Raw genomic sequence first — 60,957 nt, 5'->3', positions numbered from 1 at the left:
TATATATAAACATTCTCTTCATGTTTTTTTTAATCTTGTTATCAGTACTGATGTGCTATAAAGGCATCTTATTTTTTTTTAATAAGAAGAAAAAATTTATTAGAGATTATTTTAATTTAAAAATGATAAATTGTAGGCAAAATGAAAGTGCAGTGATTGAGTGGCGAAATAAGTAAAAGTAGAACGTGGGTTGGCTGGCGGTTAAAGAAAAGAAGATCCTCATCCACTCTCGCTCTCTCTCTCTCTCTCTCGATCGCAGGTGGAGAAGAAATAAATGGTGGACCAAATCGATCTTGATTGGCCTTGGAGCCTTCCCTTTGCCCTCCTCCTCCTCCTCCTCCTCCTTTCCTGCTCTCTCTCCCAGCTCGCTTGGCTGTGTAATTCCGAATCACTTCGGGAAAACTCCGGCCTGGGATCGATCCGTGATGGAGCACCGATTGCTCCGACGGATGAAGGCGCTAATCTCGCGGTGGCGCCTCCGGTCGAGGTCAGGTAGAGTTCCGATTTTTCCTGGCGCTTTGGACGTTGCTTCTTTTGCTCTTCTGCTTCCCGTGGTTGGAATTTGGTGGAAATTGCGGGCAAGAATTGTCGGATTTTGCCGAAATTGTGCCCATTCCTTCTTGTAGATACCCTTGCAGAAGGTGCTTTTTGTCATGACGACGGAGTTTTCCAAATTAGTATTTTCTTTTTCGTTTTTGAAAAAAAAAATCGCCATTTCTTCTTTTTTTGCTCCAATTTAGCAGCTTTTGCTGCTGCTACAGGCTTTGGTTGCTCCTTGATGTATCGGAAAGTTTGGTGGTTACATATTCGAGATATATATGCAGGTGTCTGGGTTTCGCCCGACTAATCCTGGAGGTTACATATTCGAGATATTAGTCATTGTACACTTGATCTGATCATTCATTTCAAACCATATAACTTTATAGAAGTTGTTGTATTCTCACTTTTCTTCAATATACTGAGTTGTAAGGTTTCAGAGTGTCTACCCAATACTAATAGTTTAATCAATTTCCAACTGGTTTTCAAAAACATTGTAAAAGATTTGAGTATCAGGGTTTCAGTATACACTGATACCACATACTGGTAGTTTAATTGATGAATTCTTTCCTCTCTTATATACTTCTGCACATGCTATTTTGCAGAATTGTTGAAGGCATACAGTATCAGAGAGAACACATTTCCAATATGATGATTCTTACTCCAAGTTAACTGAGTTTGCATTATTAGGAAGTGATTGGGAGTACTATTGTGTTATTAGGAGAATACAGGACAAATTGTTTCCTAAAGACCTTTCCCTGTTAGATAATTGTCACTTCAATAATTCCATTAAGCGCAAATCAAATGATAGCTGATTCAATCATTGCTCTGAATTCACTATCTATTGTACCTATATTATTTGTAGACTGATGGGAAAGCTTGGTAATGATTTATCTTCTTAATGAAGGCATACCATTTGTGAAGAGTTTTACATACAAGCAGATCAACAAGGCAACTAGTGGTTTCGGTGTGATTCTTGAAAGTGGTCCTCAGGGAACAATTTACAAAGCTCAATTTCCTAATGGACTTGTTGGTGCTGTTAGAAGAGTAAGATCACACCAACTACAGAATAGTTCCTTCTTGAAAAATGTCCAACTCTTGGGGCGCTTGCATCATCGTCATCTTGTCAGGCTCAAAGGGTTCTGTGAAGGCAAAGACAGGTATGAGTACTTAGCATAGGTTCGGTCGGATCTCTCAATTAGGCCAATTGATAAGGTCCGAGTATACTGAAGTTTCTCATTGTACCATGCCATATTTTGCTTAGGTTTCTTGTTTTTGACTATATGGAAAATGGAAGGCTGAAGGATTACCTTCATGGTAAGATTATGTTTAGTTAAATCTATAGCATTGCTTGTAATTTCTCATGATTTTACTCGCTTCCGACAGACCCACTGAAAACACCCTTGAACTGGAGAACTAGATTACAGATTGCTATTGACATAGCAGCTGCTCTGGTGGGTATCTGATCAGAATGACAATTTTTTTACGAGATATGCTTAACAGGCATACTTGGGAGTGAAGATATTCAATCACTAATTTACTTTCACTGAAACAAAAATTTACCTTCCCTTAATTATGCAGGAGTACCTTCAGTATTTCTGTGAACCTCCTATATACAATGTGACCATCAGCTCAAACAACATATTCTTGGATGAGAACTTTGTCGCGAAGGTAAATTTTTTCCGCCACATTAGGCGTCCTACCTCTTTTGGAAAGCATATTTTCTTATGTGAGTTTATGTTCCTTTTGGCTAAGTAGAAAAAGAACTATGTAGTAGCTACTACTGAACTTTTGTTTCAGTTATCTGATGTGGTCTTTGCCGATTGTGATTTAATCTACAACAGTGAATCAAATATCACTTCTTCTGAAGGTCAGGCTCTTACACTTGTAGCTTTGCTGTGTTTACATACAAATACTCGTACTAATAGTAGGAATTGAAGTTTCCGACAGATAACACTGAACAGAGAAATAGGAGACTTGTTTTCCAGTTCGGAATGCTACTTCTTGAGCTTATCACTGGGCAATCATTGCTGAATGAAGCTGAAATTGTCCATTGGATCCAAGAATCTGGATTTGCCTATTCAATCCACAAGATGGTGGACACTGATCTTGGTGATAGTTATGATTCCAAAGAACTTGGAAGTTTACTTGTCGTGGCAAGATTGTGTACCAAGGCTGAGAATGATACATCAATCTCTATTCCCCAAATATTACGGTTTCTGCAGGGGCATATAGGACATTCTACATTGTAATGGTGTGTGCCATACCAACATAATTTGACTCGCGAATTTGTATGCCTTAAAGAGTGTAAATTTAGCTAATAAAGTTGATAAGTTATTTGTAATTCATTGATATCGCTATGAATTACTTGTTCTTTAAGTGTTGTGTTCCTTTCTACTCAAGGGAATGACATTTTAGTTAGTTTAGACGTCACACAAGTCTTAGACTTGTGTTATAATATTGTTCATACTTAGTGCATGTCTCATGGAAAGGTTTAGGATGCCAACGTCGATGGAGGAAGTTTTGAGAGTGTTGTTTCAACGAGACTGGTAGAGAAGCTAATGCTTTGAGGAGAGAATCATCCATGGCCTTATGAACTCACTCTCTAGACAAGAACCAAGAAAAATAGGTAAGCATATGTTGTCTTATTCAATTCTTTATCAATCACAAATAAACACTAAAACAGAATATGTCTATGTTGATGTGGTCGCCATGAATGCATCTAGGTGTCTACTAGAGAACTTGTGTGTGTGCTGTTTTATTTATGATTAAGTCATTTAAACTTTTTCTTTTTGGATTTAGCAGTTAAGTTATAGTATTAAGTAAAAAAAATCAAAATAAAAAAATTTAGTTGCTCACGGAGTGTGCCGAGTTGTTATCTCATACTTTTTATCTAACACACCCCGTGAGCAATTAATTTTTTTTCATTTTAAAATTTTTTTATGTTTAATATTATAATCCAATCCTTAAACTCTAAAGGGAAAATTTTATATATAAGTTTAAGGGCAGAGATCGGAATTTCATATTAGAAGTGAAAAATATATATTTACATTAAGGGGAAGGGGGACAATGATAGAGAGTCTAGAAAGTCGAACACTTGGATTTCTAAAAAATTTTTCCAAAAAAAACAAATTAACATTTTTTTTATCTTGAGATGATTTCAAGAATATTGTTACTTCTATTTGCATTTCTACTATGTAGAGCTATGCCATAAGTTTTTTAAAAACAAATATATTAATTAAAATTACAATTTCAAAATAAAATTTATATTAATAAAATTTATTCTAATTAGTATTTTAATTTACCTCTCTCTATTTTTTCGAAATTAATAGGTAGCCCATTGGTGTCCATCTCCACCGTTCATTCTACTCATCCGAAGGTGCACAGGAACCGTGGCAATTGGAAGGACCCCCTGGCTTCGTTGGCTATAAAAGGGCGCTCGAGTAAAGCGAGGGGAAGCGACTTTTTTTTTTTTTCCTCCTGTTTATTTGTCGTTTCTCAGAGGGAGGGAGAGAGAAAGGCGGATGCGGGAAGAGGTGATTAGCTCGGGGACGGCGGACGCCGTCGCGCTCGCTAGGTCTTCTTCTCCTCCTCCGACACCAGCAGCGAGGTCTTCTTTTTCTACGTCATCTTTATTGCTTGTTCTTTATACCTAGGGTTTCGTAGTTCGATTTTCGGTATCTTGTCAATTTTGTCTTCTTCTGCAATAACACTCCGATCTGAAGCACTAGGATTTCACCCATGGCCAAAAGCCCAAATTTTCGCTGCTTCTTCAAGCTCAAAACCGAAACCTGAAACTTGTTATGCTAATGTTGGCTTATTTTCCTTCCGCTGGCAAAGAGAATGTGTAGGCCTGTTGTTCTTTCTGTTGAAGTTTCTAATTTTAGATTAAATGTTGGCGTTCATGGTGCAAAGTTTGACTAACGCAGCCACTTCATGCTCTGCTTATAGGTTTTGTTTTAAGGAGACAATAATTCTGATGAAGTCACCTTTTTCAATATAGGCAGAACTAGAGGGCGCAACTGCAAATGAATAACAATTAACGAACTTAAATGGCAAAGTGCTACTTTTGCTGTCATACTATTTCAGGAAAAAAATATGTAAACCGGAAAATAAATTTTCAATTCTCATCACTTCTGGATTTTTAGAAGACGGATCTCTGCGTTTAAGCTCGAAGGGAATTTATTAAAGGAAACAATTGTTATGCTGCTTTATTGTACAATCTTTCACTCTTTATTTTGCCATTATTGTCAAAATAACCTTTTAAAAATTCTTCTTTTATTTTCTAGCAAATATATCAAACTATCAAAATTTGACAAGGTACACAATTTTAAACATTTCAATATTAAATAAGGTTTAGAATCCTAACAGTGCTAGTAAGTCATTTCACAGCTATCGAGCTAGAATTGTTGAACCTAACAACTTGGTGCTGAAAATTGTTTATTGGTGCTTGGCAACAACTTATGGGATTCTAACAAAAATTTGTGGTGTTTTTTCGTCAACTCTGGAGCATCATGCACAAGCTGCTGACATAATTAAGACATGTGAGCGCTTAAAGTGGTTGTCTCCAATCTAATTGAAGTCCCACCTTGCAGTCTAGAAGCCACTTGCATTATTGTTCCTCTTACCATTTATAGAGGCACCTCAACTAACCTTCATGCAACAATCTTGTTTTCATATTCTCACACTATTCCCTTGCTTTCTCATAAGCACAACCTTCTAATTGTGTCAGTATTCTTGCTTGTTTATGACAACAATATACCATCCTGCTTATCCTAGCTTGCTTTTATAATATTGCTTTGCCCTGAGACTTGAGCCACCATATCACTTGCTCACAACAACCATTAGGACCATGTTGTTGTTGACTCATGTGCACATGTCGGATGGCTTGTTGTAGCTTTAATTGCAAGCAACATAGTGCTGAGCTGCACCACCTTCCTATTCTTATGAAGAGAGTCTAATTGATTTTATCTATAGCTTTGAACAATTGTAGTTGAAATTTCCTCATTAGAAAACAACGATGCTTCCCTCATTTTCTCGAGCCATTGGCACAATTATTACAATCACCAATTGAGATGCACTTGGTTGGTATCCACCTCCTTAAGGAATGTTGTCAACTTTGATTTGGTCCATCCATATGAGGGAGCAATTTTAGTGAACTTGTCAATTCATGCTAAGTTGAAGCTGTTGATATTTGTCATTCACAATTTGAAATGCTCTTTCCTTAGTATTCTTCTTATCAAGAGATGGACTTGTTCATTAGTGGTTTGCATCCCAAGATACAAGTTGAAGTTCAAATCAATCATGAGATCTTAATGACGTGTGGATTCCACAAGGTTATATGAGTGCCATGCAAACCACTATGGTTCTCTCACAACCACGACCATAAGCTCTTTCCTTAATTTTCAGTAATATGTCTATCAGATCTAAGAAGGCCCACGATGGTGAAATGTCAAGAGCGAAAAGGAAATGCTTATATTTTAATATTATTTTTATATTTCCACTCCAATGAAGTAAGGTTTTGATTGAATGTCTATCGAACCACTGGGATTATCATTTCTCCAATTTTTACAGCATTGATAATTATTTTATTAGTGTACTAATAATTGTGGAATCATGTAAAACACCAATTATGCTACATGGATGCAGTTTGTTCATATTCAATTGGTATACTCATGTTGATACGAGTTCAGTCAATCAAATATTTGGATTTATTTATATATTTTTGTCAATCCGTTAATGAATGCTATTTGTAGTATATAACATATCCCAATGTAATTGTCGATTCTTTGAACTCATTGGAATCTAACTGCATTTTTGAATAGGACAACCCAATTTATATATTTGTTTTTGAGCTAAACGTTTAGGTATTAAATGCTAGTAGCTAATTCTGTCTCATTCTTTAACTCATTTAGCTTGGTCAATCTACATCTTGTGTCTAGTTTGATTCTAGGATTCTTCATTGTACCCCTTGATTGTCATAGGATTTTAGGCAACTTATGTTTTGTCAACTTTTACCGAGTGGAAATTAGGACTTCTCTTATATCAAGGTTGGAGAGATGACATTTACAAGTGCAACTACAGCTTTCATTAACACTTCTGGCAATAGTTGCTTCAGTACAAAAATATTTTCTTAGCAACCTTGCATGCTTGTGGAAACAATTATATTATTTAACTACTCATACACTAGTGCTAATTAGTAAAGAGAATTTGTATAAGCATACACGCCCTTTGAAGTGCTCTTACATTTCATAACTTATTCCAAACTTGTTTGTGGGAGCAATTATGTCTTGGTTAGGAAGGAACTATGCAGATTATTTTGTGCTTGGAGAAACTGCTTCTTAGGTTGATGGATTACTTACTATATATGATTGTTAGTAATCCATATTAAAGCAGAACCTCCATATGAGAAATTCAAATGACTGTTTGTTGTTCCTTAAAGCAATCATTTGCAGAACCTTTCATATTATATTCTGAATAGGTTGAATGCCTGTTTTCATAGGATTGGGTATTCCTATTTTGCTTTTCCCAGTATAATTACACATCTTATAGATAGGGAACAATAAATACACATTTCTTTGGCATCGTCAATTCTATTTTAATCAGCAATGCTGTTTGAGAACCTTTAGTTTAACATGGATATTGAACAGATTCTATTTTATACTGAAGTATTTCATAAATGAAATGTAGCTATCTTCTTCTCAAGCATATTGTCACTTCTTATAGTTCTGTTGGGGCATCCTCTCCTGCTGCTCCAACAAATGCAACCAGCATTGATTGGCTTGGTAGCATCCAGGGTTCCAAGGTTGGGTCTATATCTCGTGTTGGTCCACAACTGCCTCAAACTTCAATGAGCACAAATGCTTCTGGCTCTGCTCTGGGAACTTCAGAACCTTCATGCCGACCATGGGAACGGGGGGACCTACTTCGTCGTCTTGCCACATTCAGGCCTTCAAATTGGTCTGCAAAACCAAAGGCTAGTAATCAAGGCTTTCTGAACTTTTCAACTGAGTTTTGATCTAGTTGTTAAGTTTTTTCAATATTGATGTGCTAATCTTTGTCTTTTTTTATGTTCTTCCTTGCAAAACTCAATTGTGAAAATTTATGTACACGTGTTGTGAAAAACTTTATATAACACCATCATCCTTTCCTTCTTGATGTTTATTGCAGAAATTGGCTTCTTTTGTTCATGTATTTTTGGACTTGATGCTGCAACAAATTGGCTAGCTGTTGATTGGAAACAATATCATGTGATGATTTTTAATAAGTAAAATAAATATGATGAGAAAATACACTCCAAATGCTAGAAAGAAGCTATTGAGCACATGACCATCCACAATCACCTGTTATATGTCAATGAAATCTATCTCATATGCTAATTTAATTTTAGGACGAATAGTTGACTTATTATCTTTGGTGTTATTGAACTATTCAAATCAGTCTCATTTCTGTTAAATCTTGTCCTGTACTCCTGTTATCTCAATCCCTGCAATGACATTTGTGATTTTTATCCAGGTTACTTAATGTGATAGTCTATGCATATTGCATGCATTCAATTTTCAAACAAGATTAAAATATCTTTGGGAATTGCAGCAGAGGATTATGTATCACACTCATTTATCAGTTTTATACATACAAAATAATATCATAGTATTTTGCAGTCCTTTTTCTACCCTAAAATCCTTGTCTTTCTGTTCTCCCAATATGTTTCCCTGCTATTTGATATGAAATTTTATTGATTTTTTTTATTCTGATAGAAGAACAAATATTGATGTCCTGTTGCTCAGTATAAATGCATGTTACATGCTAAATCTGCAGGGAGCAAGTTCACTATCCTGTGCTCGGAGAGGATGGATTAATGTTGACACAGATGTGATTGAATGTGAATCTTGTGGTGCCCGACTCACCTTTACCATGTTAGCATCTTGGACTTCCACAGAAGGTAATTATCAGAAAAATATTTGTTAAATTTTCATAATATCTACTCATATTCACTACTATCTCTTTTTTTTGTTCTAAATATTCTTTTACATTGATAATTTGGTTTTCAAATACTGTCTGATTTCCACTTATTTTCATTTGCTTTGGTTTATTATAGAATGATTTAGACTGGATTTGAGCATGTAGCAAAATAGTGTCTGATATTAGCATTTTCGTTTTGACTTGTCTTGATGTTTTTAACTTTTGCTTTTATTGCACAGCAGAATGGTAGTTTCTATCAGTTTTCCACGTTGAGCCTACATCTAAACTCTCTTGTATACTGCATGATCCTTTCAACTTCATGTATATTTTGTTTGTACTAGTTGACCAGTCTGTGGAAGCATTTGCTGAGCGACTCGATGCTGGACACAAAGATTGTTGTTCTTGGAGAGGAAACTGCTGTGCTGACAGCTTGGTGCAATTCCCTCCCACGCTTCCATCAGCAATTATTGGTGGTTATAAAGACCGTTGTGATGGCCTTTTACAGTTTCCCTTCCTTCCAGTGGTAGCTTCATCTGCTACTGAGACTATGAGGCTTACCAGGAGCTCAAAGATTGATCACATGTTGGCTCAACCTAGTGGTTTTTATTCTGGGGAGTTAGGTTGTAAAGATGATAACAATACAAGCAGAAAGGTATCTCGAGACTATTCCTCTCGTGGTCATTTGCATGTAAGTTATTCAATGTCCAAACATTTCTTAGCATGGCAACTCATATTTAATAGATTCTTATATGCTCTTCATGTCCATTTACTTGACTTTCTTCCTATGGTAGGCACAAAAACTTATAAGTCTTTGTGGATGGGAACCTAGATGGCTTCCAAATATTCAAGATTGTGAGGAAAACTCTGCTGAATCTGCTAAAAATGCACACTCAGTCCATCGTACTGAAGATGAATACGATCGGGCTGATTTTCGTGTCCTTAGTAAGAATGCATTGACTGCTTCCAAAAATCAAGAAAAAGGAAAGGGGAAGGCCTCTGTCGAAGAACCAAAGTACAGCACAAGGTCACCTTTACTTGATTGCAGCTTATGTGGTGCAACTGTTAGAATTTGTGATTTTTGTACAGTGGCTCGTTCTGCTCAATTTGGTGCCAACAATACTGATAACCCTGATGTTGGTAAAAAGTTAACATTGACACGAGGTGTAAGTGCTGCTAGTGGTATCAATGGATGGGTTGCTGCAGATGCTATGGGAAAGGAGCATATTGAGGAACGAGATGAAGCAGCAATCGCAGATGATGGTAAATCACAGTCAGTTGTTGGTGTGGATTTGAATCTGACTATAGCAGCAGGTTTGCCATCCCATAATCCTGGCTTGCCAGAAATGCCTGAACGTTTTGTCGATGGTGGTATGGGAAGGGATCTGATAATTGGCCAGCCTACTGGAAGTGAGGTTGGAGATCGGGCAGCATCTTATGAGTCATGTGGTCCAAGTTCGAGGAAGTGTAGCTTGGAGGATGGTGGGAGCACTGTTGACAGGCCACAAGATAGAATTTTGCACGCTGACAGTATAGAAGGAACTGTTATTGATCGAGATGGAGATGAAGTTGATGATGACACACAATATTCAGGTGGACCTAACAAACGGGCTCGTGGGTTTGATATTTTTGATACATATCATCCTTTATCTAGGATGGGTTCATCTGGTGCTGGTCCCAGCCGCAATTTATGCTTTGATATTATTGATGCAAACAGAGTTGAATCCAAAGAAGAGAGTGACATGGGTGTTGGCCTTCCATCTCACAGAGATTCTGCTCGTGCTTCGTCTGTTATCGCAATGGACGTGATTTGTAGTGGTGAAGAAGATTCCATGGAAAGTGTTGAAAATTACCCTGGAGATGTTGCAGATATCCAATTTCCTTCTCCAACCATGCATAGGAATCTTGATATGAATGATGCTTTGGATTCTAGTAATCAAATTCAGCAAAATGCATACATACAACATGCTGCTGCAAGTGTTGCTAGGGAAGTTGGGGGTAGCAGTACTGTTGAAGGGGAAGAAATTGTAAATGCAGAAACTGTCACTGTTTATGCACGGGATAGGATAAGTCTAGGCATTAGTGGTGGAAGTGTTGGTATGGGTGCAAGTCATGAGGCTGAAATTCATGGAACTGATATTTCTGTGCATAGGCCAGAGAGTATGGTAGGTGATGCAGAACCCACTGCGGAAGTTACGGAGAATTTAGGGCAAACTGGTGAGTCCACCCCAGGACCTGCACTGGTGGATGAGTCTCTTCGAGAGCCGGTCATTAGAGAAGATCCTCATGGCTATAGCCAGGAGATGATGTCTCAATCAGTTGGAAGAGCTGACAGTGGCTCAAAGGTTTACGGTTCACATAAAGCTGACTCAGTTGAAAGTGGTGAGAAGGTAAGTCACAGCTTAGGTCCAGAGAACAGTGCACATCCTTCACTTTCTTGCAATGCTATGATATACTCAGCTTATGAAGTATCCAAAGAAGAGGTAACTCAGATGGGAAATGTGCCAATTACTGATGAATATGGACTCATGATGTCTGGCAATATTCCTGGAAATGGGATAGGTATCTCATCTTGTTTTTTATTTATTCTTTTTTATTCCCATAAATCATTATATTTTACCTTTTACTTGATAGTCGTACTTGATATGTAATCCTTATATCTTTGGTATGTTTTTTTTTTCAACAAGGATAAATAAAGTTGGTTGTAGTTGCATCTAAACTTGCAGTGCCATAATTCTCAATTTCTAATTATAGTCTGTGTACCTTGTGTGCTTTATTTTACGTTGCGTGTGCTTTTAATGCTGTGTATCTTAAGAATGTTGCTGAGTCACATTGTTCTAACTGCCTCAATGAACATATCAATTTCAGTTAAACCCCATTGCATCTCACCTCAGAAAATTAATACTAGATTTCAGTTGAAACCCCTATCTATATCATATGAAACTCAAACTAGTCTACGTTTTAGTAGAAGGTTCTTTCCTTCCATGTGAATCTTGTAAATTTATCTACTAGTGACTCAAGAATTTACGAGATAACTTCTTGCAGTTTGGCCTTGATATGTTTATAATCAAAATAAATAGCAGAAACTAAAATTACTGAAACTTGATATGATACTGGCAGAAATGTTGAAGGGCAAATTTGTCCTTTACATGTTGTAGGTCTTCTTCAGTTTTACTTAAAGGCAGCCCGGTGCACGAAGCTATATCCGGGGAAATTAATATTACCTTGCCTTTGGCAAGAGGCTGTTTCTAGTTTTACTAAATTGGAGGTCAATATTAAAAATATTGCTTTCAGTTTACTCTAGCATTCACAGAAAATCAGAGAAATACTCTGAATCTTTCAGGCAATATCATAATTTTCACAATTTATTGGCATATTGTGCTTATGGTAACTTTTGGTGATCTGTTGCTTGCGCCACTTTTTATTGAGCTATCTTATTTCAGTTCACCAAGCACTGTTGTTTTCTTGTTGCTTCAGGAACATCTAATGGAGAAAATGGATATTATGTAGAAAATGAAGAGTTCGATCCACTTAAGCACCACAACTGCTATTGCCCATGGGTTAATGGAAATGTAGCTGCTGCTGGTTGTAGCAATGACACTGGATCTGCATCAAATAATTCAGAAGTTGCCTGTGGTTGGGAACTTACTCTGGATGCCATGGATACTTTCCAGTCTCTCGGTCATCTACCAAACCAAATGATGCAATCTGAATCAGCCGCTTCTTTATATAAGGTGAGCTCACTAGGTTGGATTAATTACTTGTGTGCTTTCCAAACCCTTATATTTCTTTAACTTGTTATTGTTCTTTTTCAACAGTTTGTGCCTGGTTCCATCCTTGTTATTTGAATATTCATGTGTAGCATGATAGATTTCTGAGTATATATTTCATCTCACCGCACCCAAATATAGAGTTTGGATGATCACATTGGAGTGTTGCAGATAAAGTTGGTGAGGCAAAGTTTAGTATCTTGTTTTGAAGTGGGCTTGTAGTTGTGAAAAAGATGGTTACATAAGAATTAATCTTTTGAAGGGAGAGCTATTCTATTTGCTATATTGCATTTTGGATTCAAAACGCTATAGCTCGTGTTTCTCGGATGCAGACCTACTACAGATATTTTTTCAATTGGTTATACATAGAATAACCTGAGTAGATTCCACTTTCCAGTTGACCTTGTAATATGGACTCTAACTTTATCAAAATTTCTAACACTTTATTGGTAGTGAATCCTTGGAGGGCTTATCTATCTATGAATGTATAGATGGAGACAAAAAGTGAGAGCAAATTCATAGAATCTCACCTTCCAATTGACCTTTTGTTTTGAGGTCAAAGCTGTCAGAGTCTCCATGATATAGGTGCTTATGTTGACTTCTCGAACATCAAAGAGGTTTTAAATTCTTGTGTAATAAATATACAAGTTATTGGCGCATAGATAGTGCCTAGAACACAGAAGGGAATCTTAGAATCTCTTGTGGTAATTGATAAAATGCTCAAATTGGTAAAGATGATTGCTAAATGCTGAGAAAACATACACAAGATTGTGTTTTAGTTCTACCATAACTTTCATTGATGATAACGACTAATACTAATCTACATTGTAGTTTTTTGACCATACTTTCATAGATGACCATTGGACAAGCTAGGTTTCTTTCCCTTCATGGATGTTTACTTTCAAAAGGTAAACATTCTATCATTATATGCAACTAGCTGAAATATATGAAGAAAAGCTGCGTCGGCAGTGTATTCATCTGTTTCTTTGAAATGTTTAAGCACATAAAATAAATGGTCTAAAAGTTATCTTGTTAAATGAACCTGCATAGAGTCTTGGGCATCTTCAACTAAAAACCAAACAAGTATTCTTTTGTTGCTCCTTACAGAACTTATGGAAATTATGCAGCTGATAAAGAAAAGTGCATGCTTTGGAACTTAGCCAATTGCCTAAGCTTTTGCCAGACATTAGCCATTTGTAAGCAGTTTGAAAAATTAGCAGCTCATCATTTGGTACTCAGGTGATTGTCTATGATAGCTGTTCCAGCTAAACAGAGAACAATGAAAATAGGTCCTATATCCCAACTAACTTTGGGTTACCTAAATTTGTTTAGGGTGCCTGGAGATAATTCACTACCAGTCTCCGTAGCTGCTATGCTGACTAGTTTATCTACATATCATTGTATGGCATCTACATGAAACTGTGGAAAGTTAGGTTATTGTGATATCTAAAACTTTACCAAAATCTCATCATTAGGGAAATTGTAGGTGATCCAGTTAATGTTCTATCTCCATGCTATTGCTTGATTAATTGATGTTTGTTTAGATTATTAGTTAGAATAGATGGTACTTTATATTTCATTTCGCTCTCCCTCTCTGTCCTCTTATTCATTCACCAAGAAGCTATTATTGTCCATATGTTTGATGATATAGTTACTATATGTGTGAAGGATGGTATTTTTTAGCTCTATTTCACTGGAGTAACTCCTAGGATATTAAGGTTAAACTCTTAAAATTGTTATCCTTATATTACAGTGACATTCATTTACACTTGGTGGGTTTATACATACAATTGAACTACTTTTCATTCATACAGTTTTTGTTTCTACAGTGTTGGTTTTGTTGTCACTTGCAAGTTACAATGGGTTCCTTCTATTTGTGGCATATACAATACTAAGAATGGACATTATTAGCTATGAATAACATCTATCAACAAAACTCCTTCAATAGTAGCAGGCAATTTAGCCTAGAGAATGTTGAGCTGGTAATTCATTCTTTGACATTAATCCTTCTGAAGTTGTGTATGCGTATTCTTCTGTGCTATTGCTAACTTGATCTTTTCATTTCGTTGTTTAAATTGACTTTTAAGATGCTAGTCAAAAAGCACCTGTATTGACGTATTGTACTAAGTTCTCACATTCTTCATTTTCACAGGATGATCATGTTACTCCTAGTCAGAAACTTTTGGCACGCCGTTCTGCAAATAAAAGGCAAGGAAAACATTGATCATTCATTCCCCTGGACTGGTATGCTAATATTATTCAAATATCTTTTCATATAATTTATACCAGTACTTGATTTAGTTGCATTACCTCTTTGTCAAACCATAAATGTTTATGGTTAAGAAATGGTACAAATTTTCATGATATCACCATCAACATGATGTAAACGGTCAAATTCCTATTTCCAAGTAATGTGGTCGTTTTACATTTTCTGTTCTAGCGCTCTAAGTAATTTTGAGGATTGAAATGCTCATCTTGGTTAACCCTGCTGCTATGCCATCATAGGCTGTTAATCATTGTTTTTTAGTATTTGTGCGTTGTTTTACAACTTATTAAATGTACAATATCATAAAAACATAAGGTTAATTGTTTATTATGACATGAACATTGAGGCTTGTAACAACTATAGTCACATCAATAATTATAATAATGCATATCAACTTTCTTGTCCAAGATAGTTACTAATTTATTGTCTTTGCACGTCCATGTGATGGTTTATTTTCGAATCTGTTGCTACGTATGATCTCATTAATTATTGTAATATCTAAACATTGTGATCTTAATTTGCGTAGTATTGTTAACAATTAATCTAGGCGAGCATCATAATTTGTGAAATTCAATACATGCCATGACATGGACTAATAGTTATTTTGGACAACAAGCTAATTGACGATGTGAACAATTATTATATTTCTATCAATTTTGAATAATATTGTTTTATCCTCAAATTTTCAGTTATAACTAGCTGTTAATCCTAGAATAACTAACAAGTACTTTATGTTCAAGAATCAACCATACTCTCAAGGAACAATTATCATGTTATAATCTTTTAAAGTAAATAGTTTACTTCTTTATTCTTCTGTTATTTATTTACAGGTCTGCATGGCAGGATATTCCAGTTGGCGTTTGCAGACACGACTTTGAATCGATTATTACGGGTGCTGAACTCTTTAGCATGATCTTTAACTTCCTTTAAGATATTGTACTTTATGTGATATAGTAGCCGTCATAATTGTTAAGTTATAATTTTCAAGGATCTAATATAGCTTCTCGAGTAGAGTCTGGCAGCATTGAATTTGAGGACTTGTGTTGTATTCTTAGATTGCGACTTTAATAAACAAATGAGTAGTTCTGATCCTTGTTTCATTCTCCAAATGGAAATTTGATTTAATTGATGTTTTTTCCCCATTCATTCAGTATTTCTTATTATGTATTTGTTGCTCTATTCTCTATTAAGGGTGTCTATGTGCAACTTATTATTTTATGGGGAATTGTTTCTATATCATCTGCTCTTCTCTAAATTGTGTACTAATCTCATTCTCTAAATTTTGTATTATACTCGAGAGAGAGGATTAAAGTTAAGTATATAATTGCTTTAAAGAAAATTTTTATTTTACTCTATATTTTATCCTAGTTTTTAGAAATGCTCTTTAGAATTTGTAAAATCATTATATTATACTGTCGTCTTTTGCCAATTAAATTAACGATGTTAATGGCATAAAATAGTAAGAGTTCAAAAACATGATTATAAAATCCTGAAAATATTAATATTTCGAAAGAAAATAAAAATATAAAGGGGTAAAATGAAGATTTCCTTACCTTAATCATCCACTTCGCGGTTCAAGCGGCGTGGGAAAGCGACTCGTTCGAACCCGGCAACGAATGCGCATTGGTCGGTCGTTTATTATTATCTTCCACTTGTTACGGGCGGACAAAGAAAAATTTGAACTATAATGGAGGTAGGCGGAGGCCGAGTGAAGACTGAAGAGAAGAGATCGACGACGCCGTGGCCCCTCCACTTCCTACTGCACTGGCGTAGACTCAGAGAGTTGGGAGGTGATGGGATCGTCGATCGGTTTTGGGGGTGGAGTCCTTGGTGACGGAGGTGGATCGGAGATCGTAGCAGGTCGCTCCTCTCTCATTTTTCTCGGAACCGGTTGTTCCGCCACCGTCCCTAACGCGAGATGCTTGATCTGCGCTACGGATCCTCCTTGTCCCGTCTGCACCCAGGCCCTCTCCATTCCTCCTGAGAGCAACCCTAATTACAGGTCTTCGTCAACCGCTGAAGCTCAAGCTTTGTTCTTCTGCATAATTTGTATATTCTAGCAGTTATATGGCGTGAATGAGAACTCTACAGTTTACTCTTCTCCCATTTTAATTCCCCACCTAGACGATAGACTTAAATATCGTTTAAATTTTTTTTTCTTAAATCATATCTTTTTGGCCCACCTGTTTGTAACCATGAAACACTCACGCGTGATTTTATCCTTGGATATTATCATCCAAAAATTAACTCTTAGAATACTATTGTATAAAAAAAAGGGATCAAACTGTACATGGAGACTCAAAATATGGAGATAAATTAAGATATAGAAAATTCATAAGTAAACTGAGAAAAAGAGTAAAATCTCTAAAATCAAACTAGCATTTTTGCGATATGTAGCAAACTGACAATTTCTTAACATGTTTTGAAACTGTCTACTAATTGATAGAAGATGTCAAATCAATTAGGAGAGTATATTCTGTTGTGTTTAGTCAGATTATGCTATTGCTTACTCTGTGCATAAGTTCTACAGGTGCAACACTTCTCTTTTGATTGATTATTGTCAAGATGGAGTACACAATTACATAATAATTGATGTGGGAAAGACGTTTAGAGAACAAGTTTTGCGGTGGTTCACTCACCATAAGATTCCTCGAATAGATTCTGTTAGTATTTCTTCTTGTGAATCTTATTTCATTTTCATGAGGAAGTTTATGGTTTATGCAATCACTATACTCTATTTGTTTTTGTTGACTGCTGCTTAGTATTGCATCTGTAAGAATACTGATTTTTTTCTTCCTTTTTTCTCTTGTAGATTATTCTGACTCATGAACATGCAGATGCAGTTCTTGGTCTTGATGATGTCCGGGTGGTTCAACATGATACTAATTCAATTCCAATATACTGTACCCAATTTACAATGGACAGGTACATCTACTCATGTAGACCAGTGTTTGCAGCATGACGTGCATGTTTAGTTTGTTGGCTTCTGTTAGCCGCTATTAATATTTTATGTTTTTGTTAACTTCTTGTTGACTATGTTATTAATTACCTGCAGCAATATTCTAGATACATCATTGCCTTTGTTGTGATTGTTAATTATAAATTTAGATTGTGCAACTACTAGTATTTCAGTTTGAATCTAACAGTAGGTTTACTTATTGCAAACAGTGTTACGAAAAGGTTTCCATATTTAGCGAAGAGAAATTTGAAAGAAGGTCATGTATTCAGGTTTACTAGTCAATTGGATTGGAAAATTATTGATGATGACATTGAGAAGCCTTTTATAGCATCAGGCCTAAAGTTTATTCCTTTGCCAGTTAGTACTTACTCTTCATTCCACCCTCAGCAATACCTTAGATTGTTTCGTTTGATACTCATCCATATTTGTCTTCATGCAGGTGATGCATGGTGAAGATTATGTTTGTTTAGGCTTCCTCTTTGGGCAAAAGACAAGGATTGCATATATATCTGATGTTTCACGCTTCCCTTATGCCACTGAATATAGTATGTATCCCTTCTAATTATACAGTTGTCTGTGTTTGCTATATTTAGATTTTACATAGAGTTACCTGACATGTTATCTTTATTGCGCCAATACTTCCATTCTGAGTTGTTTTAGTTCGTTGATTACATCTTGTTGATTAGATGGTTTGTAGGTGGGCTAATGTTTAAATGTAAAATACTAAAAAAAATTAACCAAATTGAGAACAATTTGAATCAGCAATTTTTAAAGATGATATTCTTTTTCCCCTGAACGCTCGCTTATCTACACGTATACTGACCATAAAGGTTTTCAATTTTTATTTACTTTATTGAAGGAACATGAGGCCCATCTGTTAGATTTAGTGGCAACAAATGGGCAATATGATAGTCAACTGGACATGTCAACTGTAGTTATTTTATTTTGAAGTTCAGTGAAAGTATTAAAACCCTTGATAATGTGTATGTACCCATATGAATTCTTCAAGAAACATCTAGACTCTGGTCAATAGTCAGTTTCATTTCGACATTGATCAAGAAACTATTTTTAAGTACTATCAAAATTTTCTTCTTGTTTGGTTTGGTCACAGAGACTGTAACTTTGCTTACATCCATTCACATTTTATTTTGCTTTCTACTTGAAGTTATCTCAAAATCTGGAGCTGGACAGTTGGACCTTCTGATTCTAGAGACTAATTCAATTCGCAAGGTAGTTGATTTTGTCATTTGGTCATCCATGTTTTTCTGTTTTTACAGTTCTTCAAAATCACTAATTCTACGTTGTTCCCTTATCCTTGGGATGTGTAATTATTCGGAGTTGCAATTATCAAATCAATAATTAGGATCTCATCTCATTCTTATAAAAGCACTCACATAAATGTAAACAGAATTCAGTTTATGCTACCAAGTGAACCACTGATCTAAATTCTAAGCCGCCATGTGTCACTTCAAGGATAATATAGACACATTATTGCAGGTCTGAATCATAAATAACTAAAATGTATAGTTAAAATATAGTAAAGGGTTGTATTGTGCCCAAGTACATATATAGGACATGTTATTAGTGTACCACGTAAAAATCATTCTTAGTGTGAATGTTGCTTTAATCCCATGGAAAAACTTTTTAATTTTAAAATACATAATTGAATTAAAAGTATGTGTGAATTGCTTACATGTGTGGTAGATAACCACTCAAGGTTAGTCCAGAACAGCACAACATAGTTTATAGTGAATTAAAGCCAGCTGAAGTAGCGCAGTATTATGTAAGCAATAGTTGTATATACAATTTATTAAAACTTCTGATCCGTATTGGTTTCATTGAACTCCAAACTAAACTCAACAAATCATATGATAATGCCTTTTTAGTTGTTTCACTGGCTAATGTTGTTCTATAGCAGGTTTATAATAGTTATTAGTCCTGTCTAGTAGGTAGAAGCATATCATTGTGGATGAAGAAGAAATTCTAACTGTACAAGGGATTTCTCATAAAATGATTGTTTGCTTACCAAATGGGTCAGATTATTTAAAGAATAATCAATTGTTAAGAGGTTAATGCAATTCTTTCTTCTCTATCTATTGACAGTACATTTGTAGACGTTAAAATTGATTGATACAGATATTAATTGCCTGAGTTTAATGAATATCAGCTTAGGTGATTCCCATCTTTCCTGAAAAATCTGCCGAAATCAACCATCTCATATAGATCGATGGTTAAGTTCAAAAAAAGTAGAGATCTGAGGATATTACTAGGAAACAAGTTAGTTTCACTGGAAAATAGTTTAAATTAATTGAAATCTTATCAGATAATGAATAATAGGATGGAATGGTTGAAATTTTTATCAAATTAAATTGATTTTGATGAACACAACCAATCTAGCCAATTCTTTCTCGACCTTCACTTGAATATTAGTGAAAGCATATAGGAGAGGGAGAAATAGCTCCCGTTAATTCTAGTGTAAATCTCTCACTTCCTTGCCTTCCTAAGATTTGTTGTTAGATTAACAGAACAAATTTATTGTTGTATGTGATCTATCATTATATAGACAAAGCACCTCATCCACTTCTTCCTCTTTTTCACTGTTGATTGACAGTTGTGGTACTTCTCTCGATCAATAATTCCTCAAAACATCTTTCTCAAACAAACTAATATGGACATTAAATTATAATCTACTATAGTAAATAATATATTAAATCTAATATTATTTAATTACTTTTTGTTAATAAATGTGATAATATTTATGAATAAATTTCTATATTAATAATATATTATTTATTATCTCTCAATAATCTAAAGTAAATAAATTTAGTTTAGTAATATAATAATAATTGAAAATTTTTGAATACTATTTTATTAAAATAATAACAATAATAATGATACTCTAATTAATTAAATTTCAAATCTTTATTTATTATTTATACATCTTTGTTACTATGATTGAACATCACTAACCATCTTTTATATCAAATTATTTTAGTTCGAAAGGTTTCTAATGCAGTTATTGTCTGCATGAACTGGCTGTAGTATTGGCTTTGAATTGCATGCTTTATAATGCAGTCACTGTCTTTCTTGACAGGTAGTCACTAGGAGTACCCACCTTTCCTTTCCGGAGGTTTGTTTAGTTTGTAACCTTCAGAAAAAGGGGAATTTTAAAACTTTAAATGCATAAATCAGAATAGCTTAATGGCTTTATGTTTGTTCAGACCCTTGAAACATTGAAGAGACTGCGTCCCAGGCAAGCACTTCTAGTCGGAATGACACACGACTATGACCATGACAGATATAACAAACTACTTGAAGAATGGTCGAGCAGGTAACAAATTCTTTCTTCTTAAGCATATTGCAAGAGAAATTCCTCAGTCTCGGAGGAGGCCTTAAACATCATTATCTGAAATTGGTGCTGGCATTTGCTGTTTTAATATATATGATAGTAACAAGAGTTTTATGTAAGTTCAATTATGTTTGAGGATGTATGTTAAGACACTGCCACTAGCTATCATCTATTAATTTATTTTCTGCAGAGAAGGGATATCAGTGCAGCTTGCTCGTGATGGTTTACAATTGTATGCTGATTTGTGAATAAGTGCAAGGTGCGGATGAAGCATGCTTTGTCAGGTTCAGTAGAATCCTTCTTCTATAATATATTAGTGTGGCAAACTTTTGCGTCTTTAATTGACAATTCAACATATCTAGTACTGATCCTGCACTCATGCCATATTGTGAACATATATTAGATATTCTTATTTTTTGTAAATTAATCATCTCCTTTTTCTGTAGGTTTTGATGCACTATAAGAAAAAACTAATTTAGTGACGGAAATAATCAGTCATTATAAATTTGATCGCTGACGTCTTTTAGCGATGGATATAATATTCCGTCGGAATAAAAGCTTCTGTCGCTAAGTTTAGAGATGGAACTAAATTGTTATCGATAAATATTAGCGACGGAATATTTAAATCCGTCGCTAATATTAGTGACGGTATTTCAATTTCATCGCTAAAATCGTAATCGAATTTACCATCCGGTCTAGAATTAGTGATGGAAATTTATTTCCATTGCTAATTTAGTGATGCAATTTTAATTTTGTCATTAAATTAGCTGAAATGGGAGGGTCGATCAAATTTTTAATGTAAATTAGCAATGAAATTTTATTTCTTAAAAATTTTTGACAACCCCTCCCCGTTTTCACAATTCCTTGTTTACATATCTATATAAACAATACACCGTCACAAATAATGATGTTAAAGTTTCACAACACAAACAATAGTTTTCACAACACATTTACATTCACAACACAAACGTTTGTTAATAATATAACATCAAATCCAACACATTCACAACACAAACGATTCAAACACCACAACTCATTCACAAATCCATATATTCACAAACAACATAACATACGATACATATCAAAACCAATTCAACAAGTTTTCAAATTCAATTCTAACATATTATGTCCAATCTAACAAAGATGAATATCTCAAATATAACTAATAAACATCTGAATCTAATAAATTCAAATACATTATCAACAATAATAAAAACCTCTTAGCAAATACATCCAATTCCATTCCAAAACTAGTTAGTAGTAACTAATCCTGCATAAAGTATAACATGATAGGTTATTAATAAAACAAGGAAAAAACTATATCATTTGAATTATGATGAAGCAAATTGAATTTAAACTAAACAAGGTGAACACTATAATAAAAAAATATTATCTAGACAATTAATTTACAGACTTGAATGCTAGTTTGAATATTTATTGATGGTGATATATAAAATATATATTATTTTCTATAATGTTCTTGAAAAGATGTAATACAATTAGAGATGCATCTATTATGAAAATTAATAGATCTATTTTGCATGTTCCATGAGTGATAAACAAAAAAAAATTGAAGGTCAACACACCTTTCAGTCATCTACTGATCAATATTGTGAGGGTCTTGAGTCTTTTGGGAGTCTAAACTATGTGGCGTTTGACTCATTCGAGCCATGAATTCTTGTATTTTTTGCTCAATTTGCTCATATCTCATTTGGGCGTGCAAACCCTCTTGAAATTCTTGCTCTAATGTTGAAAGTCGATTCTTCAATTCTTGATTTTCTTGCTCTAAGGCTTTTACTCTAGTAGATGATCCACTGGGACGATCCTTGGTACTATGAGTCATCATACGATCATATACGACTCTTACCGTGAGACTCAAGACCGTAGAGGGTGGAGGTCTTTTTCTTTTCATTGATCACATCATAATAAATCTCATTTAATTGATCGGTGGATAGAATTTGAGGTCCTCTATATCAAACTAAGATCACTGTGCAACTCTAGCAATTTTTTTGCCCTATTTAAAAAAAATTCATATCAGATATACAATTAGAAAAGCTAATCATTATAAACGGTTAAAGATATTTAAGTTTTTATTTCTTACGTCTAATGCATTCGATCGATGATCGACAAATATGTCATCCTTTGACTTGTGTATATTGATAAATACCTCTCAACAAGTAGGAGGTCACTGTAGTTCATTTTCTTGAATATTAAATAATACAATTAATCAAAATAAATTCATTGATAATTAAATACTTTTTATAGAAATTTATTAATTATAAACTTACCAAGTCTAAGAGATGCTTTACGATTGATCATGATCCAATTGTATATTTTGTGGATCCGGTGTTAGAGCCAGCCAACTTAGTGTTTCTTTTGGCTCGAGTTGTCGTTGAATTTGACTACCATCTTTTTGCAGTCCAGATTACTTATTATGCAATCCAAACATCATCTGGTATAAAAAATGACCTTATTTCCTTTCTTTTACATTTATATAAAAGATTCTTGTAGAATTTGACATAAGCATTGTCTCTTTAAATGTCGCCTCATGCCCGAGCTCTCTAGGTATATTTTTTTGCAATAATAAATTCATAAATTAGTATAAAAAATAAAACTTCTAATAATAAAAATTATTTATAAAAAATTTTTGATAATAAAAATCTCTCATCCTCTGGTTTACATGTCTCCATGTAGTACCAGAAGGGTACACTCGTTCTTTAAATTTACTTGATATATACGCCGTCACTTGATGATCATTTGGAGTAAAACTGTATTAAAAAATTATAAATATTAGACATATGTTACAAATAAAGAAATAGATGAATTAAAAATTACTAATAACGCTAATACTTACCTAACTCCTAACAATTCGTAACACAGTCTGACCATCGGGTGTTGCTGTCTGATTTGACATATTTATATTTACACAATAACATTATAAAAGATCTCACTGGTGGCCAACCTTGCAGTTGGCTGAGCTAGCTGACAATGTGGCCGGCCAAGCGAGCTCCCGAACAGCCAAGCCATCGACTACGAGGTCGTGGCTGACCAGAGCCAAGCTCCAAACGAGCTCCCGAACGACCAAGCCATCAACTACGAGATCGTGGCTGACCAAGCTCAGCCAAGGCCGACCAAAGCTAGTTGAGGTTGAGGCTGGGCCTCATCTAGCGCCCGACCAAGCTGGGGTCGGGTCTCAGCCTACAGTCGGGGTTGAGGTTGGGTCTTATCTCGTGGCCAACCAAGCTAGCGTCCGAGGCTGAGGCTAGGCCTTATCCCACTGTCCACCAAGTTGGCCCCTGACTATCATCAGGCAAGCTCGCCCTTGGTCGATGGTGTGTCGGAGAGAGACGAGAGCATGAATAGAAACTTATCGGAGATCGGAGAGTAGAAAGCGTCAAAGATCGGAGATCAAAAGTGTTGTAGGTTGAAGAGTGAATGCTGGTCGAAGATCGAAGAGAAGAAATCGGAGAAGGGGAAGAAAAAATTAAGTCGAAAACCCTAAATCGTCAAATTTAACGATGAAATTATTTTCCGTCGCTAAATTAGCGACGAATATAATTATCCGTCACTAAATCAGTGACAAAAATTATTTCCATTGCTAATTAGCGATAGAAAATTAGTTTCCGTCATTAATTAGTTATGAAAAATTAATTTCTGCTAAATTACTGTCCATCGTGAATTCGGCGATGGAAAATTATTTTCGTGGCTAAAGTAACAACGGAAAATTATTTTGGTGGTTAATTTCATGTCTAAATAGATATTTCTTGTGGTGATGATTGTTCTCCAAACATTCCAGAGACAAATAGACAGGTAGGTGTTCCCCTTGTATATGTATAACTAAAACCATATGAAATATTTGTTTTCTTTTGGAAATGTAAGTTCCCATCTCATTCTTGACATGACAGACTTTTTTTTACCAATATTTTGAGTAAATACTGATAATGAAGCTAGAATTGGTTTACATGATGAATTCCACCAAATAGATAGCAACTAAGAATCAGTCTCATATCCAAAGAGGAGCACTTATTCAGATTTTGATAAGCACATAATGTAATTAATCAATGCAATACAATAATTCTATTCTTTCTCGATCTCTTATATGTAATTAGAGCTTTTTCTTTCCCTTGTAAGTTTTTTTTTATGAGATGGGAAATCCTCGCTTGAAACTCATACTTATAGTCAGTGAAAGACTTAGTGGTAGATCTTTTCCCTCTCTATTATCTTAGCCAACGTCTCAAGCTTGTTTTTTTTTTTTGTTTTGTTTTGTTTTGTTTTTTTGTAGTTCTTAACATCACCACTTTCATGTGGCGTAGAGCTTTCACTATTAGGTCGTTGGCTCCACCATTTTGTAATAATAGGTTGTTGGCTCCGTCGTTTTTTACTAGTAGCTAAGTTAACTTTGTTGGTAGCAACATCTTTGTCTTACAATTAGGGATGATAATGGGTTAGATTTAAATCGAATTCTATATCTTTCATCTTCCATCCTCATTTATTATATTTATTTTCATCGGTTATTTAACTTTCATCCTTATATTCATATCTGTCGAAGGATTAGATATCTATACCTTACTCAAATATCTTATTACCATCGACAATTACATTTTCTTTTATTATTTTTAGAATTTAGGGATTAAGTTACAGTATTAAATAAAAAAAATTTAGATAAAAATTTTAGATGCTCACGTGCAGAGTAAGAAGTGCGGGAAAGGAAAATATTTATTTACGAGAGTAGGATTTCATCAAATTTGTTTTCATATTCAAATTTAAAAATTTTCATAGTTGATTATTTATCTAGTGTAAAAAATTCTTTCATATCTTCTATTCAGTTTGGATTTCAGATCCTTCGTCAGATTCGGATTAGAAAAAATTGTCATTCGTAATCAGAACCACTGCTCTCGTATTAATTGATGTTCTAAATTTGCTAGTTGGTCGCTAACGCTTTTAATTTGCCAATTGACGTTAATTTTGCGGCCCTTACTCCGTTTAAGTCATTGTCTCTTTTATTATTGTGTAAGAAATGATGTCATGTGCTCTCGGAATATAACTGAATTGGTTACGACGGAACAGATTTGTAGAAGAGGGTAAATGTTTGAATCTCGGCGAAGTCAAAATAATATCCTTCTCCGTCGTAGCCAATTGCAGTTTCTTGATTTATCTTTTCACAGATGATCATGAAATCGATCGTGTAGGATCACTAGGATGACGAATTTAAATGATATCATGTAAAATAAAACACTTAAAGAAATAATAAAAAATTAAATTAAAATTCTAAATGGACAAATATCTATGGGTATCAGATCTGGGTGATAATCTCTACAACGTATTACTGATCGTGTGATATCCCGTGTCATTAGAGTGCAAGCTAATATTAATATTTAAATTTGAATTTGAAAAATATATGATATTTAAATTTAATTTAAAAATTAAAGTTATAAATAATTTTGATTTGAATTTAATTGTAAATAAAATTTAAATTTAAATTTGATTCAAATTTTAATTCGAATAAAATAAAATGATTTAAATTTTAATTTAATTCTAATTTAATTTGAGTCTATTTAAAATTTATATAAAATTAATCAGTGCTCGATTTGAAATCCATTAGCAAATAATTAAATAAAATATTATAAATTTAAATTTTATTTAGAAAAATTATCAAATATTTTTTAGTTCGGATCAAATTTAATAATTTTAAATATTATATAAATATTTTTGAAGAGCGTTCGAAAAGCTCGTGACAGACTCGGGCCTGGATAAGAGGAGAGTCTGGACGCTATTTGAAATTTTACGTTTTGCCAACTTGTGTCTTGAGATGGGCCGACTCGGGCCTGGTAGCGACAAGCCCATTTAAATGTCTACATAAGTGGTTGCCTGGCTTGGCGGTCTTCATTTGTGACGCCGTTGTTCGAGTGCGGATCGGAGGGGCTGCCGAGGCATGGGATCTCAGCACGAAGAATTCGAGAACGGAACCCTTCTGGAGAGATCCGTGGCCATCAATGGCGTCGGCACGGGTCGTTCTTCGCTCATCTTTCTTGGCACCGGTTGCTCCGCTGGCGTCCCCCACGCCAGGTGCTTGATCCGCCCCGCCGACCCTCCCTGCGCCGTCTGCTTCCAATCGCTCTCCCTCCCTCCGGAGCGGAATCCCAACTACAGGTATACACTCTTAGAGTTCCGTGGTTGCTGATCCTGTGCATTCTTCTCCGCTGGATCTGGATCCACGATCTCGGGCTTCCGTGCGAGGCTCGGATGCCCGATTTTTCATTTACGCTATCTTGAAGTATTAGCTGCTATATTGACTTGGGAACACGTGAAATGATGGGCGTTGTGGTAAGTGGTGAAACTAAACCCCAAAGGGAATAGGGAAACGAGGAAATCTCTCAACAATCGGGTCGTGACGCCAGTGATGATTGTGTATGGGTTAATCTGAATATTCTTTCTTACATATTATAAAAGATGAAAGATTCAGTTACCGATTAGGATTTGAATGATTGGATAGTTGTGATGGAGTAGATGGTAGAATTTCTTCAATTATATGACCTTTTATCTTCTGTGTTGTGGTCTTGTCATGTTAGAAATTCTTCTTGTTTACTTGATCAAATTTTAGTTTTTATGATAATAGGCATCATCATTCACAGAGATAAATAGTTAGATAGTTCACTATGTAGACCTGTAAATCTTGGTTTTGGGGAGCCACAATCGTGCTTTCTTTGGCTGATAGTTCTGGGATCTCATTCATTACCAGCATTTCCTATTGGCGCATGTTGTGGGTAAAAAAAAATCTTCATCCACAGTAAAGCTTGGGTTGATACTCAAAGGTATTTCTGTTTGGTGTGATATGCTAAACTTGATTTCATGGTGCTACAATACATGATCTAAAGTGTCTGAGACTTCATTATCTTAGGCATACTAAGTAAAACATTAATGCCTTATAATGCTTGAAGATTGGAATCATTTTCTTCTATTATTCTAAATTTCCTAGGTGATCTTTTTTTACATCCAGGACCATGATCCTAGGTAACAGTCAAGCACAGTAAGCTGGTTAATTAATTAGATTCCTACCCCCTCACCTTCTGACAATAATAAATGAGGCAAAGTAGGATATTCTCTTTGCTTTTCTCTATGCTTTATTGACTATGGAAATGCAAGTGGCATCTAGATGAGAACATTTAACAATTACCCGTTCCACTAAAGATGATGGTACTCTACGTGCTTCTTTGGTGGGATATACTTCTGATTATATGTTTTATGAGTGCAATTTTTATAAATAGACACACTACTTATATGATTGACTGTATTCCAATCAGGATCAATGACACATTTTCATTGCATAATAAATAATGATCCTTCCCAGTCAGCTTCTTGATATGGAAGGCATTGTAGAAAGAAAAACTTGTAAATTTTAATTGTCTGGCTTTTGAGCTGGTCAACTTGGTTGGCTGTGAACAACAATATTTCTGATGCACATGCAATGTTATACATCGATGCACTAGTGCTCATGTTTAATATAAATGTTTGATGGTGCCTTTGCAGGTACTAACTTTTCTCCATCTACCTACCCCAATATATTTTGTCTGCTCCTTCCTTGTTCACCACTTTTTCCTTTTCCTTTTCTGGGGTTTTTATCTTTAATGTACATGGTGCAATCTTTAAAATGAATATTTTTTTGAAGGGTTTATAGGATCAAATGACTGGCTAGATGGTGGAGAATAGAAGGCTATAATTTTTTTTTTGCTAATTCAATACTTAAATAAAATATTAGTTAAAGGTGTGCGTGTGTTACAATTTACGAATCATGATAGCCAAAGTGGATAGCAAGCATGCAGAAACATGAAATCAAAATTAATGCTATTCTAATACAAGAATATAACATGCTTCGGAGGTGACACTCTTATTCAGCTTCCCCACAAACAAAAAAGTGATTCAAATATTCCTTTGTATTATGGCAATGGAGCTATGAATTTGTCCAATAGTGGACTGGAGCAAGAAAGCTCTTTATAATGCACAAAATAAGAATGAAATAGTTCCTAGAATTCTTGAAAGAAACCCTCTCAATGAGATCGAAAAGAAAAGCAAGAGGGCTTAATCAAACATCACAATTTTTCCCCAAGAGGAAATGAAGCATAAGGAAGAGAAAAAGGGTTACTGATAGAGCTTGAAGTTGAGAATAGAAGCCTTAAGATTGATCCAAACTATGATTTGGGCACTTGAAAGCAGTAAGTTATGGCCAAATTTTATCTTTAAAGGATGTAACATCAGTGCCCAAATTCACATTGAAAAGCCTTTTAAATCACATTTAATCATGGTCTTTTAGTTCATTTACATATGGATGAAAGTGATTGATCTGTTCAACTGTTAGCATGGTCAAGTTGACTGACCCATTCAAAAATCAGATTTGGCTGCTGGATCCATTGATATTATTCACAGTCAACTAAAAGAGTATATCCTGTCATAATATACACACACACACACACACACACACACATATGTATGTATGTATGTATATAAGTTGATTGATCAAGTCATTTCGATGATTAATGAGTCGACTGATGCTCAATTAGTAATATTTTGTTCCCTAAAACTTAGATTTTGATTCTAGTTGATTGGACCAACTTTCCAGTTGAGTCGACTGGATGACTAGTTGATTAGACCATTGCACAAGGTTGAGCAACCCAATAGTTGCTTACGAGCTTCATAAGCTATCCTAAGGTTTGAGGTCTAAACTATTGATGAAAGAAATACAATTCAGGAACACCCCTAAATCGAATTTATGTTTAACTATTCTATTAATCGAGATGCTGATATTTGACTCCATTATGAAAGAAATTGTAAGTAGTCAGCCTACTTCAAAATGAAAGCTCATGAGAGGATTTGACTTAACAACACTGCTAAGTCACAAGAGACTGAAAAATAAATACTAGATAACACTAAATTCTACCTAGGCTATCTTATGCCAACACATAATGCAATATCTAATTCAATATAGGATTCACATAGTAATGATGAATCTCTGCATTTGATATGCTTATAATTTAAATGGCAGCTTTACACAGCTTCACTCACATTCAAATCCATATCAAGCAATACATACACATGTGCATGATGAAACTAAAAGACCTCTTTATCTGAACAATCATACTCAAGCTCGTCAAACCATACTTACTAGCTTAAATGTGTTGATCAAAAATAAAAATAAATGCGACAATAGTCACAAGGGAGGCACTAGGGGCTTCTAGTTTGTCAAAAAGGAAAGTATGTGGTTTTATTGATTGTGTTGATGATTTTTCTTTGGTAGCATAATGCAGGAAATGTGGCTCCAGTTGATGTGCCTAATAGCTTGAAATTTGTATTCATCAGGTGGTTAGGGATGGTAGGATTCATGAAATTGAAAGATAGAAATGAATAGTCTTGAGGTAATGTTGAAGATGATGATTATGTATGAAAATTTTGAATAGTAAACAATCCGGAACATATATTTTATGAGTGAGATGCGTTTCAAACTTACTCAATCTGGAGTTAGTTAAATGATTGGTCATGACTGATCTATTTCTCCTGATATGGTGGGACTTTCAGGAAGATTGATAAAAGAATCAATTTAATGCTATATTTTTCTATAAATAGGATGGAGATGCCAAATATTAGATGAAATCAGTTAAAAGTTGGTCAAATCAATCATTTTCTGCATAATCAGCTAGATCGACTGATTTTCCTCTATTCTGAGCTTGAATCTCTGCAATCACTGCCACTGTCCAGAGAAAGATTGAGAGGAATAAGTTGAAGTGGGGATAATTAACGTGCTCAATCATTTTTTGTTTTCTGACATAAGAAGTCTGGCTGCAAGAGTTTTTGACCTAATAGAGTTTTTGACCCTTTAATAGGGAAGATGCATTCAATTGCATTGAGAGAGATGTGTTGTGAACACTTGCACCTCCAGTTGGAGAGATGCACATATTATGGATCGTTAATTAGTATCAATTAGAAATCATGTTTGACCTTTTGCTAATTAATAATTTGTGTTTTAAACGTATTATTGGTAACTTAATTAGTGTCTTGGTCAACTACATACCATCATTAGCATCATCAAGTTGTGTTAGTCTCAGCTATTTAGGGATAGAATACATGGATCTTATATCTTTATTAACATTTAAGATCCATGTTCACAAGGTTTAGTCGTTTTATGCAGCTAACTATCATGGCCTAACACTCCTAACCCTTTTTGTCTGGGTGAGGCTGAGATTAGCAGTATTAAATATAAAGAGTTGTTTTATGCAGCTAACTATCATGGCCTAACACCCCTAACCTTTTTCATCTGCCCAATTTTATTTATTTATTTGATATTATGAGGTTGGTTAAAGTAATGCTAGATGCTATTAGTCAATGGGGTGCTATTTTTGAATGTTGATTGCCAGGTTAAAGTTCTCAGCATTATACTTCTATTATTGTTTACTAATAATTGTGCATCATATTGGTTCAGGTGTAACACATCCCTTTTGATTGATTACTGCCAGGATGATGGTATACACAACTATATACTGATTGATGTTGGAAAGACCTTCAGAGAGCAAGTTTTGCGGTGGTTCACCTACCATAAGATTCCTCAAGTAGATTCTGTGGGTATTAAATGCTGTGAATTTTGCCCGTGTATTTTTTTTTAAAATTTCTTTCTGGTAAAGGTAATTTATTATCCACATGCGGAGCAACATTCCTTGATCATTGTTCTTTTGCTAGTTATTGTTATATCTGGATTTAATTGTATTATGATGTGTGAGTGGATTAATATGCTTCTGTTGCATAAACTGAAACCTATATTTGCTGCAGATTATTTTGACCCATGAACATGCAGATGCAACTCTTGGCCTTGACGATATTCGTGCAGTTCAACCATTCAGTCATACAAATGAAATTGATCCAACTCCTGTTTATCTTACCCAATATGCGATGGACAGGTACTTTTATACCCTTCAAAATACCTGACAAACCCTTGATAAGTTTTTACCTCTACTGTAGGCATAATATATTCTGGCATTGCCTGTTTTATATTTGGTACTGCCTCTTTGCACAATCATTCTTCACAACTATTTGAGATAAACTACATGAAGCTTTTCATCATTAATGTCATCTGTCTTTCAAATCACCTTTTACGGTTAAGTAGATTTTTCTTTGTTACTGCTGTCTTCCCTATTCAATTCCAATTGTTTCTAGTTGATCACTTATTTTAAAATCTCCATACCATCTTAATATGTTTTCTTTCATCACTATGTATCCATACTACTCCTACCTTGTCATTGATGGTAACATTCTTATTTTTCTAGAGAAACTTATTCTTTGCTCTTCTATGCTAACTTTTGCAATGAGTTGACTACCCAACAATCTAAACCATAAAGGATGAATATTTGCACTGATACTGTAATATGTACCTTTTAAGTGAAGGGAAATATGATCATGGCACAAAACTCTAGAAACTCTTATTTATTTTAGCTAGACAAACTTTGTTCTTTTTATGGTACCTTCATCAACCTTGTTAACTAATAAATTCAAGATATCTATAATCTAACTTAATTGTTCTTTTTTTTTTTCATTATTGAATCTATATCAACAATTTTAATTCTAAACCTTAGTTTCTAAAACTCATTTTTATGGTTTTGAATTAATTAATACCAACAGTCCACCTCCCATAAAGTTGGACTTCTTTTGAACAATATAACAACAATATCATCTGAGGAAAAACCAAATGTAGTTGCACTAATGCAATACTAAAATTAAATCAATTTAAGGAAAAAAATCATGGAATGGAATACTGAGCATGCACCCTATACAACTGAAAATTTTCGTTTCGGCATGGATCCTGGACATGGTATTGGGCCATGCCGCTACAATGTTGCCTTGTACCTTTGTCCTGTCGTACCTTACACTCATTCAATTGACACAAGAATTCACTTTGTTGACAAGAGCAATCACGAGGAGTTGGAGCCATGGGGTTTTGATTCCTTATGCAGATCATGGAAGGAGAAGAGGAGGTGAAGAAATGCCTTGAACCAGATTTCTAATGTTGGTTATGGAAGGAGAAGATGAGGTGTGGAATTGCTATAAATTGAGGGGAGTTTGCTGAGAAGATTGCCCGGTGAGGAATCAAAATGGAATTGAGGTGGTGTAGTGAGATGGAGGGCACTACTCGTTGAAGGAATTAAAGAACTCGATAGGCCAATCAATCAAGTAAGAAAAAAACCTTGGAAGAAAAGGCATGCTTATCAGCATCACAATAACAACGTATAGAAGTGAGCATCAGTGATCATAATCATGGGTAGGGCGTTCACATCGACAGCAGCATTAGGATGGGAAAGGGATAGATGTAAAACTTGATTAATGTAACTTATATATATATATATATATATATATATATATATATATTACTTTATAGCTCAATAATTAGAATACGATAAATCTAGTTTAATAAATCCTGTATAATTTGTAATTAATTCTGTATTAACTTTGATAAATTGTATTAGTGTAATTACTATATTAATAAATTCTATATTTTCATAAATATTAATATGTATATACTATGTTTAAAAAATGGCAGTCTGATGCACAAAGTTTCCGCCAATGTAGAGTCTCGGGGAAGGGTCGGACCATATTAGATCTATTGTACGCAGTCTTATCTTGCATTGCAAGAGACTATTTTTGTGACTTAAACCCATGACTACTAGGTCACATGACAACAATTTTACGGTTGCATTAAGGCTACTCTTTATATAAATACTATGTTTAATTAATAAATATTGTATTAAATAATTATTGTATTAATTTATTTTAAGTTGATTAAGATTATAATCAACATTATTTACTATAGGAATATTAATTTGTTTTTATCTTCTAAAAAGTAAAATTATTAGTGTGTGTACTTCGAGGTAGAGTTGGTGTAATGATTTGTTTTCTCAATTATTTGACTTTTAAAAATAATGTGGATAGACAAATTATATTAAAAGAACAATCTTCTGCATTGGTATATTCTTATATGATTAGTTTAGTTGTTGGTTAAGATATTATTTTGATAAGTTTATCCCTTTTATGGGGATTCCAGGGTGATATGATTGTTATATTGGGAATGATATCTCCTACCAATGTTTCTAAGGTACTCTTTGGATAAGTTACTCTACAATGTTGAAGTGTGTTGGAGAACAGTTAATTCTCTTCATTCAGTAAAAGTACATTACAAGTGCTCTATTCTTTCTGATTCTATGTTTTTCCTTCTTAGGCAGGAGAAAGCTATGATAGACAGATCATATGTCTCGTATCCTATTAGCACTTATATAGCATTGTCAGAAAAGAAATTTTATAGGGTACCAGTGTTTATAGATATTATATTAGACAAACTGATTTCTAACTTTTTGAACATGTAACATTTATCACTGTCACTTAGAAAATTATTTGCTGTAATTTAACTTGATCCTTCAATTTCTTTTTTTGAAACAGCCTTGCACAAAAATTTTCTTACTTAATGACAAGAAAGTTGAAAGAAGGTGCAGAAGTGAGGCGTGTTGCCCAGCTTGACTGGAAAATAATTGAAAATGACCCCAATGCAAAATTTGTGGCATCTGGCCTAGAGTTTACCCCTTTGCCTGTAATAGTCTTCAACCCAGTTTAAAGTGGCAATTTCTTTTCAATTCCACATTATTATTCACCTGTCATTTTTTGGAACAGGTGATGCATGGTGAGGATTATGTTTGTCTGGGCTTCCTTTTTGGACAAAACTCAAGAGTTGCATATATTTCAGACATTTCACGCTTCCTTCCTAGCACTGAGAAGCGTATGTATTCATTTCCATGCTTCTGAGAATCTCCCTTCTCAAATAGCTATAAATATACCACATTGAAACAAAACAGTTTGCTAAACACAAACAAGGTAGCTCATCAATGGCCATACTACAAAGTGAAGCATATAGGATAGCCCCAGAAAACTGCTACTACTGCAACAACCAACATATTTAACCCAAACAGCATGCTAACCAGAAAGAGCTGAGATCTGCTCAACCAGGATTGAGATCTATTCAGCTAGATTTGGGTGAGGAGCATTTGGTTCAACATGGTCTTAAGGTCCCAGTTCCCTGCCATAACCCTCCCCTTCCAGCTGCAGAGCATCTGAGCCCATCTTCTTACCAAATTGTAAGCTCTTCCCTTATGAAATTCATGTAAACTGTGTAAATCCAGGACTGTGCTGCAGTGTTACCCCCTCTGGCCTGAAGTCTTGAGCTAGACAGGTTCCAATTGACCCAAAAGTTTGGTGAGAAGACATAAGGCCTTTTGCATTTAAGGTATCTACAAATAATGTCCCATCCTATTGTGGCTACATTGAATAATAGATTATTTGGAGTCTCCTATAGTGCAGGGCTTGCAATGGTAGCTGGATACGTTTGCCCAAGACTAGACGGGTTGGGTAAAGGAAAGCCCTGAATTCCCTGTGAGAAATATAGCTCCCTAACCAAAATATCTTTCTCAACACAAATCTCAAATAGGCAGGGAAATCTAAGTTTCAGTGCGCATCCATCAGGCCATATGAAGTGCTAGAAAGCCAATGAGTTGCTCCTGACCACATGTAACAAGATACTGTAGAAATAAATTTCTCAGACATTCCATATGCCTCCAAATAGAAGACCACTTGTGGTTGGGGTTCATAAATGATCTAAGTACTACGGTCCAGATCGGATTCATGGAGAAGCTTTGGCCAAAGCAAATATGGTTTGATGAACCAGTTCCACCTCCATAGCCCAAGTTGATCGAGTAGGTAGAGCTGATAGAAAAGGCACCCTTGCTTCCCCATCACTAATAGTGCTGATCAGAATATCCCTCCAATGGGGGGAGTGGATGTCATGCTGGGCTTGCAACAGTAGCTGGATATGTTTGACCAAGACTGGACTGGGAAAAGGAAAAGCCTTGAATTCCCTGTGAGAAATCTAGCTCCCCAACCAAAATATCCTTCGCAACATAAATCTCAAATATGCAAGAAATTTGAGTTTTAGAACACTCGCCATCAAACCATCTGAAGTGCCTGATGCCAGTGAGTTGCAACTGACCACACATCACGTGAGATATTGGAGAAACAAATGTCTCAGACTTTCCATATGCCCCTCCGAAAAGCAAACCACTTGTTGTCAGGGGCATAAATCATCTAATTATTATAGTCCCGATCCAATTCATGAAGAAGTTTTGTCCAAATCAAATATGATTCAATGAACCAGTTCCCCCACCATTTATATAGAAGAGCTTGATTGAAGACTTTCAAATTCAAGACCTCCAACCCTCTAACTGACTTGGTCTGCAAACAAGATCCATTGAGACCAAATGCCTCATAATAGATTCCTTGTTGATCCCTTATCTCTCCAAAGAGATTTCTACCACCTAAGAGGGTAAGATATAGATTTGGGATAGACAAATTGTAATGCAGGTTAGAACACTGTTCAAAAGAATTAGCCTCCCTCCAATAGATAAGAGTCTTCTGTCAAGGGTCGAGCCTTCTTTGCATCCACACTGCAAGGGTATCAAATGTTCCTTGTTTGGCTTGTGAGTTTATTGCTGGTATCCCAATACTTGATTAGCAAATCCACAAGCTAAAATTTGAACACTTGAGCTAACAAGCTCCTTTTAGGAGAAAAAGGCCCCAAATAATAAGAAGTGAAGATTTGTTGAAGTTGATACTTCCTTTTGCTCGATTTGTAGGATCCTGTGCAAAACATCAACGATCAAAATGAACATATAAGGGGATAAGGTTTACCTGTTTCCTTAAGCCTTTTTTTGCAAGAAAACATCCTCCCTTATTGTTCACCAGTTCTGAGCCTCTTGCTGAAATTAGAATAGACATGATACATGAAATCCAACCAGTAGGGAAACCAAAACGGATTGGACATACTGCAAGCTGCCCAACTAATATTATCAAAAGCTTTAGCGTAATCTACCTTGAGCATGACAAACTTCTTCCTATGTTTTCTGCTCCAGCTAATAGTTTCAGAAGCACTCATGAAGCAATCAGCAGCCTTATGCCCTTTGCAAAAGCAAATTTCTGGTTCCCAATAAGATCTGGAATGAAGGGATGGAGCCTCTTGGCCAATACTGTGGAAATGACTTTAACAATTAGATTTTCTAAAGCTATTGGTTAAAACTCTAAGGCAGAAACAGCATCTTCCACCTTATGGATAAGGAAGATGAAGAAAATGGTTCAGTGAATCAAAACCAGAAGAGCCTCTATGGAAATCTATGAAGAGCAGCAAAGCATCTTCTTTAATTGAGTTCCACACACACAGGGAGGAAATTTGGGGTTGAGACCCATCAGGCCCAGGCTCTTGTTTTCCCCTAGGCTGCTAATAGCTGATAAAAAGGGTGCCATCATGCAATGCTTGAAATAATGGGGTCTAGGAAGGAAATTGAGCTTAACATGAGAGCAGTCAGGGATTCCCACTTAGGAAGAGAAGTGATCAGACAAGCTTTGAATAATAGTAGCTTCATCATGAATAATATTCTCATCATAAACAAGAGAGTGGCTCGAGTTTCTTTTCTTCCATCCAATGGCTATGACATGAATATACTTATTTTCCTTGCTTGCTTTCAGCCATCTAACATTGCACTTCGTTGCCAGTGCTTAGCTTTATCAAGAAGCATCTGATCTAGCTTAGCTTTGAAAACCAGACTACTTTGCAAATCACTGTGGAAGTCTGACTTGGGCTTGCTTCATAGCTATTTTCTCAAGTTTCAATCTGAGGAAAGCTTCTTGAGAAGATAGAAGCTTGTGGATAAAAGCCCACTTATGGCCAAGCGGAAGATCCCTACACTGAAGAGATGTTACTGCCTCTGCCTGAAGAAAGCCACAGGAGGAAACCAAGGCATGAAAATCTTCCTGATGCAGCCAGTTATGCTCCACTCTAAAGATCCTTGGACTTGACATCTTCGGAGACCAGACTTGTAATAGTAGGTTAGAATGATCCAAAAGAACTGAGGGAAGAGCCCTAATCAGATACCTTCCTCAAACACTATCTGGAAGTTCATAAACACAGATTCTATCCAATCTGACATCATAATATTCTCTTCTTTTTTGTCTTCTTGTTTTTTACCCCTACTTTGCAAGGTTGCTCATCGTTCTCACAACCATCTTAATCTTGTGCAGTTATTTCAAAATCTGAAGGTAGGCAGCTTGATCTTTTAATTTTGGATACACTATACAAGGTCAGTTGATTTCTTAGAGCACAAGTATTTCTATATTCTTGTATGTATTTTGTTATGTAGGTTTATTCATTTTTGTTTTTATTTTATTTCCTTTTGAGTAATTTGGAAAGTTTTTCTTTTCTTTGCTGAGTTCATTTTATCTTTATAATAAGCCCATTTCTTAGACAGTTTCTGTACCAGAACCAATGAACAATATGGCCAAGGGACAATTGAAAATAATAATAATAATAAAATTCAACTTTAGACTCCCATCATTTGGACTGCTTCCTCTTGGCTTGACCAATTTCACGTGGCTTACCAGTTCTAGATGAAGTTCTAATCAAGTTCTTAATCAAGTGGTTAGATTATAAAAGTAGGGAGTTGCATAGTGAATGTGGTCGATACTGTTACAAAATTCAATGACCTCTATCAACAAGTTATTAGTTGGTTCAAGCCCATCTTAATATATGCAAGAATAGATAATCTAGTTTTTGTTTGTGTACATTATACATATGCAAGAATGGATGGTCTAGTTTATGTTTGTCTTCTTTTTATATATATTCAAGAACAGGTTATGGAGTTTATGTTTGTGCATCTTTTAACACATATATGGTTAACTTCTCATTTAAGCCGGGATCAAGCCTCTATGAGGTTTGTCTAGATCAGTTGGTCTTACCTTGGTCGTGGATTGTGCATGTACAAACTTGTTTTAGCCTAGCCGGTCATACCACTCCAAATATGCTCTTCTGTCTGTTTTTCCATTTTCTTGAAATTGAATCAACAATCTTAGTGCTTCTCTAATGTGGTTATTTTATTGTCTTTACAGAAGGATTCTCATAATGTTCACTTTTGCCTTCCCCAGGTGTGTTTCAGTTTGCAATTTTTCATAAAATGAGTTCAGTTGTTATTATCTAAATTAGGTAATCATGCTTTTTTAATGTTCAGACTCTCGATGCCTTGAAGAGAATATGTCCCAAGCAAGCCCTGTTGATTGGACTGACACATGACTTTGATCACCACCAGGATAACATGTTTCTTGCAGAATGGTCAAAACGGTACAAAATCTTTAATTTGTCACGTAGGCGTTTTGCTTGCACCATAGGTGTAGACTTATTGTCGATCAGTTTGCATACATTGTCAAAAGTTGTATTTGCTAGTTGCTTTTAAGCAAGTTGTTGTCAATTAGATTTTATGCTTTTGAATGTCTTCAAGTAGTCAAAAAATAGTGACTAGCTAATGTTGGAAAATTTTATTTTTTTTCAGAGAAGGGATTCAAGTGCAGCTAGCTCATGATGGTCTGCGAATTTTCATTGATCTGTAATTAGGTACAAGCTCTAGCATTGTTTTTTTTTAATATTGTTTCATTGCTGGGCAAATATTTTGTTTAACTTTATCATGGGCACACAAGTCCACTCTTACATTGTGCGAAGTTATTAAATGATCAGATTCACTTCGGTTGGAATTGCTTGTATTTATAATGATGAACGTTCATTGTAAACATTCGTACTACCTCTTTAAAGTAGGAAAATTAGCCTCTTTACCATATCCACAGGTGCGCTAACACAATTTATGCCTCGGCCTATTTCTCACTGTCAATCTAAAACTAGAAGGCTCTTGATTTGCATTTTACCCAGTCACAACGAATGAAAACCCATTATCTAAATGTGTAAAAACAGTTGAGACTTGCCTGCAAATTAAGTGCTAATAAACTCAATCAAGCTTGATCATTTGAGTTTTGCTTCTTTTTGTTTTTTTAAAACCCCCAGAAGTTGTGCTAAAGACTCATCAACGGCTCATTTGAGTTTTGCCTTTTTGTTTTTTTCACCCAGAAATTGAAAGGAGCAGCAAATGCTGAGACATGGATGATCCAATGATACATACGTTTTTTGTTGACTAATTTCTTTTCTTTACAAGAATTGTATCCATGAGATATTGTATAACCAGTCATACTGCTACACGGATACGAATAAAATACAACGATGCTGATAATGTTGGAAACTCATAATTCTTTTATTTTTAGGTTACAAATTGGCGCTTGTTTATTGCATGATAGTTTAATTGACAATCCAGTGAGTTCAATTGACAATCGGAGGCTTTAGGTCCAATAACCTAGAAAATAAAACATGAAGAGAAGGGGGAAAAAATCATAATTGTTTTCTCTCTTATATCTTCCATTTAAATAACCCAATCTTGAGTATTTAAATCAAATTAGATTTATCCTTTTTATCCTACTTTTTTATTTTGATTAGTAGATCCAACATTGGTTTTGATACGCTTAGTTTTGCAGATCATTTAAGTAACAAATAGATTTGTTGTGGAACCTGTTTCATTGGAAAATTTTAAAAGTGATTTGAAGAGCACTTTTAAATCAAACCCCTAATTCAACCAATTGATTTGAAAATTAAAATCCGTGATTTTGTTCAGTCAATAAAGGTAATCTAATTCAAACCAAAACGCTAGAAATTGACAGTGCCATCAGTGATTTTTCGATTAGTAGATGTAAACTAAACTATTGGAATCACAAGTGAGTTGATGATACCAATTAAATAGGTTGGATTGAGGATCCAAATCGATGCTTGTTGAATGTTGATCAGTTCCATGGCACGTGGTGGTGTAATCTTCATCACTTCTTAAAAGCAGACCACAAACACAAAAGGAAAGCAAAAACCCATTTAGGAGGCGTTTAGTTGAAGGTTATTATTAATAATTTTGATTATCTGTCTAAAGTTATCAACGATAATCTTATTTGATTCAGGTTTTGATCGATTCTCAAATAATACAATATCACAATCAAATTATTAATAGGTTATAACCCATGAATATGATTATCTTGGCAGCCTAAGATTTTCTATAATTGCGGAGGTTAATAAAAAAAATTTTCATGATTATATTTCGATTTTAAAATTCAGTTAATTAAAATGTAATAATTGAAATCGAGTTAATTAATTTAATAAATTTTAATTTAAAGACTTATAAATTTAAAAGTGATAATTTATTTTAAATTTAAAAAATAAAATTAATGAATTATATTTATTAATTTAATAAATTATTTTATTAAAATAACTATTTTAATAAAATATTTTATTAAAATATATATAATAAATTTTAAAAAATAAAATTAATAAATTATGTTTATTAATTAAATAAATATTTTATTAAATTAATTATTTTAATGAAATATTTTATTAAAATATATAAATTTATATTAAATTTTAAAAAATAAAATTAATAAATTATTTTATTAAATTAATTATTTTAATAAATTATTTTATTAAAATAAAATTAATGAATTATATCTATTAATTTAATGAATTATTTTATTAAAATATATATAAATTTATGTTTAATTTTGAAAAATAATATTACTAAATTATGTTTATTAATTTAATAAAATATTTTATTAAAATAAAATTAATAAATTATATTTGTTAATTTAATGAATTATTTTATTAAAATAATTACTTTAATAAATCATTTTATTAAAATATATAAATTCATTTTAAAATTTAAAAAATTATAAATAAATTATATTTATTTTATAATATATTATCAATTTATTATCATCATTAATATTATTAATTTAATTTATTTGACTCAAGAGTAATATAATAAATATTAAACTGGTTATATTTTATTCTCTCCAAATACATAAGTTGAACCAAATAACATTAGATTATATTTTATACCATATAATCTTAGTTATGTGATTACTCATGTAACCAACGTTATATATGATAACTTGAACCAAATATATCCTTAAATGTAATTTGATAAAAGACAAGATAGTCTTAGTTGGAAATTCAGTCCAAGGTATCGTCAGTCTAGGCAAGTCAATTGGATCAAAGGAATGATTGGATGGATTAGGCGAGACGCAAACTGTGTGAGTCTAATGAGCTTGGCAATATAAGCATGTCATGTAGGTGGCCTTACGTGATTCAACCAGATTGTGGTCTAGCAAGCATGTCACAAATGATCGTGGAGCCGATCGTGTGGGGCCGCTAAGGTGGCGGATTCCACCTTTTTGCAGAAGAAGAGATTGACATGTTGAGTGTGCACTGCATGAGCTAGACAAGCAAAGTCGGCCAAATCAGCCAAGTCTAGTGAGTTGGATTGTCAGGTCTGGTAGGTTAGAAAGCCATCATTCTCAGCAAGCGAGGGGATATTAGAATTTGCTTCATCATCCTCATCACCCCAGCTTGGTTTTACTGCTGGAACATAATCAATGTATTCCGGGGGATTATATTTCACCATGTAATCATATTTACCACTTGGTTGTCCCAAGGTGTCCCAGATATCCTTCTGTTGAGATTGACCTTCCTGATGATTGATAGCCAAAATATGTTCTTTACCAACCCAATTTAATAATAACTGATCATACTCATCTGGTTCAGGATCAGGTATTGCTTCTTCTGGTTGCGTCGGTGGACATAAGGTTTGCATTAGTGTTGTCCATTCTGATGAATCAATTGATACTTGGCTTGTTGAAGGTTGGTTTGCCTTGGATGTGGATCCAAATCCACAAACTCCTCTTCGTGTATCTGATAATTGTGGGACCTGCATCAATGGTGGTGTAGCAATCTTTGTAAAGATTATTTGGGCGATTGCCTCACCCCTTTTAAAATAAACAGGTTCAAATGTTAGATTGAAGACCAAAATTTTAATTTCTCCTCGGTAATCGCTGTCAATTATCCTTGCTCCAATGTGAATACCCTTTTTCCAGGCAACTCCGGATCTTGGAGCAATTCTTCCGTAATATCCTTCAGGAATAGCCATAGCCAATCCTGTGCCAAGTAAATCTCTGTCACCTGCACCAATTTCAACGTTAGCAGTGATATGTAGATCATACCCTGCAGCTCCTTCAGTAGCTCTTGTTGGTATAGTTGAGTTTGGGTTTAATCTTGTAAATTCCACTATAGGTAAAGCTTCTTCAATTGTCAAAACCGCCAGAATTTCCTGCTCAGGAGAATGAATTTCTTCGTCATGTTCATTGACTTGATGTGGTTGCTGCTCAAGGACTGCCGTATATCCTTCAAATTGTAGAGACACACTTTCGTCCATAAGAGCTCGGGACTGAACTCTTGTTGGAGCCATTGGATTTCTTCTCAAAGTTGGCCTCAGTATCCACCTTTGATTCTGCAATTCTTCAGTGGAAAAATGATTCCCTGGTAGAGCAATAACTCTCCTACTGGCCAAGTAGTCTGCAACATGTTGAACATTAAAGGAAAAATTTGTGAAACTAGTATTTGTTAGTCTACGCAGCATCATTCGGGTAATTAATAAATTGCTGGTGCCTCCCTGCCAGTCATTATATCCATGAGTTTGTATTGATAGTTCAAGGTGATTAGAAAAGTCATCAATACTTATCATCAAATCAGGTATCACATAGGTCATCTGAGTTCCTCTGGAAAGATCCATTTCCATCGTTGCTATAATTGCACGATCTCCGCGCCACCGTGTATCTCTCAGAACAACCAGTGCCATAGTTCCTGCATCACATCTATGAAGAGTATAAACTCTTACCATTAGGAGGCTCACATGGATGTGGTGAAAACCAGCCTCTCTTAGAGCTCTATGGTTCTGTGTAGTAACAAGTGGCAGATTCACTTGTCCATCTTCTACACACAGTATATCTTCTTCAGAGTAATGTTGATATACTCGGTGTTGGGTTGGTCTATATCCAGCAGAATAGAGTATTTCTGCCGGTACCATCGTTGCTCTTCTGAATCTAGAAATTTCCAGTTGTGCTTCTGGATCCAATTGGCTTTCAATCGTCCTTCTGAAGCGTCTTTGGCTTGGAATTATTCTTCTTTGCAAATTATATAATCGTCGTTGATTCTGACGATAATCCCGAATCTGATCTTCTGCTGTTGGTACTTGAGTTGTAGTGGTTGTAACTGCTGGTGGTCTAGAAGTCATTTTAACTTCCTTTTCTCTGCTTCAAGAATATCAGAAGGATTTTTATACATTAAGATGGAACCCTTCTTTTTAGGAATAATTGCTTCACCTCCCAAGTTTAGACCAGAAAGCCTTTTTGTCAGCTGCTCAATTGTTACTTCAAGTTCTTTTGAAGGAGTTTCTGGAGGCTGCTGCTGCTGCTGCTGCTTTTTTAATTGAACAACCTGGTTCTGCAAATCTTGAATCAACTCTCCTTGTGATATAAGCAAAGAAATTAGAGTATTATTCTGCTTAACCACTACTTTCAGCAAATCAAAAGTTGACGAATGTACACTTGGTTTCACAAAACCTTTTGCAGGAGCTTCAATATTATCTGTTGATTTTAATGCTTTCAAGTAATTATTATCCTCCAACTGCTTAGAAAGCTCTGTCATCCACCAATCAACCTTTTAACTTCCTGCAAAACACCTTCTACTTTTCTGACACTTCGTCTTAATTCTTCAATTAATTTCACTGTCTCTTCTTCTATTAATTTTGGCTGTTTAGAAATTTCAGTGACTAGGTTTCTAACTTCAGCCTTAGTAAGAGGTTTATTGGACACAAAATCCTTTTCTAGATTTCTCACAGAAGTTCGTAGCTGAGCTACTTCCTTCTGAAGATTTCTATTTTCTTCCTCAAGAAACAGAAATGTTTAAGAGTTACTTTTGACAAAAGACACACTTTACCATGAATCACACCAAGGTTATTGGCTAGATCTTTTGGTTCAGGTTTTGAGGTATCAGCTAGGTCTAAATATTCAAGGTTCTGGTTTCGAGATTTTTCATACCATTCTCTTATATTTTGCTCAACTCTTTATGACATAAAGGAATTCTTTTACCATTAAATTTATTCTTACGGCTTAGGGACTTGTAAAACTTTCTCGCTCATCCGACTGGCTACGACCTCTCTTTTGAGGACTTACGTTGCTCGGCGCCTTTTGCGATCAGTTAACTCATCCGGTCGCTTTATCAAATAAATTTTTAGTAAAAGTCCTTCTCCAAGTTTTTCAAATGAAGTCTAAAAATTATTTTGAGGAATATCTTCAGATAAGATCTTAGGGCTTACCGCCTTATGCACTTACTAGCCTTGCGAAACTCCTGACCAAGGATGCTTATCGGGTCTCCACCTTCCAATCATGCGATTCTTTCCTCAGAAACAATTTTATCCTTTCTGGAAAATACTTATGGATTTTGAGCATATAAGAAACCTGATATGAATTTTTCCCTTACCTTAACCTTGAACAAAGAAGATTTAGCCTGCCATTTGAGCTTAGAAATAATCCAAGCTCTGATACCAAAATTGGATCGACTCTTTAGGAAATTGAAGAAAACAATTCAAGACTCTGCTTAGAACTGTTTTTCCTCCAAAGAGATTTATTGCGGAAAACAAACTTTCACTCACAAACTCACTTACAGGCTTACTTCAGATTAGATCACTTGGTGTTGCTCAAGTGACTAAAACTGATCACACAACACACCTTATATAGGCTAGCGGAGATGGTGATAAGCATGAAGCGGGTGCTCATTGGGCCCCATCAGTCCTTCATTATTATCACTCTCCATCAACCTTTACATTACTTAACGGTTAAGGAACTACAGCTGTGACGCACTTTGAGCGGCTCCCCGAGGCTCAACTCATAGTGCCAGCGAATAAAGCAGACAACTCATAATACCAGCAAATAATTTACATAAAGTAGGATATGAAGGACGATTTGATTCCTTGCCTTATCAGATGTCGTCCTTTATTGCATCTTTGGGTTCCACCATGCTTCACGGGTGGATCTGCTTTATCTCAGAGCTTATCCTCTTCATTCGTTTAACAAGGTTCCAGAGATCTCGTCTGTTCTGCTTTAACTCCGGTAATTGCCTTCGCCAATAATTGAGATCACTATCTTGAGGCCTTTGAGAACTTTGAGGGAATAGGTTCCGTCGTCCACCCTCCATGTGCGCTCGGTGTCCAAAGTCGACTTCCTTCATTTGAAAAATCATTTCCAGCTCATGTAAGCTGGAAAGCACATTCTGTACAGCTTGCTCTTCAATACCAGCCATTGTCTTCCTTTTGTCATGTTCTTCTTTACACAGAATTCCCCTTGAAGTTTCATAAATTAAATCTTCGTATTGTGTTAATAAGGGAAATTTAGTTGAGGCTGAGGCTTCTTGTTGTTCAATAGTAGATTCCTCAGTGAGGACTGCTACTATTTCTGGCTTCGTAATTAACCTGGACAAGGTGTCAGCAAATAAATTTAATTTTCCATCTATATGCTCGAAATTTACCTTAATCCCAGTACCGGTAATGAAATCCATGAAAGTCAGCCATCTAATCCTTAAGGGTTTATTTCTTGCAGTCTTATTGTGGAAAGAAATTATCGACTGACAATCTGTCCTGAGTATAATTTCATTCTTATCTAGGAAATGTATCTTTAATGCTGTCATAGTTTTCATTGCTATAAATATTTCAGCATCAATTACTAATTTCACCACGGAAAATTTTCCATGCGCGTACGCACAAATCTTTTCAGAATTTCTGGGATCATACTTGTTCTTCTTCCATTTACAGATTCCTCCCCATCCAGTCATTGAACCAACTGTCTCAAGTATGATATATGCCCTCTCTGGTGGTATATCAAGATCAGGCAAAGTTTTAACCTGCTCCTTAATTTGTCTGACTAGCTCCCAATCAGAAGATTTCATCCTTTTATCCCCATGTATAAAAGTTTTCTCATAAAGGGGACCCAATTTGGCACTTAGGTTTGGTATATAGGTTCGGGCATAGTTTAATATCCCTAACCATGATCTAAGCCCTTTCTTTTCCTTAAGCTGTTCATCTTTTACCTCAGTAATCTTCTTGATTATGTGAGGTTGAAGTCTAAGCTTCCCTTCTCCTATCTCAGCTCCTAGGAATTCTATTCGTGGTACTGCTATTTTGCATTTATGGGAGATAATACCAGTCCATGTTCTTGACAGAGATTAAGCATAACTTCCAAATGTTTAATATGCTCTGACTCAGACTGAGAAAAGACAAGTATATCATCAATATATACTGCAATAAAATCATCAGTACCTTTGAATATATGATCCATCTTCCTTTGAAATATAGCTGGTGCATTCTTCAATCCGAATGACATTACTAGCCATTCATATAATCCTTGCGGACAAATAAATGTTGTCCACTTCACAGAATCCGGATCCATTGTAATCTGATGAAAACCTGATTTCAAATCAAACTTGAAATAGATTTTTGAATTACTAACCTTCTTAATTATTGTATTGATTTCTGGGAGACTATACTGGTCCTTGTAAGTATTGTCATTAAGTGTCCTGTAATTGAATACCATTCTTTCCTTGCCCTTTACTTCTTTATCAGTTTCAGGATCTACTGATGTCCCAGATTGTACAATCATAGCCATGGTCCGATACCTGCCCTTACTAGGTCTGATCACCTTTAGCTTCAGTAGTTGGTTAACATGTTTTTCAAAAATGAATTTTAATGCAGGAGTTATATGTGAGAGAGGCTTATCTTGTATAGTGATGTCCGGGTTGATCAGATCCAGCTTACACACGACCTTGTTCTTGGCCCAGTGTAGTAATAGATTTTCTCCAATGAATCCCTGCCTTTTCAGCCTTTCTATCAAAGTACCATGCTTCTGAAGTACTTTTGAATTATAAGGGTTAGAAATAAAACATAATTGCTCCTGAATTTCCATATATTCATATTCATTCAGCTGAAGTTCTTCAATTGCAAAAGCTGCAGCCTGATTAGTCGCTACTTCATGCAAATCAAGCGAACTCACAGACAATAACAAAGAGGTCAACGCTAGGAACAGAGAGCTCACTAACAAGAACAGAAGATGATGAAGGGAATAGAAGGTGTTATTTGATGGAAATGAAAGACAAATGAATTGTAAGAATTTTCTTTTCAATTTTTCAATCTGTTTTAAGGTTTGCAATGACTCGTGAACATTGATGGCTTTTCGACTATCAACCAAAAACATATTCCGTTCTACAACAACAGACACAATAAAGAGCATCTTTCAAGAACCATTTGGAAAAACAAGTTTTCTTGATTTCATTGAGACAATAAGCATACCAGACCAAAGTTGAATATGATAACGCATGCAATACAAGGAGAAAAACGATGCAGTAATCCTATACTTTCTGTAACTTAGCTCAGAACTATGGTAGTGGAAATTAGAAAAACCAACTACAGCACCGGAAATGCAGCATTGAAATATGACCGGTTTGGCGAATCTGTTCTGCCTCTTTAGCTGTTCTTGCAGCCTGTCGCTTCCTCTTCGCTTCAGCAACTACTTGTTTCTGCTCTACCCGTCGACGTGTCACTGCAAGTTTCTTAACCATCTTGCCTTGTGCTTGAGCTTTCATCCTTTCAGCTTGGGCCTGAGCAAAAATAAAAACAATAGATACAAAAAGATAAATTACTTCTATTGTTCAAACAAAATCAATGTTCTAATCTTCAAAGGGTAACATCATTAAACTTTTAATCACTTCAAAGATTAAGGAAGAGCATAGAAGTACCATATTGCTAGCATTTATGTACAAAGTAAGAATTTGAAGTTTCTCAACTATCTAACGATAAGCTGGCCTTTGCATTTCAATGTCTTATTAAGAAGCATCATCAAAGAGAAACTGAGGGATTCTCAAGTTTAAAAGACTTTACATTCTGTGGAATCATTATCTCAGAGTTGGAATGTATGAATACTCTAGGGAAACAGGAGGTTGTGATTGTGGTCCCGACAAGTGGTATCATAAGCAGATCTTTAAATGAAACCTCTAGAGTTTCGTAGTAGGTAAGGCAAGTAGCACATAGAATAAAATTATCTGAAAATGACAAGGAATTCAACAAACATCAAAGGATTCATAATAAGCTAAGTTAACCTTTATGATGATTGAGATATCAAATCTATTAATGGAACAAGGTTTTGACGAAGGGCGAGGCATCAAACTATAACTTGCTAATATTTTCATATGGCAGTTAATCATATTACGACATATGACGCTATGCAAAAAAGTGGAGGCACATAGCATGACAAACAGTGTCATTAACTGCATCGATCTTAAAAGCTGGTTGTACCTGTTCTATAAACAAATTATGAAAACTTGATGGAGCATCTAAACATTTTCAGGCTATGGTTAGAGATCTCAAATGGTAACTTAGCACATATTAATTACTTTACTACTTGAATCATCTACTTCTTTAGTGAAAACTCTTCTAGTTGGCAGGAGAGATAATGTGACTCTACAGGAGATGGTTAAGTGAAGCTATTGTATATGTTACTTAAAGGAAAATGTTGTTAATTTAAATTTAAGTCAGAATTAGTTATATAGAGCAGAGGCGCAATAAAAAAAACTAGTCAAAAGATAATTTCTATATTGTAGATCTAGATGTGAGCCTAGATCTTCAAAGGATATCAGGTGCAATACAAGGCAAATGGTTAAATCAGAAGAAATTATCTAGAGAAGAAGGCAAAGATTCAGGGTGGTGTGTAAATAGTCAAAAGGGGCATTGTTTCTCTTATGTCTCAAAGAAAAAGAATGCACCTTCTATAATCTAGTATATAGACTCAGCTTGTGTAGTGTATGTTTATAGCAAGAGGGAGAGAGAGTTGTTTCAGATGTTTGATGCAAGTTTTTAACCATGAATATAAATCTAAGAGATAAGTCATAGATGAAGGTCCAACAAGTCAATGCAGTCAAACCCAATTAAACTAGAGGAATACAACACATCTTGGGGAGATGAGAGGAATTTAGTTTTATAAGATGGCTACATTTACAATGTTGGGGCCTAGGAGACTAAGAGGTTTATCCTGGAGAATTTTTCTTTCAAAGAGATGTTTTAGTAGTTGAAAAATGTGAAGATGAGTTTTTCATTCATGTTGAGGAAGAGTTTAGGAATGATTGAGAGTCCTCTTGTAATAAGTTTAGCCAATGAATTTATTGTACTTTGGCTCTCATAGTATTCAGATTTAGATTCTCTTTGAGGATATAAGCTTAAGCTAAACTGCATTAAATTGTTTTTCTTGTGTGTTTGTATGATTGCGACTTGGGAGATAAAGATTTCACCATGCGACCTTATAGTGAGGGTTATTAAGTATTCTAAATGCATCATTATCTGATCTATAAGTGCGTTCCTTAAGGCGGTGGATTATGCAAGAGGTGCAAGAATGACCTCCAGTCCCATCCAGTGGTATCAAAGCACTTGTTATCCCAATAGTTAAACATATAAGAAATTGCACAATTAACTAAGAAAGTAGATTGAATGTGATTGAGACTCTTTGAGTGATATAAAAGTTTGAATGCACTGAAAATCAAAAATAGGTATGTACATTTGAAAAAAGGCTCCATTCTCTAGTAAGTAGATAAATAATATTATAACAAAGCATTTGATTATTATTATTTTTATAATCCAGGTGTTCAGCTTCACCTGACTAATTTTGGAGATAGACGACCTTCCCCCTAGTTCACCTAATAGGTAAATCTGCCACAACTTATGCATACTTAGAAATTAACCTCCAGAATATTCATTTTATTTTTTTTACTTTTGTTCAATAGAGAAATGTTGTCCTTTTTCATACATATGATAAGGAGGAGCTCCCAAAATGAAAATTGTTGGAAAGCAATAGAAGTGTCAATGCATTGTGCCTGGGTGAGGCACAACACAGGCTAGTTTTGCCTAGTTTTTTATGGGTCATGCCTAGACCAGACCATGATTCGAATAACGGTTCGACGATTCAAGAATGTTAACCCTTAACTCTTAACCGTCCAAGATGGTTACAGTTTGGTTCACAGCTCGCGACAGTTCAAAATTATTATTTTTTAATTTTTAAAAAATTATAAATTATAAATTTATAAAAATAATATATATATATATATATATATATATATATATATATATATATATATATATATATATATATATAAGAACTTACAATTATTTAAGTTGCAATCTCTTTGGAGTATAGAAAAATCAAAGCCACGTAGTTCGCTTATCTTTTTACTCTTGTTATCTTACATTATTATTCAATTTTCAACTTTGTTACCTTGGGAATCAAATAATTTCAACCGTTTAAAAAATAAAAAATTCTTTTGAATGGTTGAAATTGACGAGTTCCAATGGTTAAAATAGCCTTCAATTTTTTTTTCTTTTCACTAGATTTATCAATTAATAATAAGTCTTCTTCTACCATCGATATGATTAAACCTGATGACACAATTGATACACTAATTTTTATGCTTACAGTAGGCCTATTTAAGCTAGACAGAGACATTGCTTTTACTCGGATCCTTTCGATTGGAAGATCTTTTGGTCATTCTTAGTTCAAAAGATCAAAATTAGAGTTACCAAAGGGAATTCTGTTTTAGGCATTACTTAAGATAGTCGTGAAAGACTTGCTCCTTCTACATAGGCTCTGCTGTTTGAGGGCTTTGGTACATCTCTATTGAAAAAGAAGTCAATGATTTCATTATTTATTAATTAATGTTCTTTTTTCCTTCTAGCCGTGGGATCCAATCGTCAAAATCAAGAAAAAATCATCATGGACTAAGATCCAAATGGATCAATCTTGTTGGGAGGTACTGCCACGGAGAAGAAAAGGTCATCAAAGCACGTGCTAGCTTTGATGATGAAGAATGATAACCATCACCCTTCCATGTTGTCATTTCTTCCTCATCCAACATTCAAATGAGAAAAAAAGCATTTCTTTATTGTAAATCATTTCTTTATTGTAAATCAAGCTTTTTCATCCTTCTCTTTCCTTCCCTTACTCTCTTTTTTTCCCAACAATAAAATTTAAAAAAATGGTTGAATCAGCGATTCAATCCGTAGGTTCACGGTTATTTTGGGCCTTGAATCAGAATTAGCCCAACCCCAGATGAATCGATTCCGATTTTGGGCCGGCTAATCGAGTTAACAGGTAACCGACCCGTTGACCCAATTACAGGTCCGGTTCAAATCCGACTAGAGGGTCGAATCTAGTCATGCCTCAACAACTAGCCTAACTCCAACCAAGTCATGACAAGCACAACTCCAAACATTTCGTATTGAGCACAACCTCAAATAGGTCTACTTGGCAAAGATCTAGGCTCGAGTGACTTGTGTCCATGGTAACATGATAATTTACATTAAATTTTATAAAAAATAAAATTATAAAAATTAACTAAAATTAGTTTTTATAAAGATTAATTAAAATCTTGATATTAAAACTTATATTTTTATTTTTAAAATATAAAATCTTTAAAATAAAAACTAATAATAAATTGACCAAGTTTGGGCTCAAGAATCTGCTAGGGTTACTGAGCTAGCACAACATGGTCCAAGGTGAGCCATGCTAGATCATGACATGAGTAGCACAACCCAATTTACTCCTTTAAGGAGCATTGATGGTGCAGTAATTTCTATGTAGTAGATAATTTGTCAATCTTGTACTCTACATAGATGGATCTTATTACTGTAGGATAACTTGTAGGGTAAATTATATGTATTTGGTATTTTATGTACCCTACATCTAGCCTAATTTAATATAAATTATGTACATTATATTAGCTAGATGATTTTTGACTTACCTTCGTCAAGGATGAAGAAGAAAAATAAAAATTAGATGACGCCTTTAACTTGTATCAAATAAGGCCAAACTAATTGTACTATAAAGTGGAGATTTTATGAAAAAAAAATGTTGTCATAAATATCAGTGAACTATAAAGGGTGTGCATATAGTTTTAATCTTGTTGCTTGTTTGCTTTTATTTCTTTTCTTTCCTGAACTCTTTTCTTCTCTCCATATTTCATCTGTGTAACTGCATGAAATAATCCACATTTAGAAGCCTTCAAGGTTACCAGCAGTCTTACCTCAATTCTCCTCAGTTTCATTTCATATTTTGCTTTCTGATGGTCCTCCCATGCTTGTATTTTAGCCTCTTCACGGCTATACCTGAAATAAGTTAGGGATTCAATCTCCTGACCTCAACATGTACAAAGTCATGCCACTAGTTAAGTCTCCAAATCATTTACCGCAATCATTACTAGTGAAATTGAAATTAAGCAATTTATGAACACAAGTATCAATGGCAATATGGTCGTTCACATTATGAAATTTGTGTTCACAGGTAACAAGGTACCTATATGGTTCTTACTATGTGCATTGCCTTGTCCCATTCCTTGACTTTAAAAGGACAAAGTAGGTCCAACCACATAGTGGTTTTACTCATTCATGCCACAGGGTTTAGATTTCATTCTGTTTCAATTCAAGGCTGTATATTTTCAGTCTAGTAGAAAACTTGCTAGCATCCAAAATACTCAAAAACTCAAAGCTGAACTACAATCACCTTACATAGCGTTCAATGGATGGATTAGATCTGTGCAATCAATTGAAAATGACATGGCTTGGCTTGATGATGATGAGATGAAAAGAAGACTAACTTATGCACTATGTACACATAATCAAGTCCATGTCACTAAACAATCTACAATGGGTCCTCAATTTGTCACTCAGCAGAGGATCTAGATGCTATACTAAATAATTCCTAATAGTCAATGCACATTGGTTCCCTGCAAGAATATAGATATGTGATTATATAACAAGTATTCTCTTAATAATTGTGAGCATGTGTCATTGTCTCATCAAGAAACTTAAAGGAGCTAATTTCAATGAATTGAGAAGCAAATAACAAAGAAAATGACAATCAGAAAAAGCTTTTACATTGAATGAATGAGACGAGGAAATTTATGTCCTTTGCAGATTTAGGTGGCACTTGGGCATGTGTTACATGCATGCTTCCAAAATTTGAAAATTGTCTGTTCAAAAATTTAAATATGTGGATGCGTTGGCTGCCGGCATGGATGTCCTTAAAGACTAAATGACAACTGGACACATAGCACTCTTTAGTTATCAAGGTTCACATTAACAAATGTTGAATAGATGAATATTATTGAGAACAAAACAAGAATAAGCAGAATAGCACAAAAGTTGACTGCAAAACTACTTTCTTCATTTACTTTATTACATAAAATGTAGTCTTGGATAAATATCTACTTACCATCTACAAAGTAATGCTCATATCTGAGAAAACTGTTAACACCCAAAATGGACTATTTCTAGAAATGTTAAAGGGCTAAATAATATGAACTAACAAATGATACCTGAAAGTATATGCAGATTTTTGAGACTCCTCCCATGCAGCTGCATGGGCTTCAAATTCTGATATTTTTATTCTTTCTGAGTCTAGACTGGAAGAAGTATGTTCCTTGTCATCTTTACTAGCCCAGGAAGCAATGTTCAACTTACCAAGTTGAATTCCAAGGGCGGCTATCTCTCTTCTTGTTTTCAATTGCACTTCTTTATCAGACAATTCTCTGTTGCTGACATTCTTTTGCATTTTTAATTCATCCTGTGTATTTGAGCCAGCAGGGGTCGAGGGTGGTGCTTCTTTTTTTGGACTTGATGGAGTTGAAGAAAGTGGAGTTCTGATGGGAGTCGTTGCCCCAACAGGTGTTCCAGTCCTCGAAGGGTCCTGGCTTGGAATGGGTGTCATCTCTGTTCCAACATCTCTCATTGAAACAGACTGAAAATCAGGTGTACCTACATAAATGAATAAGAAATTTATTGAAAGCTGATTAAAAGGAAAAAATAAAGCTTAAAATAGCTAGTGATTTATGCATTATTCAAATTTAACAGTTAGCATTGCAAATATGCATGAAGGATTTCTAAGACTACTCTTGTAGAAATATTTGCTATAGGGTTCTCTGATGTCAATAACTCATTTGTCATTCAAAAAATATTACACTAAATTCATAAAAGAATTGAGAGCATACAAATAAGATCCAAAAGAGACAGGAATCGCAGAAAAACCAGTCATTAAGGACATTTTAGGACAACAGTTGATCAAGGTATGAGTTTATTTGAAATAATACAAGGTAGTCTAAGTATTTCGTACCAGGTGTAATAGTTGTAGGATTTTCTTGGGCATTGGGCTTGCTATAACAACTGCTAACAGAAGATAAATCTGTCAACCCACTTGCTCCAGTTGTGGAGTCCAAATTGGATAGTGAGGAAGTAGGAGTAAAAGAGAACTTCTCAGTCACAGTTTGTGATGCAGATTTGTTCACGCTGCCATATTTTGAATCTGCTTCCTGTATGAAAGAATGTCTTTCTACATTCCGATACTCTGATGCAAGCTTATTGGAAACAACTTCCAGGCACCCCAGGTTTTGCCCAACAACCTTCTTTGGAACATTTGGCTTTAAATGCATAATTTGTCGATGAAGTATCCATCTCTCTGCATCATTCCACTTCGACGGAAGATTCTTCAAGAAGGGATTAGCCACTTGCTGCTGCAGCAGTCTCTCCCCTTTATGAAACTCAAAACTGCGAGTGCTACCATTGTCATTTACACCATCATGGGCTATTCCATCTTCTGGTATTTGCACTGGATGGACTGTGTTCAAATTGCTGGTTGAATCAGCCAACATAGGATCAGATTTAACAGCATCTCGAGTCTTATTGCAACAGATATCAACTTTGACTTTGGAAAGAAAATCCTTCCTAAAGGATGGAGTTTGATCTCCCTGAGAATAGCTAAGAACATTCTTAACAGACAACTCCAATCTTGGAACTTCTGAGCTTGCTATAGCACTCAGAGAAGTAGCACCTTTGGACTCTCTAAAGCCAACTATAACCAAGAGAAAGGCATTAGCCTGAAGAAAAAATGTGTAGCCTATGAAGTTTTAAACATATGACCATAAAAGTACAAACATTTTCTTCTAAATGCAAACTTAATCTCTCATTGACATTTAATCAAACATCTAAAGCTCACATTGACTGACCTTCTTCCTCAAAATCTTCAGCTAATAGGCTGCTTTTGGAGTGCTCCATTTCCTCAAGCTTGGAAGGAGATGCTCTAGAGGAACTATTCCCTCCTTCCTTCTTTTGAGCACCACCGCGAGTGCCTAATAATTTAATCCTGAGCTTACTGGGAGAAAGTACTCCCATCTGCAAATACAAATTATCAACAAACACAGACTGAATACTTAACAGGATTCAACATATTTAGAACTGCAAATCAACAATGAGACGTAATCCACTAAATCCTCTAAAGATCCTCACTCAAATCCCATTACACTTACACATACTACTAACTCAGCATAACATGCAGCTCATGCAAAGCAGAAACCCATATCAAAATGAGCAGCAAAAGCTGTCTATCACAAATGGCATGCAAGGCCACTCGATGCAGGCAAGAACAAAAAAAAAAAAAAACTCGGTGGCGTTGACAAATGCAGTTACGTGTTCTTGTGCAGGCACAAAGAGACAGGTGCAGCAAAGACAAATCTTTGTGGCACATCCAAACTGTTGAAAAATTCAGTGGTACAGTGAAAGGCAACAAAGAGATTGACAGCATATTTAAACTCGACAAGGAACTTAAAATTAAACCAGTACCTGAACTTTGTGAATCCTCTCATACTCCATTTCCTACACACAGAGAGTGCTGCAGTGTGTGTGTGTGGGCGCGCGCGCCTGTGCTCTTATGAGTTGTTGCCAAAACGCCAGAGTCGAGTTTAAGCAAGGAAGCGAATCGGCGGCGTTTCCAATTCCTCGGGGAGCTTCAAGCACTTTTATTATTTCTGTTGGAAAAAACTTTTTGCTTTTATTTCGCCACCCCTGGAAATTTGAAGCTTTTGGTTAAGGTAGTAGGCCAACTTTTTCATATAAACTTTTATAGTAACACTAACTAATTTAGGCAAAATTATATATCCATCTATTTTATAAAATAGATGAACCTTTAATTAGTGTTTAGTCACATACAAAAATGAATTCAAAGTTTTTTTTTATGCCTAAAAAGATGAAAGATGTGCCATAAAGACTAGAAAAGGCAAGCATCATGAGTAACAAATCCCACTTTTGCTTAAATCTCGGGTGGAGTAGATGATGAATTAAACAAGTCCAAGAAAATGATGGATTGGACTGGATTGAATTGAAGATCAAACTGTGGCACATCAGCAGCTGGATTGGACCTTGAGATTGGTGCTTCATTGGCTTCTCTGTTTGGCATTCAATTTTCAAGTTTGTTCATTCACTGCAGGAGCCAGTCAAAGTTTCTTCTCGGTGCCCCATAAAAATATTACGTGTAGTAGAGAAAGTGCTGCCATGCCCATGCCCTGTGTGTCAGAGTTTAGGGTTCCCCTAAAAGCCACAATGATCGCTCACGAGAGTAAAAATACAATAAAATTAAATAAGAAATTAAGCACTGATATGCTACAGTAGATACTAAATTAGATTTTGCAGCAGTAACTAAGACTGCACAAGTTAGACTGACTGACAGACAGAATAATTGCTTTGCAGCAAAGACAAATCTTAAAAGATGAGAGTAAAGTATACAAAAAAAAGTTTGATTTTGAATCGGAGAGTTTGAAATGTTGCATCATTGTGTTCAACGGGTACAATGATCACCAAAAAGCCTGCTCGTGTATTTTGTGTCTGCAATTTGATAATACAACAAACATGTTGTGGAGTTGATCATTGGGGGAAGAAATAATGCTCCCTTAACATAGAGAGACTGATCATTTTGTCACCACTTGAGCTAGAATATGTATCAAATTGAACAGGATAAACTATCAAACTGTTTGAATGACATTGTTGGATCAAATCACTTTTTTTTTTACCAAATATTGTAATGCAGATTCGTAACCGTCTGCAGCCGACATGATTGTAGTGGTTGCTTGTCAGTTTGACAAAATTTGAACCGGGTGAGCTCCGAAAGCACGTTTCTCCTACCTCTTCTGTGCTAATACTGAAAACAAGTACATGCATGTAAGAAAACTTAATTATAGTTCAGGGTAGGGCGACCAACCCGTGAAATGGAAGGCAGTAGAAGGCAGCTTCAATTAATAGGACTATTTCCATGCAGAGCTGTCCCTCAGCTGCACTCACTGAATCTGAAAACCCATATAAAATAATCACATTAGGAAGTATATTGGGAATATGATACAAAAGAAGTACTAAAACCAAATTTATCACTTAAAAAGCCTCAAACCTGCCTCCTGTTGCTTCCATGTTGAAAGAATAGTATGATCTTCGCTCCAGTGTTTAGTGGGGCATTTGGTCTCCATTTCCAGTGTCAATCCAGACTTGAATAGCATACATGAAGCTATTACACAGATGCAAACTTTACCGTGAAATTGTATAGAGGTTCAAACAAACCTGAGCGCAACCTGGAGTTGTCCTGAGGCTGAGTTATGCAGATCATATCATTTAAGAGCACAGGTTATGATGGAATCTCTGAATTTACCATGTCGACAGAAGAATAAAAAAGCAAGGGATTTTCATATGTATGCTAAATTTCTAGAAAAAAATCAACTTAATACATTCAAAGGTTTTACATCTTGACCAACAGCAAAACAAGGAATGTCCCAAAGGTAAGAATATGAGACTCAAATGGAGCATTCTCAAAAAATGATAATTAAACAAAATTGAAGGCATGATCCACGTTTTTTCTTGGTTTTTTCATGCCTGAAGTTCCTGCAAAATAAATAAGAAAACGCAAGTGTAAACCACAATTCTACACGTATTAGCATCTGGGAACATCAACTCGAGCAAAACTTGCTGTGTACAAATTCACATGGGCATTGCTGAAGTGGGAAATCAATTTCTTCTTGTTCGATCTAGATCGAGGTGATTACCTTGTGTGTTGCGGAATCTCGTAGGATCGGTAAGAAGCCTACAAGAGTCTTCTTCGTAGTTTCTCGCTCCAAACGTCCTCGGAATCCGGTGGTGATGTCCCGTGAAAAAAGTCTCGTACTCGTGTGTGTTAGAGAGAGAGAAAAGGGAGAGTCTTACGCAGCTCCTGTCCAAGAGAGAAAACTCTCTTCATTTGCATACGCATGGGGAGAAGAAGCCGAGACCTCACTGCCTTTTATAGAAAACAAACAACCGCACAGCGGTTTGTTTCTTTCCAAAGGTTGCTTTTGGTACCCAACGGTTGTCTCTTTCCAAAGGTTGCTTTTGGTGCCCGCTGTGGGCAACAACCGCCCACAGTTAACATCTCCCACTTGCCCACAGAGGGCACAATAAAATATCAGTTGCTCACTAAGAGCAATTCATCTCTCGACACTTGCTTCTCAATCTATCATACGGCGAATGGAATGAGCGACCTTACGAGAGTCAGCACAACAAATGAGTAGTGATCTATTAAGTTATCACCAAAACTAACAGATCACAATACTCTAAAGGAATCCCGTGGTACCCTAGATATCTTCAATATTCACCAGTTTTAACATCCCGAATCTATTAAAACTAGCGACGTCAAAACTCGAACGTTTTGTGCTCACGACTTTATCGCCACTAAGTCGACATAGTCCCTCGAGGTATGAGCCACAAAACACGGTGCAATATTTAGATGTCTTTCTTGAGTTCTCATGTCAATTTAATTAGTCTTGACCGCTTTCCTAGTCATGTCCCGCTGGACTATATCAGCCATAGCCCTAAGGTGCATGCTAAAGTAGCGACATCAAGCTTTCTTTTCATGACATAGATCTCAAGTCCTAAGGGTACAGATGGATCAATAAATTATGATCCAAGAGCTCACACAATGATGAAACAGAGATCTCATTCATCATTCTCTTCAATGGTCGTTTTACACACATGTGGTATGATCACATGCTACGGTGTTCTTCCATCATTATGGATGTATCACATACAACATAATAAAACACCATACGGTTCTTAGTCTAGCCACTCCCACTGCGGCTAACCCGAGTCTCACGACGTCTTATCATAAAACTCGCAACCGGCTTAATGAAGGCTTCACGGATTTGATTCTCATATCCTATGATCGATCCAGAGGGATCTCATCTTAATTCAGTTTAAGGCGACAATAAAAAAAGAAAATATCTTGCTCGTTGTCATAGCGCCATAGATATAAATTTATCTCGCTCGCTCTCATAGCGCCATAGATAAAAAATTGTCTCATCTTGCTCGCTTTCTTAGCGCCAAGGCAAATGACCCGTGTGAGGGGGTCCATTCAGAGCTCTAGTGACACTTTTCTTGATGTGTAAAGTATTCCAACCATAGACACACATAAGGAAGGAAAACATAATTACTTAATTGTCAATAAATATTGTGCACATTACAATTTACACAATCCCACATTTCTAATATGGGTTACAAATGTCTCCCTCGGGATTTGTTTAGTTAGTGGATCGGCTAACATATGACCTGTTGAAATGTGTCGAAGAACCACCAACTCCTTTGCAACTAAATCCCGAATGTAGTGATAACGAATGTCAATGTGTTTGGTTCGTCCATGGTATTTAGAGTCCTTAGCATAGGCCAAGGCCGATGTGCTATCAACATACAACACCACCGCCTCCTTTGACAATTGTGTCATGTAATCGAGGAAACTCTGCAACCAAACAACCTCTTGACATGCAGCAGAACAAGCCACATATTCTGATTCCATGGTGGATAAAGCAATGCACGTTTGTTTCTTGCTACTCCAAGAAATGGCCCCTCCACCTAACATAAACACATAGCCTGAGGTGGATTTGCGTTCATCTTTATCACCGACCCAATCAGCATCGTTGTAACCTCTCAATCTTAAGTCACCTCCTTTGTAACATAAGACAAGGTCCGAAGTACCACGGAGATATCGAAAAATCCTCTTAACTTGCTTTCCAGTGAACGAGACCGGGATTACTTTGATAACGACTAACAAGGCCCACCGCAAAGCTAATGTCTGGCCGTGTACATAACATGACATACATTAGGCTTCCAATTGCAGCAGCATATGACACTTTAGACATTTCATTCTTTTCCTTATCAGTTTGTGGACATTGACTGATACTTAAAACACAACTCTTATCAACTGGAGTATCGATGGGTTTGGAATAATGCATCCGAAATCGCTCAAGAATCTTATTTATATAAGTCTCCTGTGACAAACACAGAAGTTTATTCGAGCGATCTCTGGTGATTTTTATTCCCAGCACATAATTTGC

The 60,957-nt window shown here is 35.3% G+C and overlaps 6 protein-coding genes across 12 annotated transcripts; 4 read left to right on the top strand and 2 right to left on the bottom strand.

Annotated features, from left to right (window-relative positions):
* Positions 1 to 330: 330 nt before the first annotated feature.
* On the top strand, positions 331 to 2,825 carry LOC141816139 (putative receptor-like protein kinase At1g49730). Of its 2 annotated transcripts, none has more exons than XM_074703978.1 (7): positions 331 to 492; positions 1,445 to 1,697; positions 1,802 to 1,854; positions 1,924 to 1,991; positions 2,119 to 2,208; positions 2,338 to 2,407; positions 2,488 to 2,825. In XM_074703978.1, the coding sequence occupies exons 1-7, from the start codon at positions 426 to 428 to the stop codon at positions 2,787 to 2,789; spliced, it is 903 nt and encodes a 300-aa protein (XP_074560079.1). In that variant the 5' UTR covers positions 331 to 425; the 3' UTR covers positions 2,790 to 2,825. The 2 variants fall into 2 exon arrangements, with proteins under 2 accessions (XP_074560079.1, XP_074560080.1); XM_074703979.1 differs by having other exon boundaries at positions 2,478 to 2,557.
* Positions 2,826 to 4,016: 1,191 nt separating this feature from the next.
* Positions 4,017 to 15,632, top strand: LOC141816134 (uncharacterized). 2 transcript variants are annotated; one of them, XM_074703972.1, is made up of 8 exons: positions 4,017 to 4,147; positions 7,264 to 7,513; positions 8,356 to 8,479; positions 8,841 to 9,187; positions 9,291 to 11,058; positions 12,007 to 12,230; positions 14,419 to 14,510; positions 15,363 to 15,632. In XM_074703972.1, exons 1-7 carry the CDS (start codon positions 4,062 to 4,064, stop codon positions 14,488 to 14,490), a joined length of 2,871 nt encoding a protein of 956 aa, XP_074560073.1. In that variant the 5' UTR covers positions 4,017 to 4,061; the 3' UTR covers positions 14,491 to 14,510; positions 15,363 to 15,632. The 2 variants fall into 2 exon arrangements, with proteins under 2 accessions (XP_074560073.1, XP_074560072.1); XM_074703971.1 differs by having other exon boundaries at positions 11,974 to 12,230.
* Positions 15,633 to 16,252: 620 nt separating this feature from the next.
* Positions 16,253 to 21,230, top strand: LOC141816135 (putative hydrolase C777.06c). Of its 2 annotated transcripts, none has more exons than XM_074703974.1 (9): positions 16,253 to 16,534; positions 17,063 to 17,195; positions 17,345 to 17,457; positions 17,761 to 17,848; positions 17,931 to 18,036; positions 18,657 to 18,721; positions 20,586 to 20,621; positions 20,713 to 20,822; positions 21,031 to 21,230. In XM_074703974.1, the coding sequence occupies exons 1-9, from the start codon at positions 16,326 to 16,328 to the stop codon at positions 21,086 to 21,088; spliced, it is 918 nt and encodes a 305-aa protein (XP_074560075.1). In that variant the 5' UTR covers positions 16,253 to 16,325; the 3' UTR covers positions 21,089 to 21,230. The 2 variants fall into 2 exon arrangements, with proteins under 2 accessions (XP_074560075.1, XP_074560074.1); XM_074703973.1 differs by having other exon boundaries at positions 17,701 to 17,848.
* A 5,509-nt stretch (positions 21,231 to 26,739) lies between these two features.
* On the top strand, positions 26,740 to 40,013 carry LOC141816133 (putative hydrolase C777.06c). Of its 4 annotated transcripts, XM_074703967.1 has the most exons (10): positions 26,740 to 26,990; positions 31,309 to 31,444; positions 31,653 to 31,780; positions 34,308 to 34,455; positions 34,536 to 34,641; positions 37,986 to 38,044; positions 38,850 to 38,885; positions 38,969 to 39,078; positions 39,287 to 39,348; positions 39,853 to 40,013. In XM_074703967.1, exons 1-9 carry the CDS (start codon positions 26,773 to 26,775, stop codon positions 39,342 to 39,344), a joined length of 999 nt encoding a protein of 332 aa, XP_074560068.1. In that variant the 5' UTR covers positions 26,740 to 26,772; the 3' UTR covers positions 39,345 to 39,348; positions 39,853 to 40,013. The 4 variants fall into 4 exon arrangements, with proteins under 4 accessions (XP_074560068.1, XP_074560067.1, XP_074560069.1 ...); XM_074703966.1 differs by lacking the exon at positions 39,853 to 40,013 and having other exon boundaries at positions 39,287 to 39,652; XM_074703968.1 differs by lacking the exons at positions 38,850 to 38,885; positions 39,853 to 40,013 and having other exon boundaries at positions 39,287 to 39,653.
* Positions 40,014 to 42,136: 2,123 nt separating this feature from the next.
* LOC141816131 (uncharacterized) lies at positions 42,137 to 43,546 on the bottom strand. Its single transcript, XM_074703965.1, has one exon. The coding sequence runs from the start codon at positions 43,544 to 43,546 to the stop codon at positions 42,137 to 42,139; it is 1,410 nt and encodes a 469-aa protein (XP_074560066.1).
* Positions 43,547 to 48,046: 4,500 nt separating this feature from the next.
* On the bottom strand, positions 48,047 to 56,455 carry LOC141816143 (uncharacterized). The gene is made up of 6 exons (XM_074703981.1): positions 56,402 to 56,455; positions 55,789 to 55,954; positions 54,900 to 55,634; positions 54,106 to 54,544; positions 52,816 to 52,897; positions 48,047 to 48,351 (listed from the first exon to the last, which is right to left on the bottom strand). Exons 1-6 carry the CDS (start codon positions 56,429 to 56,431, stop codon positions 48,145 to 48,147), a joined length of 1,659 nt encoding a protein of 552 aa, XP_074560082.1. The 5' UTR covers positions 56,432 to 56,455; the 3' UTR covers positions 48,047 to 48,144.
* Positions 56,456 to 60,957: the final 4,502 nt, after the last annotated feature.

The sequence above is a fragment of the Curcuma longa genome, unplaced genomic scaffold, assembly GCF_044706935.1.
Source record: "Curcuma longa cultivar G26 ecotype Majalengka, Jawa Barat unplaced genomic scaffold, ITB_CL_G26_1.1 contig_14452, whole genome shotgun sequence".
Classification (NCBI taxonomy): Eukaryota; Viridiplantae; Streptophyta; class Magnoliopsida; order Zingiberales; family Zingiberaceae; genus Curcuma; species Curcuma longa.
The sequence above is the reverse complement of the archived record's forward strand: the minus strand, read 5'-3'. Positions and strand labels throughout refer to the sequence as shown.

Bases quoted from the DNA above. Each gene is read 5' to 3' on its own strand.
- LOC141816139 (XM_074703978.1), top strand. From the start codon at position 426: ATGGAGCACCGATTGCTCCGACGGATGAAGGCGCTAATCTCGCGGTGG. The intron at 493-1,444 runs GTAGAGTTCCGA...TTCTTAATGAAG, and splicing joins GCGCCTCCGGTCGAGGTCAG to GCATACCATTTGTGAAGAGT. The intron at 1,698-1,801 runs GTATGAGTACTT...TATTTTGCTTAG, and splicing joins TTCTGTGAAGGCAAAGACAG to GTTTCTTGTTTTTGACTATA.
- LOC141816134 (XM_074703971.1), top strand. From the start codon at position 4,062: ATGCGGGAAGAGGTGATTAGCTCGGGGACGGCGGACGCCGTCGCGCTC. The intron at 7,514-8,355 runs GCTAGTAATCAA...CTAAATCTGCAG, and splicing joins ATTGGTCTGCAAAACCAAAG to GGAGCAAGTTCACTATCCTG. The intron at 12,231-14,418 runs GTGAGCTCACTA...TCATTTTCACAG, and splicing joins CAGCCGCTTCTTTATATAAG to GATGATCATGTTACTCCTAG.
- LOC141816135 (XM_074703973.1), top strand. From the start codon at position 16,326: ATGGGATCGTCGATCGGTTTTGGGGGTGGAGTCCTTGGTGACGGAGGT. The intron at 16,535-17,062 runs GTCTTCGTCAAC...TAAGTTCTACAG, and splicing joins GAGAGCAACCCTAATTACAG to GTGCAACACTTCTCTTTTGA. The intron at 18,722-20,585 runs GTAGTTGATTTT...CTTTCTTGACAG, and splicing joins AGACTAATTCAATTCGCAAG to GTAGTCACTAGGAGTACCCA.
- LOC141816133 (XM_074703967.1), top strand. From the start codon at position 26,773: ATGGGATCTCAGCACGAAGAATTCGAGAACGGAACCCTTCTGGAGAGA. The intron at 31,445-31,652 runs GTGGGTATTAAA...TATTTGCTGCAG, and splicing joins AGATTCCTCAAGTAGATTCT to ATTATTTTGACCCATGAACA. The intron at 34,456-34,535 runs GTAATAGTCTTC...TTTTTGGAACAG, and splicing joins TAGAGTTTACCCCTTTGCCT to GTGATGCATGGTGAGGATTA.
- LOC141816131 (XM_074703965.1), bottom strand. From the start codon at position 43,546: ATGGTAAGAGTTTATACTCTTCATAGATGTGATGCAGGAACTATGGCA.
- LOC141816143 (XM_074703981.1), bottom strand. From the start codon at position 56,431: ATGGAGTATGAGAGGATTCACAAAGTTCAG. The intron at 55,635-55,788 runs GTCAGTCAATGT...TCTTGGTTATAG, and splicing joins TGAAGATTTTGAGGAAGAAG to TTGGCTTTAGAGAGTCCAAA. The intron at 52,898-54,105 runs GTATCATTTGTT...AACTTATTTCAG, and splicing joins AAATCTGCATATACTTTCAG to GTATAGCCGTGAAGAGGCTA.